Genomic DNA, 72,089 nt, shown 5'->3' on the forward strand with positions numbered 1-72,089 from the left:
TCCGATCTGGCGGCTGAGCACCTACATATATATAACCAGTGAGCTAAAGCCCAGTGAATAACATAATGCGTAAAGAGGTTAAGAATGAAATGTCCTTACAGTAATGAAATCAGTTCATTAAACAATACTTCAGTCTTTCAGTCAGAACAGTTATTCAGTCATATGTGGTACATCCATTAGCATAGCAGTAAATAGTAGGTCTTAAGGACCGAACAGTAATGATGACCATCAATCAGTAAACAGTAGTGGTTCCAACAAGGAAACCGACAGAGATCTCTGTAATAGTAACAGTCAGTAACAGTAGTTGCTAAGGATGCCACAATACAGTTCAGAATAGAGGACATTCATTTGTTCAATTAACAGTAACAGTTCAGAAAGCAGTACAGTTTTGTTCAGAAGATAATCATTTTTGAACATATCTTTACACAGTTGTTACTCACAGAGTTTGGGCTACAGTATGCTAGAGCGTGTCTCCCCAGTCGCCAACCCTACACGTACAGATTGAACACACTAAGCTACACAGTTGAGAAAGATAACAACTTAATCCCTAATGCCTCGGTGTGTTCTACATCTATATCCTCAACAAGATGTCTTAAACTAGGCCTAAGAATGCCTAGAATGGGATGAGGATGCAAAGATGCACATGTAAAAGCATTTTCAGAATTTTCAGAAAAACAGAGTCCCGCTCGAGCGCAGGTTTCCCCGCTCGAGCGGTCATGCAACAAAGGTACACGCTCGAGCGTAAACTTTCCTGCTCGAGCGTACTGTAAAAGTACTGGATGGGTGAAATCTCCGCTCGACGCCCGCTCGAGCTTGAGACATGACTCCGCTCGAGCGCCCAATCCTCCGCTCGAGCGGACTGTAAAACAGTGCAGAGAGATGCTGGATGCTCGGATTCCACGCTCGAGCGCCACTTTCCCCGCTCGAGCGTAAGTGCAAAATCTGGGAATTCCAGATTGCACCTCCAAGCTCAAACTCACATTCAAATGCATCAAAACCAATCCTCTTGAGCCCATTTTTTGGAAAACATTTATAAACACATAGAATAACATGGTTCAAAGCTCAATTTGAGAAATCAAGCCCAAGGGTGTTTACTTCAAACTCAATTTCAAACCATTTTTCAAGAATATGAAGAACATGCAAACATGCATGAATTCAAATCATTTTGAAGCCCCAATTTGATGCTCTAAGGAGCCAATTCTTTTCAAAACATGGTGAAACCATGGACTTAACATAATTATGAACATGCATGTAACCTTTTTACCATGAAAACAACTCAAAATCCAACAATACTAACATGCATGCAAGAAATGAGCTTCAATTCACCATTAATGAACCAATTCATGACTTAGCTCTACAATTTAACATGGACCATGCAAGAATTAGTTCAAACACAAGAATGAGAAGATGAAATCCTTACCTAGGTTCCTTGAATGCAAGTCTAGAGGTTCAATTATGCACTTAAGCTTTTAATTCCTCAAATTCCAAGCAATTCTAAAGATGAATCAAGTTGAATCACTCTTCCTCTTGCTCTCTCTCTCTCTCTAGGTCGGCAGTGACAAGGAAAATGGCTGATGAAGTTATGTTATTCAAGTGCAATGAGTTCAAAGGTGTATGAGTTAGTGGGCACTTAAGGCTAGTTTGGTAAATACGGCCAACTTAAGCAATTGATCAAGATTTAATCTAATTTACTCATACCTAATCAGTTTTCAGATAAATATACCATAAAATCACATTAATTATGATGATCATAAAACATCAATCAATTCCCGGTTCGGCCGCCGATAAGGCCTTCAATTAACAATTTAAACATAAAACACGAACAGATCAAACAAACAGTCAACAGATAAAATGCAATTCAAACAGATGTATTCATTCAATTCAGTTTCAATTTTGGTCAGTTAGTTCAGTACTTTAATCAGTTCAATTATCAGTCATAATCAGTTCAGTTTAATGGTAATCAATGTTTATCGGTAAGCAGTGGTGAGGGTTATTACATCGGCCAAGGCGACTTCGTATTCTTCTGTCCATAAGAAATCTGTGGCCTTTTTCAATAGACTGAAAAATGGTTTACACTTATCTGAACTTCTGCTTATAAATCTGTTCAGGGCTGCGGCCCTTCCAGTTAACGTCTGCACTTATTTTGCCGACGTTGGCCTTTTCAAATCCAGGATGGCCTTGATTTGATCTGGGCTTGCCTCAATGCCCCTTCTGGTAACCAAGTACCCCAAGAACTTACCAGACCTAACTCCAAATGCATATTTCGAAACATTGAGCCGGAGCCGATATGTTTTAAGGATGTTGAAAACTGCCTTCAAGTCGGTCAGATGACCCTCAGGTTCCTTGGTCTTCACAACCATGTCATCAATGTATACTTCCACTGTTTTGCTAATTAGATGTCTGAGCATCTTGGTCACCAATCTCTAGTAAGTTGCTCCTGCATTTTTCAACTCAAAAAGGTATCACTCTGTAGCAATACAACCCTTTTGGAATGATAAATATAGTCTTCTCCTCGTTAGGGGGGTACATGGCTATCTGATAGTACCCCCTGTAAGCGTCCAAGAAGCCCATCCTTCCGTGCCCTAAAGTGGCATCCACTAATTGATCGATCTTAGGAAGCGAGAAACTGTCTTTGGGACAAGCCTTATTCGGGCTGGTAAAGTCCACATAGACCCTTCACTTCCCATTTTTCTTTTTAACAACAACTGTGTTTGATAACCAAGTTGGATTGTTTATCTCCTGAATGGCTTTGGCCTCCAACAATCTGTCCACTTTCTCTTCAACTGCCTCAACATGCATTAACGTTGGCCTCCTCACTTGTTGGATGATAGGTTTAGCCGACCTATCAACGTTGAGCATATGGAATGTGACCTTGGGATCAATGTCAGACATCTCGTATGGCATCCAGGCAAACACCTCTACGTTCGCTCGCAAGAATGCTTCCAACTCCCTTTCTTCCTCCTAAACTAAACCTGAGCCGAGAAGGAAAAAGCACTCTTCACCATCTTGTTGGACCTTTCTTCAGGGCTTCCTCGCTTTTGTTGGCCGGTTCCTTGCCGACATCTTCCAGGACCTCCATGTCCTTGTCCTTAATTTCTACTGTTTCTGTCTCTCGTATGTTGCAGGGGGATTTCATTGCTATCATAGAGCAATTCTTTGCTTGCACCTGATCTCCTCTAACCTCTTCAATTCCATGCTCTGTTGGGAATCGTAACAGCTGATGCAACGTTAAGGGAACAGCTCTCATTGCGTGCAACTATGGCCTCTCCAAGATAACATTGTAAGGGAATGGGGTGTCAAGTGCTGTGAGCTTTGTACTTACCTTCTTGGAGCCTACCTGTACCTCCAGACTTGTTGCTCCCGGGGGCTATATCGGCGTTCTGTTGAAGCTAACCATTGGACTGTTGGACTGCTCTAGATCATCTCGGTGAAGGCCGAGCTCCTTGTAACATCTGACATACATGATGTCAAAAGAGCTGCCTTGGTCAATCATAATGCGCCTTACCTAGCATTCTCCAATCTTAAGGGATATCACCAAAGCATTGTTGTATGGATGTTGCACTATATCTGGGTCGACTTCAGTAAAGGACACCATTGGTCTCTGGTACTCGTCTGCTCTAGGCCTCTTTTGCTAGACCTGATACACATGCTGTAAGTGTTTTAACCTCTAAGTCTCCCCACGTATCTCATTCTCATTGACCTTCTAGTGGATTACATTCATCACTCAAGGTCTATCCGCTTGCGGTTGTGGTGCTGGCAGAGGTGGTTCTGCCGGTGCCTGTGGCAGCCTTGCTTGCTCTTCTCTTATTCTGGCTTCATCTACTAGGTTCCTTAAGTGACCTTGTTTTACCAGATCTTCTAAATATGCTTTTAGGGCTCTACAACCTTGAGTCAGATGCCCATTCTCATTGTAATAGGCACAGTGTTTCCCGAGGCTTCTTTCCATAAATTCGCCAAGAATCTTCTCTGGTGCTCTATAGTAAGGCTGGTTCTTGATCCTTTCCAAGATTTTGTAAACTGGGATCCGGAACACTATGGTGACTGCCTGTGCAGCCCTCAATCCTGTTTCTTGTCTGTTATATCCAGTATTACCTCGGCCTCGCTTCGGCGAGCCGTTTCTCTTCTTTTGTTTCGACGTCTTTGTCCCTGGCATATTTTCTTTGACTCTCACATATTTCTCGATCCTGGCCATGAGTTCCTCCATACTTTTTGGCAGCGTCTTTGCCAATGACTTTCGAATCAGGCAATCATCGTTTAGACCGTTCTTAAAAGATACGACCGCCAACTCTTGGTTGCACCTTGGTATTCAATTAAAAACCTCATAATACCTTTTGGCATAAGCCCTAAGGCTTTCATCCTCGCCAATTCTCAGAGCCATCAGGGAGTCTACTCTCAATGGCTGTAATTTGTTTGTAACAAACCTGGCCACAAACATTTTGACCAAGCTTTCCCAACTTTTCACAGTTCCTTTCGGCAACTTGTGAAACCAATCTGATGCGATTTCTCCAAAGGATGAGGGGAATACCTTGCAGAGCAATAGTTCATTCCCGATATATAGTGCCATTGAATTCAAATATAAACCAACGTGAAAGTTAGGATCGGACTTACCGTCGAATATTTGGAATCTCAGCATGCGGAACCTTTTCGGAGCCTCAAACTTATCCAGCTCTACTGAGAACAGCGTTCTCGGCTTGACCGGAGACGTGACCTTGGCATCTTGTCACTTCTTCTGGAGGCAGTCCCTGAAGTCCTCTTTAGTCCGTCCAGGAGCTCGACTGTCAACGAATTTCAACCTTTTTGGTGCGCTACTCCCTGTGTCGTTATGAGTCCTTTTGGACCTCCCTCGATTCGTTATGTTAAAACAAAGCTCCTTTCCTTAAACATGCCGATGTTCCTTGGCATAAGTTTCCTTGGCACGAGGTGTCTTCTAAAACTCTTATCTCATCGATTCTCTTCGCCTGACATCCCGTGAAGGCCGATGAGAATGCTCTTTTTCCCCGTCATGCTAAGGGACTATAGGGATTGCTTTTTACCCCCCATTTCTGGGCATTGTTCTTGGCCGCTGGAATCGGCGTGTCCTCCAATGGAAACGGTGGCTGCATGACATTGTTCTGCATCATGAAATTGATAGCCGATTGCAGGTCTGCCAATTTGTTTGCTATCTCCTTCATCTCGCTGTCCATCCTCTAGTATCTCTTTTTCCATACCTAGAGGTCGCTTTCATTGTAATACTTGCCTCGGCCTGCCTACTTTGGAACATATCCCTCTTGGTCGATGTCTTTTTTCTCGGGGTTCTTCATTACAAGTCTCGTCCCTTACATTGGGATCGGCGTGTTTGCCACTCTCACTAGGGATGTCATCCCTGATCTTCTCTTTCTGTCTGTCGTTGGCCATCTATTCTCCTTACGTTCCCACAGACGGTGTCAAATTGTGGATGCTGATTTCCGACCACACTACCAAACAGGAACTCAACAGGAGAGCACAAGCAGAATAGACCACGCTAGAACAACCTGTCACAGAAAGGTAAGACTCTGACGGTGGTTCGTCCACCCGGGGGCACTCCGACAATCAAGTCAGTACTCAGTTACCTCTCAAAGATAACAATAGTGCTTAATTCACAAGTCGGAATACAAAAAGCGTACCTTAGACCCTCGAAGGTGCCTTACTTTTATAGCTTGCACTAACCTGATCCATGTAAAAGCCTAGCTTCAATGGACTCTGACTCAATGCTCATCTTGGACTCCTAACCAGATAGAGATAAAATTCCTTAAGAGCTTTATTTTTATCCAAACTGAGATCCTCCCCCATTCTAGAACTCTTGTTTCTTATCCGCTCATCTCGAATTCCGGTAACCTTAGCCTAGCTGAGATCATCTCTCACGTGACCATGCCACGTGGCATTCTGGCTGACACGTCGGCGTCACCTCGGCCACGTGCTATCATCCACAAAAATATGCCCCCACAGGTTGATATTAATTTATGTATTTATTATTATTTTTATATGACCTTACTATTTTGATAATTTGACATGGTTTGTAGCCTTACATTATTTAAGTTATTTTGACTATTTATTCTTGCTTTAATGTTGGAGGTATTGGTTAGTTATGAAATTATGGTGGATGGTTTGGTTGGCATTTTGTTAGGTTTATTATTATTATTATTATTATTATTATTATTATTATTATTATTATTATTATTATTATTATTATTATCCCTTATAATCTTTTGAAAATGGAAATTTACTTAAACCCTTTGGTGAAAAGAACGTTTAGATTTTGTTTCATCTCTAGGATTTGGATGATAAAATATTGATTGGGGTTTAGTCATAATTTAATATTTAATTGTCCAAATTTTGGGGCATGATAACTTATGTAATATGCATTATATGAGTTATTGGTTTATTAACTCATTTTGTATCCAACGTGGATAAAGTTTGCACACATCCCCTTTACATGAAATAGAGCACTGCGTTTATTTTTTGTATTGTATTTTATACAAAGATAAGCTGGCAATCCGAAAGGATGGTTTCAAGTGGAGGAGTGTGTTCTTGGCTAAACAGATCATTTTGGACGCAGCCATGAACTTTGATTTTGCAGATTTAGATAATTTGTAATTGTAACAATTGCATTTCCTTTTGTAGTAGTTTTAATTTCTAATTTGTAATAGTTTTACTATAGTGAAAGAAAAGGGGAAAGGAAAGAAATTATAAACCTTCGGGTTTAGAAAAAGTCTTTGGGATTAATTTTATTATTCCCAAAAACTAAGACAAATTTGGTTTCAAACCTTTGTGATTAGAAGAAATCTTTGGGTTTAAATCTTTTTATTCCCAAAGTGATGGTAAACCAAGTTTTGAGAAAGTCTTTACTTGTAATCTGATTATGTTCAAAGTGTTGCGGGAAAAGAAACCAAATTTTAGCATTAGCTAAAATATTTCTGATTTTTATTCAGAAATAATGGGCTTAGTTCTGGGAGTACCGATTAACTTTTATGAGTGATGTAATTTTGATAACAATTTTTAATTGCTTATAAGTTTTGTAAACTTGGTTTGTTTTAACCTAGTTTATCCCCTAGAAAACTTAATTCTAAATTTGTTTCTTATGGACTAGTAGTCAACATGCTCTTGAAAGTTTTGTCTAAGGTTAACTGGATCTTAACTGGGATCGGTGTGGTCCCTTCAGTCTTCCTAGAAACTTTCCTGACCGTGTTCGATTCTAGGGTAAGTGGTGAGATCAATTTTAAATTAAATTTCAGACTTTGGACTTTCTAGTGTTAAGTTTAGTTTCTGAAAAAACAGAATAGCGAAATTTTGTTGTAATTTTTCAGAAATGGCTTCAAGAGGTGACAATAGAAAATGTTGTTCCACCTAACAACCTTAAGTCTTGCGAGGTTCTTAACGGAAGATTTAGAGAGATCAAGTGTTATTAAAGGAAATCATAAGATTGCATGATAATATCTCTGAATTAATCAGAGGCAATTAGTATGTTATCCTTGTGTCAATTATAGCATGCATGATTGCTATGTGACTTTGCTTGAAAGCAAAGATGAGACAACCCATTAAGGTGGGTGAATATATTTTTGAAGTTTTTAAATTCCAAATAAATTCTTATATTGGTGGTTCCTAGGAGGTGTTAGACCACTGGCTACACAATTATGAGTTTGTGGTTCCTAGTAGTGGAAAGTCTACTAATCACATGATAAGAAATTAGTTCCTAGTGATAAGACTACTGGCCATGTTATAGACTATTGATCACTAGGTTTTTTATTCCAAATTGTAAGGCTATTAACTTCAGAGTAACATGTTGGACCAAACTTGTTTTGGTGCCTTAAATTCGAGAAAGACCTAATTCGGTTAATGACGGTCTGGGACTATGTTTTCTGTGATATGATTATGAGAGTCTCATAATCATTGTGATAGAAGTAATTGTTTAAAGAAACTGTATGAATTTTTGGAAAGGCTAAAAGCCTTCGTATAAATTCTAAAAATGTGGGGGTATCACGCAAAAGGTGGTAATACCTAAACCCAAGAGGGTTAGGATAAGCCCAAAAATTCATTGATTTTGTAATCAACGGTTATGCACAATATAGTAGTGCATATCGGGTTTTTGTGGACAAATATGATATTCATATTTACACAAGAATATGATCATGAAATTGAGCAAGCGATTTTCATGAAAAAAGAGATGAGCCTAGAAGATGTTAATATGCTAGGACTTTAAAGTCCTTGTATCTAAATCTTCTTAAACCTATATGGTGGCTAGTGAAGCTAAAAGCTTCTTTGAAGCTATGATTTCTCTAAAAAGAAGTTATTAATTTTATCTTTATGTTGTATAAGTAGTAAGCCTTAGGATGCAAGTGAATGAAAGCTGATGAGATATGCTTGTTATCAAAGGATACCGGCAAAAAGAATGCATGGATTACTTTGATACGTGATCACCAGTTGTGGTGAGTGTGATTGCAATTATGCGAAGTTTGGAGATACAACAAGATAGATGTTCAAATAGTTTTCCTATATGAAGATTTATTTGAATAAATCTTTATGATACAACCGGAAGGGTTTTTCAGTTCCACAACGAGAAAAGACTATAAGCTTGAGAATCATTTTATGATTTGAAATAAGCACCGAAACAATGACATAAGAAATTTGACTACACTATGTTGTCAAATGGGTATTGACAAACTGTGTTTATGTCAAAGACACTGACAATAATATATGTCATTTTGTGTTTGTGTGTAGGTGACATGCTCATTGTTGGTAGTTATGAGAAGATGTTCAATACTACCAAGTGGATGTTGAACTCTATGTTTGACATGGAACTTGCAGATGTATATTTGAGAATTAAGATTTCCTAACCATTTGCTGGTAGTATACTTTCTCAGTCTCATTATTTTGATAAGAGTCTTGAGAAGTATAAGTCAGATACAAGCGTGTTAAAGACTTCGGTAGACTTTAGTCTCCGTTTGACCATGAATACTGAAATATTCTCGGGTCATTGGAAGTTTGAAGTATCTGATGAAGTGTACAAGGCCATGAATAGCCTACTTAGTTAGCAGGCTAAATAGATACACGAGTAATCTCAATGCCTATCCTTAGAGGACGTTTGTGCAAGTACTAAGGTACTTGTAATAAGTGGGGATTATGGGTTGCATTATCCCAAATACCCAGTTGTACTAGAAGAGTACAGTGACGTCACCTAGATATCTGATATAAAGACTACAAATCCATTAGTGGATTTGTTTTCACTATTGGAGGTGTAACTGTGTCTTGGAAATCTTCCAAGCAGATGTGTATCACGAGATCAATGATGGAATCGGAGTTTAGTGATTTAGATAAAGCTACCGGGGTAGCTAAATGGCTTTGCCATTTTCTTGAGGATAATCCATGTTGATCGAAACTTGTGCTAGCAATTTTGTATACTTTGTGACAACCAATCAAGTATTGGTAGGGCACAGAATAATACATATAATGGAAGGTCTAGACATTTTCGTCGAAGACATAATTCCATATGACAACTACTTTCTTGTGTTGTCACTATAGACTATGTAAAGTCTAAGGACAATATTACGGATCCGTTAACCTAAGGATTAAATTGAGAGTTAGTAAGAAGTCATCAAGAGGAATGAGGTTAAGGCTTTTAGTAAATGTTACCGGAATGGAAAACCTAACCTAGTTGACTAAAGATCCCAAGATATAGATTCAAAGGGACAACCTAATTGTGTGTAACGAATGAGTCACTGTGGAGGAAAATCCTCCTGCCTATTCCTTTATACAGTGATACCCTGTGGGGTGGGAAGGTTAAACTGATACTTTTAATAACCTAAGTGTTGTGAATAGTCAACCGTGGTATAATGAAATACCTTATATAGGTCACTTATGTGAGTGGGGCCACTTCTTTAAGAATTGACAAGGCTGAATTCTTTAAAAGCACTCACTGGACCAGGCTAGTGTTCTAGAGCCAAACCGAACACACCAATAAGAACAAGAACAATGGTTGGAATGACTCCTATGTGAGATCTATTGTCTCAGTTTACACAAACGGCAGAACAATTCAAGACATCACGTTCACTAGTTAGCCAATAAATCCGATAGGCTTTCACTACGAAAGGTTCAAGGCCAACAACTACCTTTTCTGATGCAGGGTTATTTTGTGTGCTCTCTTCGAGTCTTAGTTGTTAAGCATTGTCTGTTTTTCTTTATTCGGCTAATTTTATTCATGTGGAGAATTGCTGGAAAATAATATTTTTCGACAACTTTAATTCGAAATTAAAGTGGGACCCACTCGCTAGTTGAGGTGGGTCTTAGTGGTTTTGTATTCTCCCAATTGAAAAGATTACAATATAAAAATATTGAGCCGAAACCATTAAGTTGTAAATGAGAATGTCTCATAAAGTGGGCATCAATAAAGTTGGGCTTAGATTTAGACTTAGGCCTCATTTGGGAACATGCTATTTTTATAACTTTTTGATTCTTTATAAAAAGATGTGCAAAAAAGTAGAGAGAGTGATATGACAACTTATAGTGAGGCTAAAACAGAAGGTTACCAAACGAGGCCTTAGTCTTAGTTTGGACTGGGCCTAGACTTGTGCTTGTGCATGTGTTGGGTTTGATCTTGGACTTGGACTTAGACTTAGAATTAATCTTAAGCTTGGGCTAAGTTATGTTGTGTTGGGCTTAACTTGTGCATTTGTTTGAGAATTGGGTTTGGATCGAGTTTGACCCAACATTAGTATCCATTTTGTGACCCATCTAGTTGGTTTATTCAAACATCATTATATACATATTTATTTGTATATATTAAGCACATAAGAGGTGAAGACCTTTGTAACTCTCATCTTTTGACGATGGAGTTGATGACCATATTAGTGGTCATAGGTTTTCAACCTTTGTAACTCTAGCCCTAATGGCTAGATGGCCTTGGTTAATGGCTTTTGATGACTCCATTGATGTTAGCCTTCATGGATAAGGCTCTCCCTTACTAATATAAATAGAGACATTTTTCCTCCAACTCAGTAGGTTGTTTTAGAAAGGTTTTGTGATGGAAAATGAGATGGTGTTAGATAAAAAGTTGGAGATGGTTTTTTACATCAAAGAAATTTTTTCATATCTTCTTTTGTTAGCCTCTTCTTTGGTTCTTGTTAGAGAGAGTGCATCCATTGTCAAGTTCGACAAAGCTATTCAGAAGGTGCTTCTGTATTAGCTGGGTTCGACTGTCGTATCTTGGGAGACAAACGCCGACGTGCCTCCAGCATCCAACAGGAGGCGGTGAATATGTTTTAAGGAAATCATGATATCACACAAGTTTCGGTTTGCATCATTTATCTTTTATTCTTCAAAGTTTTAAATTTAAATAATTTCTCATATATTGTTTTATATGTCCATTTGAATCTATCTTATAATATATTCCATAGTGTAATCTAGTTCATTCTTGTGTTTTTTTAGTTCTATAATTTATTGTATATTTCATTCTTTAATAATAAAATAATAATTATAATTGTTTTGTCATTTCTATTTGGTTTATTTGATATATTTTTCTTGTATTTCTATGAAAAAATGCCAACATCTTCTACCATACCATGAACACCCATGGTCCTTTACATGCTTTGAGGTTGCACAAAACAGTAACATAAATAATAATAATAATAATAATAATAATAATAATAATATAATTATGGCCATAGTAAATTTTTTAAGATGGTCGTGATCTGAATCAACAGACCAAAATTAGCAGATCATAATCAATTGAACGAGACTTGACCATAATCGACTATTTTTTGATGTTAACGCAACGATAAAATTTATGGTAAAGTGAGGGTGTAAAATGTATTTTTTTTAGAACTTTGGGTGGTACATTTTTTCCCACCAAAGTTGACAATAGCCTCTACTTTATAGTCTTTACCTTCTGATTTTCAAGACAAAACTATATATGATGTTAAAAAAGAAAAAGAAAAAAAGGGACAACTATATATTAATCAACCTTCCTAATTGAAACATATTTATCTTACAAATTTATTGATTTATAAAAATTGAGAATCATCTCTTATTTTATGCTTTCTCATTTAGACACATCAATCCACCAAATTCTAATAATTCTTACATCTTAAGTCAAGATAACCTACGTTAGAAATAATAATTATTGGAAACAGGTCACCTTATCTATTTATAATTATGCATAATACTAACATATCTCTTATGGGGGAATACTTAAATATAAAACAATTAAAATGCAATTAATTTCATACTTCTTATTTTTCTAGTAATTATTGTATATAACAAAGTAAATAACAAGAACAACTTGCCATTGAAAAGGCTCTGTTTGGTTGTATTTTCAAATTATAATTCTATCCACACATTCTAATATCATGTTTGGATAGGATTTGCAAATCATATTTTTAGATAGAAAACTCTGTAGAAAACACTCTATGTCAAGCCGATTTTTTTTTTTTTTTGAAATTTGGCATAACCGGTCGTCCCACCGAATGTTCGGCCAGTCATCCTACCAGATTTTTTTTTTTTTTTTGCAATCGGCACTATTGTTTTTTTTATATTTTTAATAAAACAATATTTTTGAAATTTTTTTTAAAAAAATTATAAGCTTTTCATAGATTTTTAAATTGTGTGTTTGGTTATAAGTTTTAAGTTTTTGTATCACATATCATATGCCACATCAAAAATTTCCCACTCAATTCAAAACTTTTTCACCAAATAAATTTTCTATACTCAAATCATAATTCCAAAACTCATAAACTTAAAATACAAGTCATATTCTCAAATCATAATTATAAAACTCTACCAAACGCAACCTATGCTTTTCATCATTAGATAATCTCTGTCCTACAAATGGTCAAAACACCAATTTTTTTGCACATAACATTTTGGAACAAAAAATTCAGTAAAAAGATTCATTTAGATGAAATGTAAATAACACCAAAACCATTGTTGATTAATTTATCTAATCCGTTAAAATATTTTACAAAACTTCTCGTCTCATTGGTTGCTCAAGTCCACTAGGACTAGGCACAGAGTTTTTTTTAAGACATGAATGGTGTTTTCCATCTTAATCAAGACAGATTAAGTTTCTTTTCAGTTTAAAATCTAGACTAGAAGTGTTATTCAGGATGTAGGGTTTATCATGAGTCCCGTTTTGATAATTCAAACCGTTCATTTTATAAAACTTTGCATGTATATAATTCATGAAAAAATTTAAATTGTCTCTTCATTTTATCACATTTGTTTCAAAAAAAAATAATGGACAACCAATGTGTTTTCGAAAATAAACAATTTATTTTGGAGACAAACGCAATAAAATGAAGAGGTTTTGGTTATCTGATTGTTCTAAATTTTTTCATTGATGATATATACATATATCCTTATAAACTGAATAATTTGAATCATTAAAATAGAACTTGTGATGAGCAGGTCCGAACAATACCTCCAATCCAGATTTTGGATTAGAGACAAGTTAAATCCAATCAAGGTTATGTGCACTTTGTTAGAATCGACCCCTGACACTATTGGCCCAATTAATACATCCAATTGATGGTCCATAAATTCTCAACCTAGAGTTCCAAAACAACATCCATTTATTAAGAGATCAAAGCTTATCCCTTAGAGATGAAATTGGGCCATTATTAAGCAGCCATTTGAGCCCAATCTTTTCCCAATTATATTCATTTTCCGGTTTGCTTCATGAATAGAACTCCGCTCAAACTAAAAACAATAAGGGCCATAAAATGAACCTAAACCACTCCTAATTTAATCTACTAAGGCCTTATTTGATTAACACAATTAATAGTGAAATGATTAATAATTCTATAAATTAGTGTACAATTAGTTATTCAATTAAATTAGTGAGATAAACTATTTATTATATATTCATTTTATTTTATTTTTCTTTCATACTTGAAATTATAATCTCCAATCTCTTTCAATATTAAAAAATTTTCAATTTCGTCGAATGGAATGTCTACCATACATGTGATTCAGTTAATAAAATTTACAATCAAACAAGATTGTAAGTCCATAAACTAACAATCTAAATTTTATACTATAATCTTACTAATCAAACGTACCCTAAAAGTCAGTTTGAAGTTGACTAATTAATTGTTACTGATGTATACACAATTAACATAGGCTAAATGAGAAAAGGCACAAAGTAAGCAATACAAAAAATCTTAAAGCTCTCCTTCCATTTTCTCTCTCTAAGATCAAAGGGTCTTTGTTCGCTGTTCACCAAAGACTCAAATCGTCTGTTGCAGGTTCTGAATATCATTAGTTATAAGAACAAGTTAAGTTTGAAAAAAATAAGGAAAAGTTTCATTATGCAATAGGTAAGATTCGAATTCAAGTATCACACCTTGATAAGGGAGCACCTTATTCATTGGGTCAAATCTTAATCTTACGATTTGTCCAACTGAAAGGAACTCTTTAACGATAAAAATTAAAAGATAAATGAGTTAAGGTTGATCACATTTTAAAAATTATCACTTGACAACTTAATACTCATTAAATTTATTTATTTAGTCATTACAATAGGTCACATGATATGACACATATGAGTTATGAGTTTAATAGGATGGTAATTCCATAGCTTTAGCTACAAGCTTTTATTTAATTGATAAATAAGAGAAAAAGTTTTCAAGTTTCTTACTTTGATGGGTAAGTGTATTTATAATTGTAAAAGGAAATTGGTTGTCATCAATGTTTGAATTTTAATGCATTCAAAAGAAAGGGTCAAGAAAGAAAAGACTTTTTGATTAATATTGAGATTGTTTTCAATTATAGGTGGAAAGTTTTGCATAACAAATCTAGTTTATTTACTTCTTGCATTATGAAAATTATGTTAGTTTTAAATTTTGAAATTACAAAGATTGTTGTATATTTAAAATATTAACAATCCTCACTCATCAATAACCCTAAAAACAATAAAACACCACAAAACAATGGCATGATTCTAAGTCGAATAGCATTTGGGGTGCTCGCGGATCGATTTTGTACGGTTTGCGGTTCAGTTTTGACCCACCCGCACCTCTGCGGTTTGAAAAAAAGTCAAACCGCAACCGCTCGCAATGCGGTTTGCGGATGTGTGGGCGGTTGCGGGTGATTTGCGTTTTGAATTTTTCCCCATTTTGAATTTTTGAATTTTTCCCTCTAAAAATTAGTTTTTGAATTTTTTTTTCCCATTTTGTAAATATTTATTTTAGGTCATTTTCTTCCAATTTTCTAAAATGCTTCAACATTAATAATTAAATCATTAAAACTTACAAATCATTCAAAATCAATTTCTAACACAAACAAATCATTAAAATCGTAAAATCATTCAAAATTAATCTACTACCCAACAATACAATTAAAGTAAAATCATTTACAATCCTAAGGTAAATCATAAATCTCATTCTTCAACTACTTTCTCAACATTCTTCATCTACTACTACTACTACCCAATAATACAAAATTAAAATAAACTCATTCAAAATCCTAAGCTTAACTATTACATTCATCCAAAATTAAAATAAAATCATTCAAATTTCATTAACTATTACATTCATCCAAAATGCAAGGAAAAAAAAATAAAATTGTTGTCAAATAAAATAAAAAAACTTGCAACACAATATCTCAAAACTCCATCATCATGAATCACATCCAAGTTCTAAAAATTTCAATTCAATGTATTTGGTTGTTGAACCCTGCACAAAAATAAACTGAAAAACAGAAAAAAATTAATCTTCAATCTTCATAATTCCTTTGACAAAAAAAGTATAAAAGAATAAAGTAATGAAAAATATACCAATGAGCAAATGGATTAGAGTTCAATTATAGTATTAGCATCAACATTATAGGTTGAACTTAAAGATGAGCATGACTCCAAAGTACCTAATTAAGAGTCAACAAGAGAAGATCAATAAAACTTACATTAGAAAATGAACAATACAAATAAAAATGAAAATAAATAAATTCTCATATTACTCGAGTCATATTGCTCAAATTCCTCCACATCAGCCATCGCCTTTCGAAGAGAAATTGGAAGGTTGCTTCGAAGCCAATTTTGAGTACATACAAGAGCTTCAACCATAGAAGGCGAGAGTGAACTACGAAATGGGTCAAGAATACGCAACTCCCCCCCCCTCCGCGCGGTACTAAAAGCTGACTCCGACGCAACAATAGAAATAGGCATGGCCAACACATCCCTTGCAAGTTGCGATAGCACTTCATATTTGGTTACATTCACCTTCCAATAATCTAAAATCTCAAATATTTGATTCTTTGCAAAATGTTCAACCCGGACAAATATTGTTCCAATTCCAACTTAGATCCATTAGTACATCGCCCCTCCAAATAAGAATTAAATTGGGAGTCAACCAAAGAATAAGGATCATCATCATCTTCCACCATATTCACAACTTCACTCACACTTGGAAGTTTCTCATTTGAAGGATAAAGTGTGACATAATGGCTATACAAATAACTCAAACAACCCTTAGTATCTCCAAGAAATAAATTTGAAAAGCAAAACTCCAAGTATGTCATTTTTTTGGTAGAATTAAGAACAACCGCAACATACAATAACAAATTGATTTTACTTCCATCCCTCTCAATACTTGCTAAACTTTTGTTTCATAGTCTTTGCCATTGTGCTCAAAGTATCATCCTCCGCCAAAATTAATTGGTTAATTTTGCTTTCAATAACAAACATTTCTTTGTAAAAAGCATTGGAAGTAACAAAGAGAGACCCCAAAAACTTCTTAGTTGCAAGATAAAATAATTTTAGAAACCTCAAAAACAATCTACATTTTTTCCAATCCAACTCACTAGGACTTCTTTTTATGCCACCATCAACATCCTTGAAATAAGGTTCAAAATTAGAATCCACAAACTTCAAGCGGTTAAAAGCCTTCTCATACTTTTTAGCGGCCTCCAACATCAAATAGGTAAAGTTCCACCTAGTTGGTACATCTACGCATACAAGAGCTTTTGAATCAAGTTTGAGTATGGCTGCACACTTCTTAAAAGTATCATGCCTATGAGGAGAAGACCTCACATGTCTCACCGCAAGTCTAATGTTGGCAATAGAATCGTCCATTTCTTTCAACCCATCACTCACAACGAGATTAAGAATATGTGCACAACAACGCATGTGAATAAACTCATGTTGCAAAATAGTCTCATTCCAATATTTGGTTATTGTTTTCAAATATTGAATGGCAAGATTATTAGAACTAGCATTATCAACTGTTAAAGTGAATATGCTATCAATGTTCCACTCAATCAAACACGACTCAATTTTCTTACCCAATGTTTCTCCTTTGTGATCTTCAACTTGTTGAAAATTTATGATTCTTTTTTGAAGTTTCCAGTTATCATCAATGAAATAAGTAGTCAAACACATGTAACACAAATTCTGAATAGATGTCCAAGTGTCCGTAATAAAGCAAATTCTACGACCCTTTATGGCCTTCTTTAACTTATCTCTTTCATTCTTAAATATGTTAAACACTTCTCTAGATATGGTATGACGAGAGGGGATTGGTGTGAATTTCAGTTGCATGACATTACAAAATCTTCTAAACCCAACTCCCTCCACAAATCTAAATGACAACTCATCAATGACAACCATCTCCGTAAGAAACCTTTTACAAGCATCAAAATTAAATGTTGTTGCTACAACCTCAACACCCTCTTCATTTTGTTTCGGTTTAAGATTTAATGTTTGTTGACCATATTGATCCCTATTTGGATATTCTTTACAATTGGGTGTATGACTCCTCAAATTGCTAGTCCCATGAAGTCTAGAGTCAGCCAAATACTATTTCTTGCAATATTTGCATACGGCTTTATGCTTTCCATCGGTCCCAAAAACCTTATCAAAATGATCCCAAACTATAGATGGTGCTCTCCCCCCTCCACTCTCACTCTTTCTCTTTGGGGGTCTAGGAGGCTTAGGTTCAAGTTCAGGTTCGGCCAAGGGGGGATTCATTTGAGAATTAGAGGATTCCGGAGGTAAAAGATTAATTGTGTGAGATTGAACACTATCCTCCATTTAAACTGGATGACAAAAATTACAAATCCAATTTCAATAATTCCAAATAGAAATGCAATCACCATTGAAACAAATCACCATTGAAATCACAGATTCAAAAATGAATAGATTTAATTCCAATCACAGATTTAAAAATGACAACCAAACAAATCTGATTGCATAAACACTAAACAGATCTGATTGCTTAACATAATTTACATTTCAAAAAAATCTGATTGCATAATTTACATTACAAATTCAACAAATTGCATAATTTACATTACAAATTTTTTGTTGTGTCATGAATTGGACACATTAATCTATATGTTAGCTTGTATGAGAAGCTGGAGAACACATAAGCAGGTCTATTAACAACACCTTGTAATTTAAAGTCTCCTACAACATGTGGATTTCTCCCAAAAACCTAGCAACAAGAATATATTTATCATCAATCAATCTTTTTAAATAAACAGAACTAATTATAAATTCAACATAATTAATAATTACAGATTTAACATAATTTAAATAATTACAGATTCAACAGATTGAATAACACATTGAATAACATATCTAATTACAAATTCAATAACATATATAATTAATAATTAATAACAGATTCAATCACATATCTCACAAATTGAATAACAAATCTAAAAAAAAACAGAGATTTAACACAGATTACATACACAGATTGAATAACAGATTTAACACAGATTTTAAAAAAAAAATCTGATTGCATATACATCTAAAAATTGCATAAAAACATCTGATTTAACACAAATTTAACAGATTTAACATGGATCTATTGCTTACACATCTGATTGCATAAAATAAAAAATAAAAAAACAGAGACCGGGGAGAGTAGACAGAGACCAGACAGACAGATCTGAAGAGCAGAGCAGAATCTTACCTGTGAGTTACAGAACAGAGTCGATCTTGCGAAGCACAAGAGAGTGAGATTCGAAGTGAAGCTGCGCACAGAGTTGCGATGATAAAGCAGAGATCGATCGATGCGATGAGAAACCAAAGGTCGATTGGTGCGATAACAAACCAGAGGTTGATCGGCGATGAGAAAGCAAAGTTAAAAGCAGAGTTGTGATTGATGCGATGAAAAACGAGAGAGAGAAAGAGAGAGAGAGAGAGAGAGAGAGAGAGAGAGAGAGAGAGAGACTGATATGAGATGAGAGAAAATGGGCTTAGCTCTCTCCAGTTGTGGGAAGAACTAAAGTGGGCTTTTTTGGCTATTTTAGCCACAAAAGATAAAATAGGCTATTTTAGCCACAAAAAACAAAACATCACATCCAACCCACAATCATTACACTCTTCTCTCACAAAAAAAGTCAAAAAAGTCAAAAAGTCAAAAAATCCTTCCCAAACCAAGCTTTTTAGCCCAGGCTAAAATAGCCAAAAAGTCAAAAAGCCAACCCACTTCCCAAATGGAGGCGTAATGTGTTTGATTGTGAGAGATTAGGGTTTTTTTTTTTTTTTTTTTTTTGCTATACTAAAGAATAAAGATGAAGATCAACAGCTCAGATTTTATATATATATATAAATTTGTTTAAGCGGCGGGTTGGGAGGGTTCGATTTAAACCTGTAACCCGCTCGCAACCCGAAATTCAACCATAATCCAAACCGCACCCGACCCTAACGTGTTTGCGAAACCGCCCAAAGGTCTGCGTGTCGGGTAGGGTTGGGCGGGTCGGATAACCGTATGCCCCCCCCTAAATAGCATGATAACAAAAAAACGAAGATGGACTTATACAGTACTAAACAAGAGAGACAAGGAAACACAATAAATATTTCTCAACTTGCATATAACAATTTGTGTGATCAATGTTTTAAAAACCAGACCGGTGAACGAACTGGAAAAGGGATCGGGTGGACGGGTCACCGACGGTTGAACCGGAATCGAACCATGACGTAATAAATATATTAAAATTATATTTAATTAAAAATATAAGTAATAAAATTATAAATTTAAAATATTAAAAATATTAAATTATCTTAAATATTTGTCTTAATATTTTTTTTACTGAAAAATATAATAATATATTTTAAAATATTATTAATTTCAATTTTGGAAGATGAAATCAAATATTTAATATTCTCTCTATGTGATTTTAATTCAAATAATTTGATTAAAAGGAGAGCAAAAATTTTGGAGGGATATCAAATTTTCAATATTCCCTCTAATACATTTGATTAAATCCCACATGGATTTCTTGAATTTTTTTGAAAGAGTTTTTTTCTTATAAATAGGTGAAGACTTTCACAATAATTTCATTAAGCTCTTAATGAGATTCCTCATAAGAGGAGACTCTTGAAAAAGAATTTCAAATTAAAATTTTCTTATATTCTTATATTTTATATATATATATATATATATATATAATAAGAAAGAAAGAGAGAAAAGAAAGAAAATAAAAAAAAATAAAAAAATTCTGATCTGGATCAACCCGGCGAACCAGCTCCAGGTCGACCGGTTCGCCGGTCCAACAGCCGATTTTTCCGATTCTCCTTAAAAATGCCGGTTTTCATTTCTGGCCGGTTTAGAGGGTCCATCCGGACCGGAACCCCGACCGGTCGACGGTTCAACCGGTCGAACCGGCCGGTCCGATCCAATTTTTAAAACCTTGTGTGTGATGGCCAAGCTTGAGCTGCCACCACCCCCATTATGTTCTTTAAATAAATAAATGTTAAGTCTCAATCCAATTTCCAAATTCTTCACTTCAAAGCCTTGTGTGATGGCCAAGCTTGAGCTGCCACCACCCCCATTATGTTCTTTAAATAAATAAATGTTAAGTCTCAATCCAATTCCAAATTCTTCACTTCAAAGCCTTAAATAAAACTAAGTATAGCTTTAGTCCTAAAACTTATTAGTCCAATTTTATTCTTGCACATTTTAATTTATTTTAAATTGTGAAGGCCACAAGTCCAAGTGGAGTTGGCATAACTTTTAAATATAGCACTATTACTCATAGTTTTAGACTAATGAAAATATGTGTATTATTCATTTTTCAAAACTCATCTACCCAAAAGAGGAAAATTTAGCTAGTCCACAAAACCAAAAGAAGGGATCAGAAAATTGCTCAAAATATGAATTCTAAGATGGGCCGTGCTTCAGACCCCCAGTGACGTGGCGTCACCCCATTCGTTGAAATCAAAAAAAAAAAAAAAAAAACAATTTTTTTTTTTGGGCCAATCACCTTCCTACACGCAGGACCCCCCCCCAGTGACCCCCATTGGGGGTCTTAGGCATTTTTCTTCTAAGATTATGATTCATTCATGAAGTGAACTCACAAGAAGAAATTAAGCCTTTATTTGAGAAGTGGATTAGTTTTTTGATTATTTTAGTCTAGACTAAAAAGTCTCATTTAGGATTAGCTTTTTGACTTTAGGATTAGCTTTTTGACTTTTTTAATTTTGTGAGAGAAAAAATAAAACAATTATAGTTTAGATGTTATATTTTATCTTATTGACTTTTTAACCTATTTTGTTTCTTTTTTTTTTTTTGGACTAAAATAACTCCAACCTCACGTGACAAACATCGCCTAAACCGACAATCTCCATTTCAAATTTTGGGACATTTTGCAACTACTCTTTCATGACTCAAATTTTATAACTACTTTTCTAGAAAAATTTAATATTTGAGCCAAAACAAAGAAGATAAGAGTGCACTTTTAGGCCAACGGTCAGTCATCACGCATCATCATAGATTCTGTGAACTTATCCACACATAATATAAAAGTACTAGCGTATGCCCGTGCCTAAAGGCACGGTACAATTAATGATGCGATTAAAATATAAATCAAAATTAAAGAGGAATATATTCAAATTTTTGCTTTTTTTTTTTGTTTTTTTTTTTCTTTTCTTTTCAAAGAATAGGTAATGAATTCACAGGAAGGAAAAAAATTCCTAAATGAAGACATGAAACTTGAATGAAACACCAATTTGTTAGTAACCCAAATAAATTTCAAGAACCCCCAAAATTAAGAACCTCTATGACTCCCAAAATGATGTAAACCAATCATATATTTTTATTTTTATTTTTTCCTTTCTTGACCAATCACAGGTGAGTGAAAGTTAAGAAAAATCTTGCCAAGATAAATTGCACTTCCCCCAAATTGCAATCTCTCAATTTTCTCACCCACTCTATCTCCTCTTCTCTATTACCTTAGTCTCTCTCCCCCAAATACTGTAAAACATTAATCTTCTCAACTGTCTCTCTCTCTCACCGACTGATATCCCCCCCGTTCCTCTCTCTTCTCAAACGAAGACTCTCTGTTTCCTTAAGTCATAGATGATAATATTAAATTTAAATAAAAAAAATTGTAAACTAAAAATAGATTGAACAATTTAACTCCCAATAGAACCCAAGCATTTGGTTTGCTCAGATGAAAATTTTTAAAAAAAAATCAAATAACTCTTAACTATCCATTTGGTTTGCTCAAATGAACACACCGTGAAATTAGATCAAGGGACTGGAACAATAATGCAACGACCACAAAAACATCCATCCAGCAATGTAACTGAAGAGAGTGAATATCCTCTGTCCAAAAAAAAAAAAAAACAAACAAAACGGCTATATAAAAATAAAAAATAAAATAGAAAAATTTAAAAAGTTGAGTACCTTCGCAGAATCCACCCCTCTTTTAGTCCCACGGGTTTGTGAGCTTTGGATCTAATGAATAAATGGAGAAGATGACCATGGAACTTTTAGGGTATTCTCTACGCTGTTTCAACCATTGTTGTGGGTCAAGAAATTTATCAAAAAAGGGAAAAATAAAACTTGAAAGATAAAATACATATTCTCACGCACATAAATAAACACAAACCTAGAGATTACAAACTTTCTGCCAAGTTTTTGAATTAATTTTTATGAACACAAACACAAATGCAATAGAAACGACAAAATTGGAGTTGATATGCACAAACAAAACCGGTAATTTTATCACACTTCAAACAACTCAAACCCAGATTAATAAAACTTAACATATAAATTGCAAAATAAATTCCACCAACATAAATGATGATCAAGACCTTAATTCCACCAACAAACTTGAAGATATATCACTCTTGGGCCAAACAAAAATTTGGCTATCGTTAGAATTAGAATACAACCCGTGTCTTAAGATATATCACCTGGGCCGAACAAAAAAAAATTGAATAGAAAAAAAAAAAAAAAAGTGGAAAAATACCAAACAGATAAAACTACATAATCATTCTGTTCTGGAGAGGTTGTTTTCGAATTAGGTAAGAGAGAGAGTAGTAGAATCTCAAATAAGCTCATCATTTAATTTTTTATTTTTTAGAGAAACAAAAAAAGAGATTAGTTTTTGGATATAGAAATGGTAGAAACTAAGAAATTGACTACAGAAAATATAACACATACACATCTATTCTGGAGAGGTTGATAATGTGGGTAGTTGTTGTTGTTGCACCACAATTCATGAAAGAATGGATGGATACACATACGAATATAACACATTCTGGTTTTATCATCCATGGACATGTTGCACCACAATTCATGAAAGAATGGATGGATATCTTATGCGGCAGAATGGTAATGTCATAGCGATCTGATATGACCAGAGATGAAAGATTAGAAGAGGCTACTTCCATGAAAAGTAGAGCATGAACAGGGATTTTCATTACAACGAATACTAAGCCATGATTATAAAATCGATCTAATTTTTCTTATAAAAAATGGTCGCCAAATTTTTTTATATAATAAAATATTCAAATTATAAAACCACTCATAGTAGATCGGCCATATAAAGGTCTTAATATTTTCTTAAATTCATATTTGAATAAGACTGAAACAACTGTATTTCCTCGTGTATGAGTATGACTACTACCTCTTTTCTAGTTCAAAAGGGAAATAAATGAAAATAATGCTTCTAACAATGATTAAGCAGTTAAAAATGAGATATTAACTTCCCGGGAACAGCTATTATATGACTACTACATTTTTTTAGTCACGAAAAGCTCATATTTGGCAACGAAATTCTTTGGTCGGCAAAGAATAACCTAAAAATATGCATGGTCTTTGACAACTAAACTTTCTTTCGTCGGCAAATAATTGTATACGACAATCAAATTAAATTTTTCATAGCCTAAAATATAGACTATCACCAACTAATAGGTTTTTAGTCGCCTATTACTTAATATTTAGCGACTAAATTTTTTTTAGTCGCCAATAAATAGCATATCTTGACTAAATTAATATAGTAGCTAAACTTTGAACCAACGCCGACTAACATTTTTTAGTTGCCAAAAATGACACTTTTGGCGACCAAATTTATTTTGGTCACCAAATTTAGTCGCCAAAAGTGTAATTTCTTATAGTGAAGGAAACACAAACCCATATCGGTTTCTTGAACATATAGAAAAACACAAATGATACAAATGATAGAGAATCAAAATGATTGAGAATCACCTAGAATACCTACAAAACTCCATAGCAAATATTACCACCAAATGATACAAATGCAAATATTAGATGAATAAATGAAAGAGAGAACCAAAGTGTTAACCACAATCCACAGAACAGCAGCTACTACTCATTCCATAGTAGACTTGTGGGTGTTTCCAAGTCAGCCATTTTAAAACATTTGGCTCAATGTGTTATGTATAAACTGTACAACAACATGATTCCAATATCACACCCAAATGGGTTATGTATAAACTGTACAACAACATGATATTGGCTAAAATTGGACCAATAGATATTGGCTAAACCAAATGGGTTATGTATAAATTGTACAACAACATGATTCTAATATATTCTAGGTGTTTTGATTTAAGGTTTAGAAAAACAAAAATCAAAATGAGGGCCAAACTACAGGTGACTTTGGAAACTTGGCAACCTAAAAAAAGTCCCAAAAGAACAACCACTTAAAAAATGCCCCAATAAAAACATCACACCCAGATCCTCTCCCTAAAATCACACCAAACCCAGATCATAAAACTAAAATTCTTGGGTTCAATACTTACTGCTAAATAATCACAAAAGATTAGACAAAAGAACATAGGCTTATTGAAAGAGATACAATTTTATTTAATCCAATAACAATAAAAAAAATGATACAATTTCTCCACAAAATAAAACTAAAAATCAAAATTACAGAAAGAGAATATCATAAACTAAAATGGCATCAAGTTGAACCAAACTTGTGTGTTTCAGAACAATCTAAATACCTAAACATAACCCAAGTCAATTAAGAACAAATCGAACAAATAACCCAAGTCAATTAAGAAAAATACCTAAAAATTGAACAAATCGACAAATAGTCCAACAACCCAATTCAATTAAGATCATCAACACTCTAATAGTTAGTTGCATTGATGAGTCCAAATCTTTTCAATTCAGTGAACACAATCCCAACTTTCAGAGCAACTAAACATAGTAACCAATTATTAGCCAAAGGAAACCCAAATTTCACTTTCTTTACTATTTCCCACACTTTCTCACCAACCAAATCATTAAAATAGTTTACACTAAAATCATTAACTTTAAAGCAAAACCTGGAGAGTGTCTGTGTATTTTTTCCTAATGTAAGAGTTTAGGTTATTCTTACACTCTTCTAACGACTTGAACGTTAAGAAGCACCACCAAAGTTCAGGTTTCAGGCATAAGCCCACATGCAAGGAGATTAGTGGGACTGGACTTCATCATGTTCCACCGACATGTAATGGGAGTAAGGTAAATCTTTATACGGAATTGCAATTACTAAAGTAGATTATTAGAGGGATCCTTAAATATGCCATATCAGAAGCAAATGATTACAGCAAGAGAGGAGAGATCAACTATACATACCAGTTTTTGTATGACAGATAACACCAATCACAATCAAAATCCTCACCTGTAAGTGAACTGAATTCATATTTCATGAAGCTCCTTTCCAAAATGCACTTGCAAGTAATGGAAAAATAAATAAATTAAATTAAAAATTAAATAAAATAAAAAATGAAATAAAAGGAAATGGATGATTACAGCAAGAGAGGAGCGATCAACTATACATACCAGTTTTTGTATGACAGATAACAACTTTCACAATCAAAGTCCTCACCTGTAAGAGAACTGAATTTTATATTTCATGAAGCTCCTTTCTAAAATGCACTTGCAAGTAATGGAAAAATAAATAAATAAATAAAATTAAAAATTAAATGAACTAAAATAAAATAAAAAATGAAATAAAAGGGCATTGTTAAGTGATGGTCCCAAATTCTACTTAATTGAGTGTGCTACTGGATATAAATCTAATGTCAAGACCCATGCCTGACAACACAAAAAAGAAAAACAAATACATATCAGTTTAAGGTTTATAAGCACCAATCCAAATAAATTGAAAGCTACATAAATAAAAAATGAAAAAGAAACATAACAAAGAGAAGATTGTGAAGATCATCAAACTTGCAAGAGCTTCGAACCAAAATTCAAAAACTCATAACTAAACCCATTGCTAACTGAAAGAAGTCAGTAATTCCCTCAATTACTCAATTACTCTCCAGAATGTTTAACCAAATATAAAAACCCATCTCACAATTTGAACACACACATACTCTATACTAACTATTAATAATAAAAAAAAATAGCTTATACAAAATATGTTATTAATCAATCAATAAAAACAAATAATCAAAAAGAAAAACAACCTCGCGAGAAGCTCAAAATGGTGATTTCCAAGAAGTTAGGTAAAAATGGTGTTATTAAAATCAATCACTACTAAAGTTTGTTTGAGTTGAACTAAAGTATAGCTAAACTATGTATGATCTATGTCAAGATAGCTAAACTAAAATTCTAAACAGATAGCTAAACTTTAGTTTGTTTGAGTTGAACTAAAATGGTGTTCTCTTGACATAGATCATACATAGATCTTAGTTCAAAATGGTGTTCTCTTGACTGGTACTGTGGCAAATTATTTCTCAAACAATCAACTTGAGTACCACTCAAAGTATAGCTATCTGTTTGAGAAATAACTACAAATAACTATACTTTAATCTGAAATGTTTATAGATTGATTGATTGTGAATTTGGTTTGCAGATTGATTGTGAATTGGGATAAACAAACCAGTATAGCTATTTATCTGTTGGCTATCTATGATTGATAGCTATCTATCTGGATGATTCTGAAGTATAACAATCCATTAGATTGATTCAATCCAAAGCCAATAAGTGAATGCTTATGCAACCACCAGAAACATTTTTTTATAAAAGTAATCCATTTATTCAATCATTGAGAGAGAAAGAGATAACAGACAACAGACGGACAGAGGCAGAGACATATTTGCATGAGGAACTGTATGTAGAATCCTTTATCAGTACTTCAATATCAAATATAACTTATAATTATTCACATTTAGCAAACATAGTCTACTATGCATCAATAACATTATTTCTTCAAGGAAACCAAAGGTTATGTGGATGGCAGAGAGAGAGAGAGAAATACACACCATCAAAAACTCCAAAGAGACCAACTATCTCTCCATCCACACCATCAATTCTTGTCTCATAAAAATCTTCCATTGTAGACCTTTTTCCAGGGGAGCTTGCATAACCATAGCTGAACTTTCCATTCTGACTGTTTTCAGGTGACAAATTAAGCACAATGTTAGACTCAGTCTTCTGCACTCTCATTTTTCGGAAAGAACTATAAACATTGCAAAGAAGTATAAATTCCTTCAATTACTAAAACCACAGTCGCCATACAACATCAACAAAAACAGGAAATAAACACAAATTGAGAGAGACAATGACGGCCCAAATAAATTTGAACTGAAAATACCAAATAAAATTGAACTGAAATTGAACTGAAGGTGAGAGAACAATCGACTCTTTCCCAACAGCAGTCAAAAAATTGAACACCTCATCAGAGGTAAACAAAAACAAAAACAAATTCCTTCAGAGGTAAACAAAAACAAAGAGAAAATGGGAGAGGAAAAAAGAGAGAGAAGGGAACACCTCATTTTGCTAATGTAAACAAAGAACTAAAGAAGTTAGACTCAGTCTTCTGCACTCTCATTTTTCGGAAAGAACTATAAACATTGCAAATAAGTATAAATTCCTTCAATTACTAAAACCACAGTCGCCATACAATATCAACAAAAACAGGAAATAAACCCAAATTGAGAGAGAGAATGACAGCCCAAATAAGAAGAAACCAACCGTGGTTTCACCAAAAACAGAGAGCAAAATATCCATTTGGAACAAAAGCCAAGTAGAACTTATGTATTATTTTTAGTTATGCTCAAAACTAATCGATGCAAGATTTTTCAAAAGCCAAGTAGAACTCAAATGCCAAAAGCTGTTATTATCATCTTCAGAGACATTTCCTTATGAGACCTACAAAAGGTTCTATCAAATTAATAACCAAAATCAAGCATTGAAATCTTCCCCTAATAATCAATTTAACAATCTACTTCACAAAAAAGCATTGAAATCATCCCCTGATAAGGTAACCATTGCATGATGTATGAAAATATAACGGCTTTATCGAAGCTATTATACTATTTCAAAAGAGGCAAAGAAACTTTATGATATACAAATTCAGATAGCCACTGTATTCAGGCAACCACTGCATGATATACAAATTCAGATAAAAATAAACTTTATTATAGAAAAAGAGGCAAAGAAACACAAAAAGCCACACCTGGGAGATGATGATAGGACCACCTTGAGACTCAAACAACTTCTATCCTTCATCATTTGGACAATTTTTTAGATTAATCTTGAGAGAGAGAGAGAGAGAGAGAGAGAGAGAGAGACCTTGAAAGATTGCTGATGCCTGGAACATACTTCAACCAAACAGGAAAACCCCTAAAAACAAAAAAGCAAAATAAAATCAAACATTAAAAAAAAAAACTTAGCAGCAGACCATGAAACAAACTAAAAAACATCACCATTTACCCCAATCAAAACATTACTAATTGGAAAATCCTTACCACCCATTCAAATGTGCAACACAAAGCTCATTGTCACCAACAAACTAAAAAAATTTCTAAATCACCACAAACCCAACATCAATGGAACTTAGCGAATGAAAAAAAAAAAAAAAAAAAACACAAACATACAGAGAAAGAAAGCAAGAGAGGCAGACACAGAGAAAGATAGATACTCACATCGATTGTGCCTTTCTTAGCAACGTTGGTCCAATCCTTAGCAGCCACACCAGTCTTCCAATCAAAATCAATGGTGATCGTAGACTGTGGCTTGTGATCTAGGGCCCAAAAGCAAGTCATGTAATCCCCAGCCTCAGCCGCTTGAAAAGAAAAATCCAAAAAAAATCTGGTGAGAAAAATTGAAAATAGGCAGTTTGGCAGGTGAGAAAATGGAAGAAAGTGAAAATGAAAAGATACCCTGACGATGATTTTGTGAGATTTGGGGAAGGGATGGGGATCGTTGGGGTTGACTATGGAGATTTACAGTTTCATCAAATCCATCTCTCTGCGTTTGCTTTGTGAAGACATGGTGGCTAACTCATCAAACTCTCGACGGTGGAGGATGGAGACTCACAGAACCCATTCAAAGATTTAGAAATGATAAAAGCCTAAGAGAAATAAAGGTTGAGTTGGAAGCATGTGAAATTACCTTCAAACCAGCAGTAGCTTCCTTGCCATATTCAGACACAAAATGGAGATTCTGAAGATTTCACAAATAGAAAATATTAGAGTAAAAAACAAAAAAAAATTAATAATAAATTAAATGGAAGAAAAAAAAAATTGGAGATTTACTATTTCACAACAATCAAAACCCAACAATTAAAAAAAAAAATAAATAATAAATGAAATCTGAATGAAACCATTCTGTTTGTAATTGTAATACTCTGTTTGTAAATGTCCTACCACAATTGTAATACTCTGTTTGTAATTCTTTACTTTTTTATTTACTTCTTTACTACCCACAATTTTTCTCTTTGATTTGAGCTCTCTGTATGTATGTATGTATCTGATCATGAACACAATAAGTGAAATTCCTAGTAATCCAATAAAACCCATCAAAATGAACTTTTTTTTGTTTAAATATGAGTATATGTTCTTGATTTTCACATAAAGATCAATAAATTACAATAAAAGAAACAAACAAAAAAAAATCAATAAATGTAAACAGATCAATAAATATAAAAATCAATTAGATAAACCTCAGCTTTGTCCCTTCTTCTGATGGAGTCTTCATCGAACTCTGCCTCTCGAAGGCGTTTCCAGGTCGCATCGTCACTGAGAGGGGTTTTCAAAACCCTAGAACCAGGTGTAATGCCCAATCGCCCCGATGCCACCATCCTGCAACTGTTGCTGAAACAAAATGGACTCCGCGAGAGGTCGCTCGCAAATGGAGCTTCCGATCTCTAATATCTCCTCTATGGGTCTGCATTTTGATATGGGTCTGTTGCCCTACCATGTCTTGAGATGAGGGATTGGGTCTCCGGCGAGGGAGAAGAGATGTGGTCATCGCAAGAGAAACGGAAGAGAGAAGGGAGAGAGATGTATCTGTGAAAGAGAGATGAGAAGAGAGAGAGAGTGATGATGCCATTTAAGCTTGGGCGGGAAATGGACACATCTCCACCATTGAAATTTAGATGAGGCAATGTAAACCATTGGATCAAAATGTATCTCACATACATTTTGATACATTTTTCAAAAACTTTTGTGCCTTATTATATAGATATACATTCTCCAATATGGGAATAATTATTTTTTTTTAAATTTTATTATCACATATTATTTTCAGATATAAAATAGAGAGAATTTATAATGAGAAGATTAATAGTGAGGAGATTGTTAGTGAGAGAATTAAATAAAATTATGTTTGTTTTGATAATAGTTGTTGGTGTAGGAATTGTTAAATTATTTTTATATAAAATAATAAAACAACTAAAAAAAATACAAAAACATTAAATATTAATGTTCAAAAAAAAATACTCAACATGTAAAAAAAAATTAAAAAATAGAAAAAAAATAAAACAAATAAAATTATGATTTTTACTTAACAAAAAATATAAAAAGTTAAACATTAATGTTCAAAAAAAATACCCAACATATAAAAAAAAAATTCGGTGGATTATTTTTATAATAATAAGTCTTAAGCTTCCATCCTAATACCCTTCCCATAGCCCATCCTAATCCCTTCTCCATCTCTCAAATCAAACATAACGTATAATAGACCCCACCTCTATCTCAATCCTAATTCCAACTCTAACTCCTTTAACAAATGGGCCATAAATTGTAAGAAAAAGATATAATAAATGCTTTTCAATAGTTTCAAAATATATATATATATATATATATATATATATATATATATATATATATATATATATATATAAATTGATAAGGAATCTATTTAAGTTGCAACAAATATCACTGAGTGTTTAGTTTATTTACAAATATATAATTTTTCTAAACCTAAATCCATTTTAAGGGATTATTAAAGGGAAAATAAATTAATTGATAGGCCCCTATGCCATTTTAAAGTGCATGCTACATGTGTGATTTGTGTACCATTGTCTATTTCTTCAGAGATTATTTAGTGATTTTGGAGTGTTAATTCCTGCTATTTATTTTACGATACTTATTCTGTTATTTTTTTTAAAAATCAACATAAAATTAGTGGGTTTTTATTGTTTTCACTCATACAAAGCAAGTTAGAAACATGAATGTGGACCTGGTCCATAATATAATTGTTCCTATTTCTTAAGACCTTGTCCATTGCACTCCAATTATAGGGGATGAGCGGGGGCGGAGTCAGGATTACAGTATTGGGGGATCAAAAGTAAGATATGTAATAAGTCTAAGCAGTTGGATTAAGTCTAATTTAGATGACTGAAAGCAACAAATCGCTATTAAAACTAAGTTAAAAAATAATTACAAAATATATACCGTGAACTTAAGTTTAACGCTGTATTTGGTTGGAGATTTGAGAGGGAATTTGGAAAAGGAAAAAGAAAAGATAGGTGAAATATGAATAAAATATACCTACATTTCATCTAATTTCACACACCTTTTTTTTTCCCCTTTCTAAATCCATTCTCAAATCCCTCAACTAAATATAACGTAAGTGATTAACCACTAGAAAAATGCAAATAAGAAGTAAAATATCACATAGTTCATCCAATATATGAATGGCAATAAATTACATATCACACCGCGTACACAAAATTGTGAAATTATCACATACTAATAAATGAAAAATAAAATTACTTGGTTTTTTTTTTATAAAGGAAATCAAACGAGTAAAACTATGGTATACACTCTTAAAATGCATATTATATGCCTTTTCAAAACTACACTACAATGATTGGTAATAAAATCACAATAGTTAATAACTTTTTTTCACCATAATATAGTATGCAGAGGCGGAGCCACATTGAAACAAGAGCGTCACGTGCCCCCTGAGTTTTTCATATTTATATTATTTCCCTTATATATGAAGTTTCTATCTTATTTGTCCATTATAAAAATATACCTTGCTTGGTTTCCAGTTTTTCAAAACACTTTTCAAAAAATTTTACTTTCTTATTTTTCGTGTTTTTTTGTTTTTACTGAATTTTTTTAATATTTTAATCAATTTTTTTACTTTTTAGACAACCTAACATAAATATACCTAAAAAGTAAAAAAAATGTAAAAAGATCTTTTAAAAATTCACTAAATACCAAAAATACAAAAAAAAAAAAAATACAAGAATTCAGTACATTTTTTGTATTTTTATGTATTTATTAATTTTTAAAAATATTTTTTTACAAATTTTTTACTTTTTAGATACATCTAAGTAAGGTGCATCTAAAAAAGTAAAAAAATGTTTAAAATTTTAAAAATATTTACTAAAAACAAAAAAAAAACACAAAAACCAAAAAAGTCAATTTTCAAAAAACTTAATCCAGAAAACTCAAACCAAACATAGTGAATAATACCCTTCTTAAATTATGTAAAATTCTTTTGTATTTTAAAATTTTTTAAAGTACTCTATTATAATTTTTTTGGTCATTCTTTTATACTTCAAACTGGAAAGCTAATGGCAAGAATTGAATTAAATTAAAATTTCTTTCTTATTATGAGATTTGTTTAGTTGATTGTTTTTCTCTATTGTGGGTTTTTTTTTATTGAGTTGATAGTGTTGAATCTGTTAATTATAAATCCAGTTGGGTTGTTAATTATGGATTCCTATGTTGTATTGATATAATTATCATGATAATGGTAATATTGAATTTCAATAAAAGATTTCAAAAAATATATAAATTTAATCATATCTTATTGTTGTTTATTGTGGAATTTTTTTTTTTTTGTGTGAATAATATGAGTAATATGTGCCTCCTCTACTTTGAATTTTTAGTTTCGCCACTAATAATACGTAATATTTTAATATTCATAACATAATCATAATAATTCACTATATAACTATAATAATTTGTAAGTAGAACTTTTTTTTGTAGTGCATCCTTATAATGATTTGTATTAATATCACAAAAACTTATAACGATTTTACAAAATGTAGTATATAAGTAAAAAAATAAGACGTTTGGTGGGAGGGGGGTGGAAATACAATTAAAATAACATATAAAATATATAAATTACATCAATATTTAGCAATCCAAGCAAGTTAGCCGGCCATGACTCCCCAGGAATGGGATTGCTGCTATGCCTTTGTTGTTGTGCATCAATTGGAAGTTTATTATGGCCTTATTTTTATTATCCGAATCATTTATTTTGTAGGGTTTATTGAGTATGTCATGCCTATCAAAAATCATGTTAATCGGATATCAATAACTATTATAAAAATAAATAAATAAATAACTTTTTCTTTGCAAAAATACATAAAAAATATACAATTCAATCATATAGTTATTAATATCCGATTAATATGATTTTTGATAGGAATAAAGTACTCAACGGATCCTACAAAAATGGTTCGGATCATAAAAATAAACCCATAATAAACCTCCAATTGAGATGCAATGGCACAGCAATAACACTATTCTCTGTCTGCCCCTCACTCTGTCGTTGGGAGATCAATAATGGCCCCGTTTGGTAGAGCTGTGAAAAAATGATTATAGATTATAACTTAACAAATTATGACTTATCGCTGTGAACATAAGCTGTTAACCTGTTTGGTGCAGCTGTGGGATTATGAATTTAAGCAGCAGAGTAGTGTTTGGTTAATAAGTTGTAAAATACCTTTTTACTATATAATTGTCCTTTTCTACCCTTATATGATATAAAAATAATTATTTTGTCATTTTTTTCAATTTTAATTTTCATTAATAAAAGTTAATATAATTAGTATTAATTAGTATCAATTAATTTAAAAATTGATACATTTGCTAAAAATGAATGGAAGTATTATTGTCACAATTATTTTCCATTATAAATTAATTAGTATTAATTAATTGCTTAATTAGTATCAATTAATACTAAAATTATTAATTAGTATCAATTAATGGCTTAATTAGTCTCAATTAATACTAAAATTATTAATTAGTATAAATTAATATTAATATTTAATTTTTATTAGTATCAATTAATATTAATAATCAACAATTGTTATTAATTAGTATCAATTAATAATTAATTCATTACAAAAGTATACAATATTAATTTATTAACAATTAATACCAATTAATATTAATTTTTTTTCTTTTTCTTGAGAAATATACAATTTTTTATTTTTTAATTAAAATAAAAATATACAATATGAATTTATTAATAATTAATACCAATTAATATTTATTTTTCAATTAATATTGATTTTTTTTTCTTTTTCTTCAGAAATATACAATTTTTTATTTTTTAATTAATATTAATATTAATTAATATTAATATTTGACTATTGACAAGGGCATTTAAGTAATTTTAGCCCCCACACTAGCTGCACGCTTCAGTCAAAAAATTAAGCACCCCCTGACCAGTTTTTGAGATAAGCTGAGAAATAACTTGATTTAAGCTATAAGCTAGTTAACTTAAGCTGCACCAAACACAATATTTTAACTTAAATTACGCTAAAAGCTGAAATAAGCAACTTATAACCTCTACCAAACAGGCTTAATAGATGAGCAACACTGGAGATCTCAAAAATATTACAAAAAATAAGCACATGTATGTATGGGTGTGTTTGTTTTGAAGAATTAGGGGGTGATTGTTTGTTTTATTTTTTTTGCTCCGAACTATTAGTCCCACAAATATGAGACTATTCTATCCTGTAACAATCTAGATTTTTAATTATTCTGTAGAATTTATACTAATATTATTTAATCTCAGTTCGAAAAATATATAATTTATTATATATTATTATGTGTAATTTTGTAAAACAATATAATTAGTAAAAGTTTAGGGGTCAAAATATAAATAATAATAATATAGATAATATAAATAATAATAATAATAATGGGTGTGGTACTAAAATAAATAAATAATTTTTCATTGATATAAAATAAAATATAATTTAATTAAAAATTAATTTATTTTTATAATTATATTAAAATATTAAGTCAAATAATAATTATCTTAAATATCTATTAAAAATAAGAACGAATACATATAATTATTAATCCAACCTGACACGAACCACGTCTGCTCTCTCGCCCTATAAACAGAGAGGAACCGTTTCACCTGGGAAGAAAAGAAAAGAAAAGAAAAGAAGGAAGGAAAGAAAAGAAAGGAATAGGAAAAAAATGGTGGAAGTTAAAAAAGTTTTTGATAGTGGAAAGAAAGAATAAGGTATTAAAGTTAAGGTAAATTGTAGATATGGCAATTTGAAACCGGCCCGACGGGGACCCGACCCCCCGACCCCGATGGGAACGGTTTTTCCCCGAAAAATACCTCCGACAGGTCGGGGATGGTATTAAAAATTAAATTCCCGATAATTTTCGGGCCGGGAACGGTGATAGCTCCTCCAGACCCGGCCCCGCCCCGAATCTCCCCGAACCATCTTTATAGATATATACATATGCTAAGCTTTATTATATTATAGATATATACATATGCTAAGCTTTATTATATTATATATTATATATATGTGTTTAGGCTAGGCTTATCAGATCTGTCTTTCACTTTGACTTTTCACTCTCTCTCTCTCTCTCAACTCTCTCACTGAACTCTCCACTCTTTTCTCTCTCACTGAACTTTATCAAGTCTTGAGTGAACGATCCACCACACAATCACTTCGCTGCTGCGTGAGAAAAATGGAGTGAGAGGGAGCTGCGTGAGAAAAATGGAGTGAGAGGGAGAGAGGGAGAGAGAGAGAGCCGATTCTTCGCCGGAGCCGATCTCCTCCGCCGAGAGAAGAGACCCTCCTCCGCCGACTCCTTCGCCGATCTCCTCTTCACAGCGTCGATATCGATCCCTATCTCTTTCTCTGTGTTATACACACATATATATGTATATATGTATATATATATATATATATATATATATATATATATATATATATATATATATTATAGATTGAAGCTTAGATCTTGAGATCTATTCTATGATGATGATAATATGTTGTTGATCTCTTTTTTTTTTTTTGGATCTGTTGGTGTTTTTTGATCTGTTCTGTTCTTTTTTTTTTTTTTTATCTGTTGTTGATGATGATACATGATGATCTGTTGGTGTTGGTGTTGATCTCTCTGTTTTTCCATGTTGATCTTTTTTTTTTTTTTTTATCCTTCAGCTTCAAAGCAGTTTTCCAAAAAGAAAAAAAAAAAAAAAAGGTCGGGGGTTGTTCGGGGTCGGGGAAACCCGATCCCCGTTGGGGGCGGGGACAAGGGCGGATATACGTTCCCCGTAGGGGATCGGGGCCGGGGACGGGGGGATTTCCACCATCGGAGATCGGGGACGGGGAGTGTGATCCCCGGTCCCGCCCCGCCCCGTTGACATTCCTAGTAAATTGTATTACATCTTGAGTTATCAAAATGTATTTTACTTATGTTTTAACTTATCATATTTATTTTATACAAGTTATGTTTTATAAACTATTATAAATTATATAAACATTTCAGTTACGTGGTTTTATTTCTGAACCCTATTTACTTAAAAGAAAACTCATGGATATATTTGTTTTATTTTTAAAGAATCACTACTATAAAAATAGTTAAAGTCACACTTTGATAAAAAAAAAATATCTCACTTTTATTGAAGGTGCGATAAAAAAAATTAGATTGATATTTAATCACACTTAATTTGATTGAGTGTGATAATATTTATATTTTATGTCACTTTTCAATTAAGTGTGATTACATATACATTTTTTTAATCACATCTTCTAATTAAAGTGTGATTACATATACACTATTACTTTTTAATCACACTTTTTAAATAAGTGTGATTATATATTTATACTTTAATCACACATTCTAATTAAAGTGTGATTATTTATATATTTTTTAATCACACCTTCTAATTAAATTGTAATTATATATGCACTACTACTTTTTAATCACATTTTTAAATGAGTGTGATTATATATATATATTTTTTAATCACACATTTTAATTAAAATGTGATTATTTATATATATTTGTAATCACACATTCTAATTAAAGTGTGATTATGAATACACTATTACTTTTTAATCACACTTTTTAAATAAGTGTGATTATTTATATATATTTTAATCACACATTCTAATTAAAGTGTGATTATTTATACATTTTTTAATCAAACCTTCTAATTGAAGTGTGATTATATATACACTACTACTTTTTAATCACACTTTTTAAATGAGTGTGATTATATATATATTTTTTAATCACACATTCTAATTAAAGTGTGATTATTTATAGTATATATTTTTTAATCGCACATTCTAATTAAAGTGTGATTATATATACATTATTACTTTTTAATCACACTTTTTAAATAAGTGTGATTATTTATATTTTTTTAATCACACATTCTAATTAAAATGCGATTATATATACATTACTACCTTTTAAGCACACTTTTTAAATAAGTGTGATTATATATATATATATATATATATATATGTATATATTTAAAAAGGTGTGATTAAAAAGGTGTGATTGTAAATAGGTGTGATTGTATAAAATATTATTACTTTTTAATCACTTTTATATAATTTTTATTTTTCGAGTGGTTAGAAATAATTTTTTACAAATTAAATTGAAACAGCCATACATATATATATAACATGCTCAAAAGTTAAAATGATAATTATTTTTTACCCTTAAATGAAAATTATTTTTTATTTTTTATTTCTTAACCAAATTAATTTTAAATTTAAAAAAAAAAAATTCTAAAAATCAAACCATATATGGCCTAAGAATCTTTTGATAAGTCATTTCTAACGTTGGTAACTTATTTAATTATTTGTTAATTTTACAATATTTTTACCATCTAAAACCTGTTTGCTCACCATTTCATTTTCAGTTTTCAATTTATATTTACAAAAATTTTAAAAACTATCATAAAAACTTGTTTGATAATTTTTTTGGTTTATAAATGGTTGTCTCAGTTTGCAAATTTGAGGAAAAAATGTAAATTTAAAAAATAAGTTTCCGTTGGTTTTTAAACAGAAATTTAAAAATTTTACTAGCAAAAATTTTTTTCAAATAATTTTTTTTCCAATTAATTTTTTTTTGGGTAAATCACACTGACACCCCCCTGAGGTTTATATTTATTACAATTCCCCCCTCACCTTTTGGAAATTACATCTCCCTTCCTGAGATTTAAAGTTTCATTACAGATTCTCCCATTCAGCAATTTAATTTTTTTAAATATCAAATTTGCCCTCATTGGGTAAATTACATTGACACCCCTCACATTTTAGAAGTTACAATCCCCTCTCTAAGGTTTAAAGTAGCATTACCAATTGCCCCCTTGGTTTGTATTAGTTGGAAAAAAAATTAATTGAAAAAAAAAAATTTATTTGAAAAAAAAAGATTAATTGAAAAAAAAATTTGTTAGTAAAGGTTTTAAATTTCTGTTTAAAAATCAACGTAAGCTCATTTTTTGAATTTACGTTTTTTCCTCAAATTTACAAACTGAGAAAACCATTTATAAACTAAAAAAATTATCAAACAAGTTTTTATTATAGTTTTAAAAAATTTTGTAAATATAAATTGAAAACTGAAAACGAAATGGTTACCAAACAGGCTTGATGGTAAAAATGTCCTAAAATTAACAAATAATTAAATAAGTTACCAACTTTAGAAATGACTTATCAAAAGATTCTTAGGCTATGTATAATTTGATTTGTAGAATTTTTTTAAAAAAATTAAAAAATAATTTGATTAAGAAATAAAAAATAAAAAATAATTATCATTTTAATATAATTTTTATCTTTCGAGTAGTTAGAAATAAATTTTTATAAATTTAATTGAATCAGCCATGCGTATGTATATAATCCAAAAAGAAATAGGCGCCAAAATAAAATGTTGTAGCGCCAACCACCAAAAATATTTATTAAAAAAAAAGTCCTGTTGCTATTCAGCAAATAAGAGAGGGAGAAAATAAAGGGTTAGAAAGGGAGACTAGTTGGGCAACGGTGAGACTTCGACCTAGAACGGTGCTATCTCTTCAGCAGCAAGACTGGTTCGGCGCCGTCAGCGATCAACGATTCAAAAGGGAAGGGTTTTCTTATTCTCTTCTCTTTGCTTTGATCTAGGTATGTTCGGATTCCCCCCTCCCTCTCTCTCTCTCTCTCACTCTCTCTCTCATGGTTCTGCGATAGCAGAGGGGCTGGGAAGAGATAGTTGGATCGTTGGAGTGGGGGATAGGTGAGGAGATTACTGAGTTTGGTCCTGGAGGATGGTTACCAAAGGGGTTGCTGGGGAGAGGTGAGAGGAGGGGAAGGGGAAAAGGGGAATGACTTTTTGTCTTCGCAATGAGATCCAGTACGAACTCGACTCTCTCCTCCCTCTCAGGTACTCCTCTAATCACTCTAATTTTCTATTTGTTTCCCAAAAATTGCATAAAGGTCTTTTTTTGTTTTTTTGTTTGCTGAGAAAATGAAGCAAATAGTTAATGTGGGGTTCTTTTCTCTGTTTGGTTGCTGAGAATTGGAGTAATAAATATTCTATTGAATCTTGAACGTTATATGAACTGAATTTTTGTATGCAAAATTACTAATGCATGAATATTTACATTTGTCCCCTTCATTATTCAAGTTAATTTTGTATTATAATTTTATTTTATTTATTTATTTATTTTTGTTCTTTTGTGATTTTATCAAATTTTCAGAAAGATCTCAAAGTGTATCACAATAGATGAACTAATATTAATTGGCAGTTCCAGTCTTCCAACAGCTAATTACATAGACCCCACTGATGTACAAAATGGATGCTAATGGCTGAAACCCTAGGGTTAAAATCAAAAGGCTGTCAAGGCTTCTACAAGAAGCATACCAAAACCATCATTGAAGTGATTCTAGACAGTCTTAAGCTGTGTGTGTTTACTTAAAACAAAGCACTAGAACGCATTGGTGGGCATCATTCTAGTGTGCTTTTAGAAGCTTCTCATTAATGAGGTTCTTTTCGAGTGCCACGCATTATCTGGTAGTTTCATTGGGATCTATTGGACTGAAAGTTGAAATTAGGCATGTATTGTTATAGATAGAAGAGTTTTCTTGCAAAGAATAGAAAATTGGGCATGTATTGTTATAGATAGAAGAGTTTTGTTGCAAATGAAGCTCTTTGAAAGCTTGTTTCAGGCACAGTCTGAAAAATACAAAAATGAAGATTATCACAGCATTGGACAAAGGAATACAGGAGATGAGGAAAACTTTTGCATTTTTATACTAGATATCCTGACATTTTAAACATCCACATTCGAAGCTTCCACAAGAAATTTGTAGCTATGCAAGTCTTTGTGCCTCTTTATTCCCTTCTTTCTCATATCCTGCTGTACAAGTCTTTGTGTCTCTGTATTCCGTATTATAGTATCAAATTATTCAATTTGAGAGTTTTCAATATAGTTACCTTTCATCAGGATTGGTGCGAGTTACTATTTTTATGCTAATCTAAACTTCTAAGTTTGCTACAATATATTTGTCTAAATCTGATGCTTTAGGCTATAATCAGTTGAGGAATCACATAATTAGAATGTTTATTATGTGTTGTGTTTGTTATTGCAGCTGGTCCCAACTCTTGCAAAATTTGCTCTTCTAAATGTAAGGACACGTATCCCTTGAAATATTTTTGAACTTTATGCTTAGCCTCGTGACCATGCACGTGTATATGGTTCTTTGATTTTTGCAAAACTTAGTTGGTACTTATCATTTTTTTATGCTGAAATTCTGTGATGCAGATCAAGTGGATATGCCCAACTGCTCCTACTTGCCCAGTGGCTATACTTGGTGGATTCCCTCGCACTGCATGTAAGATTAAAGCTTAGATTTCTTCCAATGCTGAGATACTGATACAATTATCTAAAGTGCTTTTGTGGTTTCGTATTAGGGTTTGACGTTAGAGAACTTTCAGAAGATAGTCCTGATGATTTCGAAGGTTTAGACGCTTCGGTAGCGCATATTGCAAACTTGTTGTCAACAGAGCCTGCTGATAGTAAGTTTCTGCCTTGTTACTTCATTGATTATAGGCCACTAAATTACTTAATTTCCATGTGTTTAGTTAGTAGTTCATTTATCTATTGTGATAAAAAGTTTCATTAACTATCATGAATAAATTATCACTGTGTTGTTTAGGAATTCTATACTTTTTCATTTAATTATTTATTTTTGTATTAACTCATTTACAGTTAAACTTGGTATCGGGGATTTTAGTATGGGTGTTGCAACTGCCCTCTACTCTGCAACTTGTTTTGCCCAGGGAAAATATGGAAATGAGATCGATTACCCTGTTAACTTGAGGGCTATTGTTGGTCTAAGTGGTTGGCTTCCTGGTTCAAGGTATGAATACAATATCTTCCTTCTCATTTCCTCTTTGTTCCTCTGTTATATGTACTGTTTTCCCATGTTGAAAATAACCAATTTACCAAATAAAATAAGATTCGTATGAGATGATTCTGAGATATCTCATTTGATAGCTCCCTCTGGCCATATTTGGAATTGTCTTCAAACTAATATTATATTGAGTTCCAAGGTGACCAAAATAGCTAATAAGTTTTGTACAGTGTCATCTCAAGTAGGACTCACTCATTGTTGATTCATAAATCTTTTCGCAAGTAAAGATGTAATGTGTGCACCTTATAGTGCTCTTCAAAATATTACCATGCTTATTAGTTAACAGCAAGTTTATGCAAGACATTGAGGAACAAGATAGAAGTATCACAGGAGGCTGCAAGGCGTGTTGCATCTTTGCCCATTTTGCTTTGTCACGGAATCTATATGTACATTGCATTTTGGACTCCCTTTTTTTTTTAAAAAAAAAAGTTTTCTTGGGAATGATAAAGTTCTTTTCTCACATGTTGTTCGACTTCATGCATATAGCTTCAAACTAGTGCGAACTAGCAAACTGTTGCTCTTAAAATTTGAGTCTTCAATTTGCTATTTTTTTGGTATTTGGGACATCTACTGTAATTACCAGCTTGTTGTTCCTATTCACTGATAATTCATAGTTGGTAGAATTATATACATGAAAATTTTATTTCCGAGGATCCTTCTCAACCTCTCATTGGAAACCTACATAAGCATTAAAATTCCTTTAAAAACGCTCCGGTTGATTTAGTTTTGGAATTATGATTCAAGTGTAAAGTTACAATTTAACTGTGAAATTGTGAGTTGAGTTTTTAAAAGAGAATATTTGTTTTGTTATGAGTTTTGAAAACTCATAACCAAACACATAACTCGAAATTCCATACTATTTTTAAAACTCCACACTCAAATTGTAACCAAACACATAACAAAAAAAATTAAAATATTTAAAAATATATTTATAAATAAAATAAAATATTTATAAAAAATTATATAGTTAAATAAAAAATAATTTTTGTAAAATTTTTAATATTTAAAAAATATTTTTTAAAAAATACAGCACACAAATGTATGAAATATAGTGCATATTAAAATAATAAATAAATATTTAAAATATAAAATATTTACCCTAAAAAAATAAAATTAAGAAAATTTTTATATGGTAATACAAACATTTTATACTAGTTATAATCAAATTCGTTATTTATTTCTATTGATGCAGGGGATGAAGAGTCAGTGTGATGAGAAAATGTTCAATTTTGTCTTCTGTAAGACAAGAACAATCTTTACAAAAATAGTAATTTTTTTCATATGCTTCTAGCGGTTTCTAAATTAATTTGTTTTTTTTTTTTTTCAGGTCAGAAATTTCTTGGAGAGATGCAAAATATGGTCAAAGAATTCAATAACTTAGTTTTTTCAAGTTTTTTTTTTTTTTTTTTTTTTAATATATGTAATCACAATTAAAAACTTTTTATTAATTTCTTTGTATATACTTTTGAACATTTAACTTTCATTTATGAAATATATGGCGTTATTTCATTCAATATATGGTTGTGATTCAAAATATAGTATATAGTGTGTATTATATTGTTTAAATGCGCGTACAAAAATAATATTGATTATTCTTCAAATATGTCGAATTCTTTTTTTTTTATCACAGGTTTTATTAGTTATTAATCACACTTAAAAGGTGTGATCTAAATGTTTTTAATCACATTTAAAAGGTGTGATCTAAATGTTTTTAATCACACTTAAAAGATGTGATCTAAATATTATTAATCACACTTAAAAGGTGTGATCTAAATATTTTTAATCACACTTAAAAGATGTGTTGAAAGCATTTTTTAATGACACTTAAAAAGTGTGATTAAAAATAACCCCTTTTAATCACACTCTCAAAGACCACACTTTAATAAAACTTAAAAAGTGTGATTAAAAAACATACATCACACAAAAAAATGTGTTCTTTATGTGTATTTGTAGTAGTGAATATTTGGTTATGACTTTATATACAATTATGTTTTGTAAGTACTACCACGGGAGTCTTATGCCTTGGGGGACTTAAATAACCATTGGCCTCTGTTTGTGATCATTTGTTTGTCATGGATCCATTTACCTCTGTTCTGTGCGGACCAAAGTGTTGTGAGGAACTAAGTGCTACACTATTGTGGGAGCCACCTCTAGAATCTATACGAGCCACCTCTTGAATCCGTACCTCTGTTCTGACTGTCACTTCAGTGACCTCTGTTCTGTTCAGTACCGTGGCTATGGTCATTTACTTACATAATTTCTGTATTTCAACTTTTGCCACTTAAATGATTTGTTTACATAATCTCAGTTTTGCTACTTAAAGGATTATTTGTTCCGACTAAGTTATGTAAATGTTTTGGCCTAACTAACTATCCATAGTTGTTTCGTGTCCCTTATACTCTTGGTATAATATTTCTCACTCTGCCATGTACTTATAGCTGTTTACCAATTTTCAGGAAATATGCAATTGAGAAATAGCTTTTGGAAAGTCTTAGATACGGGGCTGCGGAATAGACACACACAACACTTTTATGACATTTTTATATGTAAATATCGACCTTTTTGGTTAATAAATTTTGTAATAAAAATAGAAACTCCGATAATTATTTTGGTACCCTTATTTAAATATTACTTCCGCTCGCGTTATTTGATTTGTTTAAGAATTGGCCGGAGGTAACCTCAGTTACTAGCCATCACGATGCTTAACCCTTGGGTACGGGGAGCAGGTCGTGACAAGTCCCATGGAGGGAGGTGGGATAGAAACCATGAGATTGGTATCCCATGAAATTATTTTGTGAAATGTCCATTTTACCCTCTAAGCTATTACTTAGCAAACAATTAGAAAAAGATAAAATAGTCTTTTGAACATTTATAAATTATTTTTTTAGTGTTCTTAATTTAAAATTATATATTAAATAAAAAATTTTAATTAAAAATTATAAATTTAATTTAATTAAAAATAATAAATTATAAATTATGGCCTTATAAATTAAATTTTTTTAGTGTTGTTAAAAAATTAAATTTACATATTAAATTAAATTATTTTTTTAGTGTTGTTGATTTAAAATTATATATTAAACAAAAAATATAAATTATAAATTAAATTTATTTAAAAACAATAAATTATAAATTATGGCCTTATAAATTAAATTTTTTTAGTGTTGTTGAAAATTTAATTTCTATATTAAATAAAATTATTTTTTATTGTCGTTAATTTAAAATTATATATTAAATAAAAAATATAAATTATAAATTATAATTAAATTAAAATCATTAAAATATAGTGCAAAAAATAAAATAAAACAAATTTTTATTTAATTTATCTAAAAATAATTAAAATATTAAAGCTATGTTTAATATTGCTATTACTTAGTAAATAATTGAAAATGATAAAATAGTCATTTGAGTATTTATCCTTCTCCATAATATCTCAAACAAACATTGGATAACTAAAAATAGTCCAATCCAGACATCTAATCCCATGACTAAACAAATATAAGATACAAATTTAGTCCAACCAAATAGTTTCGGGACAATGTATCCCAAGATTAATAGTCCGATGAATTACAATCCCCCCTTATCCAGTCCTTCCAAACAAACGCACCCCATGTGTATACATATATTTGTAATGTAGATAACATAATACACACTATTGTGTGTCTGGAAATTACTTTTTAGGGCTGTTTTTTAGTTTTTAATGAATTGTTTATTTTTATTTTTTTTAAAAAAATTTCACTTTAAGTTTCTACCTAACGAGACGGAACAAAATAATAATAATAAATATAATGAAAAAAGGTTCACAAAGATTTTAAAAAAAATTGGTTCTTTTGACTCATTTTTTTTTTCAATCTTTGGTAAACTTTTTCGAACCTTTTAGATCTTTCTACACTAGATGAATCCATAAAAAAATTATTACAGAAAAAGAAAGAAAAAAAAAACATTTAGGTTCATTTCAAACTCTCCCTTAATTGTATGTTTTGTATATACTAATATATATATATATATATATATACACCATTGTCCATTGAAGTCCATCATCATACTTGCCAAGTGAATTTACTTATTTCTCTTTTTAAGGACGAAATTCGAAACTTAGATCTTCAATCACTACAAGAAAAATCACTTTTGGCGACTAAATTTGAAAATCATACATTTACCGACTAATAATTTAGTCGCCAATACTCAATCAAACGCCGACTAAACCGTTTAGTCGCCAAAATAAAGACTTTTGGCGACTAACTTTTTAGTCGCCGAAGGTGTTTCGTCAAAAAAAAAAAATCCCATTTTCTTGCTGTTTCTGAGTTTCGAACCGCAACTGTCTAACATTCCAAACCTTTAACAACACACTCCCTCCACTATGCCACTACACATCACATGAATATATATGAAATATATATTATTTATATAGTATATTGTCCGATATTAATACAAAACAATATTTATAAATATAATTATTTTTATTCAAATATAATTTATGTAAAAAATAAATGATTTATTAAAAAAAATTTAGGCCACTTTTGGCGACTAAAATCAATTTTTAGTCGCCAATGCTATAATTATCGGCTACTAATTATTTTTTGTCGCTAAAAAATTAAGTTCCGTTTAAAAATAAAGCAGTTTTGGCGACTAAATCTGTTTTTAGTCGCCAAAAATGTCATCTTTTGGCTACTAAGCCTGTTTTAGTCGGCAATTGTCAGTTTTTAGCTACTAATTTTTTTTTGTAGCCAAAAACCTGCACATTCAGCGACTAACCTGGTTTTTGGTCGCCAAAACCATCACTTTTGGCTACTAAATTATTTTAGTCGCCAAAAACCGTGACTTTTGGCTACTAAAAAATCTTTTGTCGCTAAAACCCCTATATTTGGCAACTAAACTACCTTTTAGTCGCCAATGCTATAATATTTGGCGACTAAACTCTTTTAGTCGGCAAAAGTGATCAATTTTAGCGACTAATTCAATTTTAGTCGCCAATTGGACTACTTTCAGCGACGAAAACTGCAATTTTAGTCGCGAAAAGTGATTTTTGTTGTAGTGAATCTAGCAAAGAAAGCCCCTACTCCTTCGATGTTATGATATTAATGCATTTGCCATTTTATTTTATTTTTACTTATTTGAATTGCACACACACCAACACTTACATATTATGATATTATTACATTTGTCATTTTTTGTTTACCTACTTAAATTACACACATGCAAGTATATATGTTTAGGGCTATGGTGTAATATATATATATATATATATAAGTTATAATTTACATTAATGTTGATTATGATATTATTGTAACAAATCAAAGTTGGTTATGTCCAACTATAGTTCTTGACTACGTTCTAAAGTAGGGGTGGTCGTGGATTGGTTTTGGACGGTTTGGTTTGTAGTTCGAACCAGCCTGCATGTCTGCAATTTAAAAAAAATTGAACCTACAACCGCCTGCAGTGCGGGTTACAATTTATATGAATAGGGTTCGCGCATATGCGGGCGATTTGCTGATTGAATTTTTCTTTTAAAAAATAAAACTTGGGTCTATTTTTCCCCATTACTTTAAAACATTAATAATTAATGAATTAAAACTTATAAAATTAAAAATACAACAAAATACATTCTTGACACATGCAAAACATTCAAAATCTTAAATTTTTAAATCAAATTATAAAATTACATAAGCACATCATTCAAACTCAATGTTGATCAGGCTAACTGGCCTGAATACTACAATCAACAACAGCAATGGCAAAATACTACGTTCAACTTTATATGATTCTATTGTAGAGTATAATGACTCGATATGAAGTAAAACCTTCAATAACTTAAAATCAAGTCTTATTCACACAGTAGGCTCTTGGCTATTCACCCTCATCATCACTACTAAGAATAACATTACTTTGACAGATAAAAGATTTTTCTAGTATTTGCTTCTCAGAAGCCAAAATGGCTATAGGACCTTCCTTCAAAATAGTTTGCTCATAAGACAAACTGTGTGGAAGCTCACCGATCCAAGTTATTGTTATTATTTTTTTAAATGTTTAGTGCAAGCGGGTGATTGTGGGTACGGGTGAAACCCGCAACCCGCAATGAAAAAATAATCTAAACCGCATCTTACCCTACTCTATACTCGAAATCACCCATTTGTATACCGTTCGAATCGGGTTGGGTGGTTTCTACGAATTGAATAATTCTATGCCTAGCCTTATTCGAAAGTGGTATTGATTATGAATTATTATAACAATTTTAACTATTATTAAAATGAATTTCAATTATGTCCTAAAATAGAGTTATAACTTGATGTGATTACAATTAATAATTTAAATTATTTTTTTCCTTAAATACGATGATTAAAAGTGAAAGTGCAAATGATATGCACATTTTTTTAGAATTATATAATATATTTTACAATAATGCACATTAGTTTCAAGGTCCCACTCTCATGTTTCCTTATTTTTGTTGGAGATTTCCTAAAAGTTTCAAAACTTTAATTATTTATTATTATATTATATTTATTTCTTTCTTTCTTTTAATAGTCTTATTTATTTAAATTTTAAATATGTGTTTGGTTTCAAAAGCAATAGATGTGTCTGTTCCTACCAGACACCATAGAGCCTTTTTTATACAGGATTCTAACATTGGAAAAAATATACAACGTTCTCTCTCTCTCTCTCTCTCTCTCTCTCTCTCTCTCTCTCTCTCTCTCTCTCTCTCTCCTCTTTATTGTATTTTTATATTCCATATTTATGGGCAATCGATACATTCTTGGCAAATTCTTCTGGTGCAACTGTGCATTGTGTCAGATCCTATAAAGTTTTGGATTGTATCTTGGAGTTATTTGTGATCATTAAAACCAACGCGGAGAGAGCACATAACGACTTTAAGACAACGTCTTTGACATGCCCTCATAATCACACAAGCTATTTTCAGAACCTTTTTCTTCATCTTCTTCTTATTCTGTTATATATATATATAGTTTTATTAAATTGTCAAAACTTATTTTCAAAATCTGTTTTGTTTTAAATTTTTATTCAATAAAATTGATTTAAAATAATTATTGTTCAATCCTCCCTAACAATTTTATGGAAATATTTTCATGACCTTTTTTTCTTTTTTCATTTTTTGAGAAAGCATAAACAATTCGTATATAAAGCTGCAATAACTTTCCTTAAAAGAAGAAAAAGAAGAAGCTGCAAATACAAAACAAAATTTGTTGCATCATTGGTAGTAATGTATTGATAACACATTAATTGTGTTCACATTTAATATTCAAATTTGATTATATATATGTGTGTGTGTGTATTGTGGGGAAGTATTTTGTGAATGACAACACGTGACTAAGGTGATACCGAAGTATTAGCCGAGGTGCCACGTGACCTAGTCACGCTTGTTGAGATGATCTTGGTTAGGCCAAGGTTATTTGCGGAGATATCGGAATCCGAGATAAGTGGATAAATGATAAGAGTCGTAGGACAGAGGATGATCTCATTTTGGATAAAGATAAGGTTCAAGAAGAGTTTATCTCTATCTAGATGAGGGTCCAGGATGAGCATTGAGCCTGAGTCCATTCAAGCAAGGCTTCTAAAGGGATCAGGTCACTGCCAGTTATAAAAGCAAGGCACCCTCGTGGATCTGAGGTAAGTTCTTTGTTATGAGTTTAAGCACAATTTGCTATTTTTTAAAGATATTGATTATTGACTTGATCGTCGGAGTGCTCCCACGTGGACAAACAACTGCTGGATTCTCATCTTCTTGTGTAGGTTATCGAGGCTTAATCTATTCTGCCGGTGCTCTCCAGCTGAGTTCCCCTTTTGGTTGTGTGGTCAGAAATCTACATCCACAATTTGGCACCGTTTGTGGGAACTTAAGGAGAATAGATGGCCAACAACGGGCAAAAAGAAAATATTGGGGATGACATCCACAGTAAGTGTGGTGAGCATGCAGATCCCAACGTCGAAAAAGAAAACCGCAATGAAGTAGCATAAGATCTGAATCTTTAGGAGAAGGACGTTGGCAAAGAAGGTAACGCCCCGAAGATAGCTGCCCGAGATGAGTATTAGAATGAAAGCGACCTCCAGGTATAGAAGGATAGATGCCTGAGAAGTGACGGTGAAATGAAAGCGATGCCGAACAAGTTAGCAAACCTACAGTCGGTTGTCAACTTCATGATGCAAAACAATGTGATGCAATCACTGTTCCTGTTTCAGGATACGCTGGTACCAATGGCCAAGACTGATGCCTAGAAAGAGGAGCAAAAAACAATCCCAGTAATCCCGCGCATGGAAAGAAAAAAGAGCACTCACATTGGCTTTCACTAGATGTCGGGCGATCAAAGTTTGTAAGAGACGAGTCGTAGAAAACGCCGCAAACAAAGGGGACCTATGTCAAGAACCTCGACATATCCAAGGAAAAGGCCTTTGCTTTGATATAGTGAATGAAGAAAAGTCTAAAATGATGCACAATGACACCGGCAGCAGCATGCCAAAAGGCTGAAATCTGTCGATAGTCGAGCTCCGGGCCGAACAAAGAAGGATTTGAGAGGCTACCTCCAGAGGAAGTGGCACAACGCCGAGATCACATCCTCTGTCAAGCCAAGAACATCATTCTCAGTGAAACTGGATACGTTTGAGGCCCCAAAGAGGTTCCACATGCCGAGGTTCCAGATTTATGACAGTAAGTCTGATCCAAACTTTCATGTCAGTTTATATCTAAATTCAATGGCTTTGTATAGTGGGAACGAGCAGTTGCTGTGCAAAGTGTTCCCCTCATCCTTTGGGGGAATCGCATCGAATTGGTTCCACAAGTTGTCGAAAGGAACTGTGAAGAGTTTGGAAGGCCTGGCCGAGATGTTTGTGGCTTGATTTGTTACAAACAAGTTACAGCCACTAAGGGTAGACTCCCTGCTGGCTTTGAATAGTAGCGAGGGTGAAAACCCCAGGGCTTATGCCAAGAGATATTATGATGTGTTCAACCGATTTTTGACCTGCAACCAGGCGCTGGCGATTGTATCATTCAAAAACGGCCTGGATGATAAATGTCCGCTTCGGAAATTACTGGCAAAAACTCTACCAAAAAGTATGGAGGAGCTCATGGCACGGATTGAGAATTATGCCAGAGTAGAAGAGGATACGCAATGAATAAAAACACCAAAGCAAGAGAAGAGAAATGGCTCGCCGAGGTGAGGCCGAGGTAATACTAGTTTTAATAGGCAGAAAACAGGGTTGAGGGTTACACAAGCAGTCACCACTGTATTTAGGATCTCGGTCTACAAAGTTCTGGAAAGGGTTAGGAACCAACCGTATTACAAAGAGATGGAGAAGATCCTTGGAGATTTTATGGAAAGGAGCCTTGGGAAGCATTATGTTTACCATAATGAGGATGGGCACTTGACTCAAGGATGTAGGGCTCTGAAGACACACTTGGAGGATCTGGTCAGACAGGGTCACCTGAGAGACCTAGTAGATGAGGCCAAGACAAGGGAAGAGCAAGCAATGCTACCCTAGGCACCGACAGAACCACCTCTACCACCGCTACCACAGCAAGCAGATGGCCCTCGGGTGATCAATGTGATTCACTCGAAGGTCGATGAGAATGATATATGTGGAGAAACTTAGAAAGTGAGGCACCTGCAGGGACCAATGGTTTCTTTTACTAACGTAGACCTGGATATGGTGCAGCATCCACACAACAATGCCCTGGTAATAACACTAAAGATTGAAAAATGCTAGGTGAGGCGCATACTGGTTGATTAAGGCAATTCTTATGACATCATATATGTTAGAAGTTACTAGGAGCTTGGTCTTCACCTAGATGATCTAGAACAATCCAACAGCCTAATGGTTGGATTCAACGGAATGCCCACGTAGCCTCTAGGAGCCACGAATTTGGAGGTGCAGGTAGGCACCAAGAAGGTAAGCACGGAGTTTACAGTAATTGACACCCCATCCCCTTACAATGTTATCTTGCACTACAACAAAAAAAGCCTTTGGTGACAGATTGATTTTGTCTCCAAACATCAAAATTTCGTCACTAAAGTAATCTGTGACGAAAAAAATTTGTCACCACTTTTGTGGCCTATACGTCGTCACAAAAAGTACCTGGTTTCGTCACCTATTTTTCATTTTTGGCAACGAAATGTTTCGTCTCCAAATGTTGAATTTTTCGTCCTCTAAAACACTAATTTCGTCACCAAAACTAAATAATATTTTATTTTAATTGTTTTTTGCGACAAAACATTTCGTCACCAAATAATTTTAGTGATGAAAATTTTCCTCACCAATGATATGGATTAAGGTGACAAAAAAATTCGTCACTAAAATGAGCAAAAAAGAAAATTATTCAATGACAAAAAAACATTTTGTCACCAAATATTTCAATTTAGCAACGAAATATTCAACAAATGTGACGAAATTATTTGTTTCGTACTATATCATTAGTGACAAAATTATTCGTCATGTTTTTTGAAAACTAATAGCGACATTTTTTATTTCGTCACTAATAAAAATTAAAAATTTTGAAAATGGGAATACTATTTTCTTCCGAAATTTTTTCTTTTCAGTAACAATTCCCTGCGCATTTCAATAACCTGTTCAATAAAATATCCATTACAAATCAATACAAAAATCTGTTCATTTTCATAAACATCACAATCGAATTTTAGCACTATCCACAAAAATATAATATGAACTGTATGCGGATTATAAACATGTCTCCTAATATCCACAAAAAACGTCTACTAATATCTACAAAAATATAATATCAACCGTATACAAATTACCAAACACATCTCCTAATATCCAACAAAAAACATGTCTACTAATATTAACAAAAATAAAATATCAAGGGCGGATTAAACACGTCCATATTCTACCATCGGCCCTCCAAATTACCAAACACGTCCATATCAAATCTCGAATCTGCAAAAAAATGAAACACAAAAAAAAAAAAAAAGTCAGTTAGACAATTATTATCTTATCCATAACATATACAACTTAACATGCATTTTTAGACTTAGTTTTCAAACCGAGAGTCCCGTGCTAGTTCCGTAAGTTTCCACAACTCACATTGGTCCATCCCGAGGTGTTTAAGGTGTTTCCCGGACCGTCTCATGGCTGTTGCACGATTTTGGCCCCCGAAGGCCTATTTTCAAGCTTAAGTGTGAAAAAGTACATTTTTGGACTTAGTTTTCAAACCGGGAGTCCCGTGCTAATTCCGTAAGTTTCCACAACTCACATTGGTCCATCCCGAGGTGTTTGAGGTGTTTTCCTGGCCGTCTCATGGCTGTTGCACGATTTTGGCCCTCGAATGCCTATTTTCAAGCTTAAGTGTAAAAAAGTACATTTTTGGACTTAGTTTTCAAACCGGGAGTCCCGTGCTAGTTCCGTTAGTTTTCACAGCTCACATTGGTCCCTCCTGAACTGTTTGAGGTGTTCTCCAGGCCGTCTCGTGGCTGTTGCACGATTTTGGCACCCAAAGGCCTATTTTCAAGCTTAAGTGTGGAAAAGTGCACTTTTGGCCTTAGTTTTCAAACCGGGAGTCCTGTGCTAGTTCCGTAAGTTTCCACAACTCACATTGGTCCCTCCCGAGGTGTTTGAGGTGTTTCCCGGGCCGTCTCGTGGCTGTTGCACGATTTTGGCTCTCGAAGGCCTATTTTCAAACTTAAGTGTGGAAAAGTGTATTTTTGGACTTAGTTTTCAAACCGGAAGTCCCGTGCTAGTTCCGTAAGTTTCCACAACTCACATTAGTCTGTCCCGAGGTGTTTCCCGGGCCGTCTCATGGCTGTTACACAATTTTGGTACCCGAAGGCCTATTTTCAACCTTAAGCGTGGAAAAGTGCATTTTTGGACTTAATTTTCAAACCGGGAGTCCCGTGCTAGTTCCGTAAGTTTTCACAACTCACATTGGTCCTTCCCGAGGTGTTTGAGATGTTTCCCGGGCCGTCTCGTGGCTGTTGCACGATTTTGGCTCCCAAAGGCCTATTTTCAAGCTTAAGTGTGAAAAAGTGCATTTTTAGATTTAGTTTTCAAACCGGGAGTCCCGTGCTAGTTCTGTAAGTTTCCGCAACTTACATTCGTCTCTCCCAAGGTGTATGAGGTGTTCCTCAGTCCTCCTAATGACTATTACACTATTTTAGCCCACGATGGCCTATTTTCAAGCTTAAGTGTGAAAAGAGTGTCTTTTTCGACTTAGTTTTCAAACCGGAAGTCCCGTGCTACCAATTGATCTCTTTCAAGCATTTAAATTGATACTCACATCACTAATTGAACTCACAAATAAAGCTAAGCAGAGTTTACAAGAAAAACATTTGTTTCATAAGCTAAGAGAGAGGACATGCTGAATAAAAGGATAAGTGCAGTACATACCTGCACGGCTCTTTGTCTCTTGAACTTTATCAATAACCTAGAAAACTGACGAATAACAACGCATTAGGTCAATTCAAACATTTAAAAATGGATAACAATAAAATGGTGATAGCTATCAAGCAAATGCTTTCATGGGAAGCAAATACAACAGTATTGGATAGTACACCAAAATTAAAAGAGATTCTCAGATCTTGTACCAAAAAAATTACATATTCATCCAATAAGTTTCATAATTTTCCATAATATAAAACAATAGAGTATCATTGCAATTTGCATGCATCAGCCACCAGTTACAGTATCAGCTACATTATCCTATTAAATAAAATATCTAATACAAATCAATATAAAATTAAACTGTTCATTATCATAAAACAATCCAAGCAAAATACATGTTTCATAGTATCAAGAAATTAATATATAACATCCAAACTATAACATCTATTTTAGTAAAATCAAAAACTACAACACAATCAAAATAACTTGTGCATTAACCTTCTGAATATTCATCATACTTTTCATGCTTATTCATCATACTTTTCATGCCTATTACCATCAGAGTCATCTATAGAGAGAATCTTGTTCTTAGCTCTGTCACACATAAGGAAATACCCCAAAAGCAGTTCTACAAGTATCAATCCCACAACACAAACTAAAAGGATTAGTTTCACCTTTAGAAAGGCAGAGCTGCAAAGGACCTTAATTATTCCTCATCTAAAAGGCTCACACAACGTCAGGGCGAATACAAAGACATACATTATTTTCTCTTTTGAACAAGAAGGAATGGGCAGTTCATAAGGGTCAAATACATCACACAATCCAAAACAAACATAAAAAAACTAGTCCAACATTCTAATGCATGTGGGCAAAGTAATAACAGAGTACCAAGAGCATCTCCAATCCTTCACCAATTATTTCATCAAATTCAAATCATTTCATCAAACTTGTATCAAATCATTTTCACCAAATCAAGGATGAACCAAATCCTTCACCAAATTTCCAAGAGTCGCATTTTTATTCAAATTTGATGAAATTTTAAAAAGAGCAAGTATTGGAAATAAATTTTTAGAATAAGTTTGGAATTTTTCAAAAAGATTTGATGAAACAAAGAGAGTAAGGATTGGAGTGTTCACATCAAGCCCAAAAGATGCAACCACCAACTGAGAAAAGGAGCAGAAAAGAGCAATGTGTAGAACACCAAACAAAATACATTTTGATCCCAAAGAGCAATTTTCTTATTTTAAAAAATAATATCAATCTTGGTAAAATGCAGCAGTCTTATCAGTTGACAAAAAATGAGGTTGCCTACTACATCACACAACTCATCAAGTGAAAAGTGGCCCATCAAACATGCTAGAGTTACTGTCCCTGTTTTAGCTAATTCATCTGTTTCTGAATTGGACAATTCAGGCACCCTTGATTCAGCTAACCAAGGATCTCTGCCTCCTTCCTCCATCTATTCTAATTAAATCAAATGCCCTCTGCTGCCTGTCACCTTCCTGAAGCCAATATAATGACCTCCATCTATTCATTGCTATTGTTTCCATGAATTGATTAGTACTAACAAGAATACTTCCCTATTTATTTGTTGGCATCACTAGTTATATTAGTGTTTACTAATATATGCATCACTAGTTAAATTTTTAGATTTTCTATTGTGTTTCACTACGCAAGGATACAAACTGAATACATAGTTATAGTTGCATTATTTTACATTTTATTTTAGAGTGTTTATGTACTTGTGTAATTGATGTATGTGTCATGTATCATATCCACAGTTTGTGTTGCTGTCTCTGTATGTATGCTACTTAGACCACAAGAAATGCACAGAATCAAAAGCAAAGGAAAATTTGGACTTAAATTTAAAAAAGTGAGCTATATTGATCCTTGTAATCTAGTGAACCACTTGCAATAATAATAACCTTTGTCTAGAATATTACTCGCAACGCTATTACAAAGAATAGGTGTGACTTTTTTTATCATTATGATCATTGAGAGCTATTTGTCATCTTGTTCATCTAAAGATGTTGAGATATAAATTGGGGTTTCCTACTTAGATAATTTTCTGTAAAATTGTGCCAGTCAATAAATATGTCAAATCATATGTCCCTCTTGCCAATACAATTGTGTTAATCAGACATTCAAACCAATCTTTCTACATATCATTTGCTGCAAAATTTCATACTGTTCCCAAAAACATTGGACAAAGCAGATGAAGATATGCATTTTTTTAAGGCAAAAGATAAACCCTCTTACACGAACATATTCCCCCCCCTCCCCCCCGCGATAGGCATATTTAACTTGGAAGATGTAAAAAGTGTTAATAGAACCAAGAGTTGCACATTTAGTTTATGCTGATCCAAATCCCCTTTCTTACAATCAATGAAGAAGAGAAATTAGTTTGTCATGGAAAAAACATTTGCAGCATAAAATAGGAACAACAAAGTGACTCAACACTATAGATTAGGGCTGCGAATGAACCGAGTTCATGGCAAGCTTGAGCTCAATTTGGCTATGGGCCTGTTCAAGTTTGTTTATCCATAAATAAACAGAGCATGTGCCTAGTTCAAGACTTGTTTGGTTTAACAGCTTGGCCAGGACTTTTGTGCTACCTTTATATAATAGAACATATTATATCTTACTCCGTAAAAAAATAAAGAAATCAGGTCAGACATTAGAGGATGATGCATACACCATCACAATCACTACACCACCTAATCACTCAATGCATATAAGCATAAAGTTCAAAAGGTACTATTTTCTGGTGTCTTCTTCAATCATATGTTCTATTATATACAGCTAGCACAAAAGTTAAAGGATACACACCATCAATCACTTCACCACCTGATCACTCAGCAAGCAAATAGGCATAAGTTCACAGGGTCTTCAGAAAATGCAAATGAGGGGTTAGAATTGGTTTCACACTTTCAATTTGATCTCAAAAGTTGTATGAGATCAATGTCACTGCTAAATTGGCTGTTAATTAAAAATAAAATATAAAAAATTCTTTCAAACAGAAAAAAGGACCTAATATATACCTCAATGTTGGAAACTCAGTGTCTGCAGAAGACTCAGCCGCTTCTTGCCCAAATTCTGGTGCCCGAATATTTTGTGGATATGATGTTAGAGGCTGTGTTTGCGGGGGTGTAAATATAGGAGCAGACCATTCAGTTCTCTGGGGGAATACTGCCCCAACACGCTGAAATGAATAAAATATTTGCCTCAGAGAATATAAAAAACAAAATCTGGTGGTTAAATAGCCCCTATTTATAAACAACAAAATGAAAAGTCACACCTAGCAAATAATACATAAATATATGGAAGTATGAAATTTCTTACTGAAATGTATACTACCCAGACAGTAATACCATTTGACCAAATCAATGGCAGAACTTTTCAACAACAAATTGTTAGCATGTGCAATACACAAACACCTAAACGAAGTAGGTGTAAAAGCTTTCTAGAGACAAAAGTAGAATTCAAAAGCAATTAAAATTTGACTGTTAAAAGAAACCTTTCAGAAATGTGCATAACACCATAAGGGGAAAGCAGAGTGAAAACATGCCAATCTAAAAAAATATTTATATAACTGAAACGAAAACATAGTCAGTTTGGAACTTACTGTCAGGGCAAGAAGTTGAACTTTTGGATTCTTGCTTCCAATGCGCTTTTTTATGCCTTTTACAACATCCTTTGATTGGCTAGTGAACCAGAACCAAAACCAAATTAATGATGACCACCACGTAAGAATCAACCAAAAAAAATCAACTTTAATTATCAACACCACGAATGAAACTTCCCATACCAAAAAAATATAGCAAGGAAGAGCAAATAACAACGCTCAATATGCATAAAAGTGGAAGAAAGAAGTGTGCCTATTAAATAGGATGAAAGATGAAAAATTCCTCTCATATGTCTTAAATTTACATTCATCACCAACACAATGATTTCAACCTAGTGCATTGATTCAAGAATCAAAATTTTGTTTAGGTGTATTGTTTCACTCATGTTAGGAAAGGAAGTGTATTGGAAATGCTTCAAAAGTATAAGGGAAATGAAAAGAATTTGGAAACATAATAAATATGCAAGGATTTCTTTGAAATATATATAATAAATCTGCCTTAAATCCTTAAATCTGGAAGGATTTATCAAATACCCACAAATTGAATACATCTGCAATGTATTGAATACATCTGCAAGGATTAAAGAGCATAAATGCATAGGGAATGAAACTGAGATTCATCCACCGGACAATTGACATGTACAAATTGATAAATCAGATTTTATAATTATCCAATCCTGCTGCTCAACAAAAATAAAATAAAAAAATAAACAAAACAATGAAGAAAAAATTAGCCATTGTGGCATTTTATCAAACACCTAGTAGACCCATAATCAGAAGCATGAAACTTTATTGTGCATAGCATCACCAATAATTCATTCACTTCAATGATTATATTGGGTAGAATATAAATATCATAATTAGAATACATAACATGTTAATCATTCTATTTCTATATTTTTTCCCCAAATTAAAATCATTCAAGTTGTTCATAGAACCCTTTAAAGTAGAGAAGTTTTGGAGATGTTAGAAGTAACGAATGGAATGACTTTAATCTCAACTTAACAATGAATTCCATTTACGCAAACATGTCCAAAGATAGAGTGAGGGTAGAGAATGAGAAACCCAGAGACCTGAACAGTGAGAGGGGTAGAGAAATAGAGAGAGAGAGACAACAAACTGACCTGGAACTCATGGTGGTGCTGTAGCTTGATGTCGGTGCAGGATTAACTCACGGTGTGGAGGACGAACCGTCCTGACGATGGAGGATAAACTCACGGTGGTGGATGAACCGTCCTCACGGTGGAGTATGAACTCACGATGGTTCTCTGTTACAGCTTTGTGAAGGAATTATAGACAGATTAGGGCATAAAGTTCTAATCAAGGAGATGAAAAGTTTTTTTGGACTGAAATTTTGATATTATTCAATTTAGGCGCTAAATCAAAAGAAAATTTGGCGCTGTAATTTTGGGTGCATGTAAAGACATAGAAAAATATGAAAAAAAATAAAAATAAATCATAATTGGGTAGTAATGTGAAAGTATTTCCACTAAAAAATAAATTTAAGTATTTTATGAAATTTTTTAGTTACCAAATTTGCAATTTGTTGTAGGGAGAGAGAGATATAAAAGGAAAATTGATAAACACACACACACAAAAAAAAAAAAGGAGGAAAAAATTGGTAGTCTATTTTTTTTCATTACAATCCAATTTGTCAAAATTTTCCTTCCAAAATTAGTGACAAAATAATTTCCTCACTAAAAGGTCTCAAAATATTAAAAATTATTAGTAACGGAAATATATTTCTCACCAAATAATTTTAAAATATTTAAAATCAAGTTTTTTTTTTAAATGTAAAATTAATGGTGACAAAAATATATTCCTCACTAATAATTTATAATTAATGACAAATTTTTTTCTCACCAAAAGTTTTAAAATTTTGACGCCACTCGGAGGTTGGAAAAGTGAGAAGAGGGAAGAGGGAACTCAAAAAAACGAGAAGAGGGCAGGGGAGAGAGAGTGAGGCGAAAACAGGGCGCGCGCGCGCGCGCGAGAGAGAGAGAGAGAGAGAGAGAAAGAGAGCCGGTTGATGACGTGGGGTTGACCGATGCAATAAAGATGAATGGACGGTGTGACGGAGATATATGGGCTAGCGAGTGACAGAGAGAGATATCTATGGTTCAATTTTATTTTTTATTGATTTTAAGCATTTGGAGACGAAATTTGATTTTCCTCTCTAAAAATAATACATTTGGAGACGAAATTATTTCCTCTCTAAATTTTTTTACAATGGTGACGAAAAATTTCGTCTCCAAAATGGCACCTAATCTTCCGCCAAATTTTCCAAGGGCGGGAAATTGTTTTGTGACGAAAAATAAAATTTAGAGATGAATAAAATTTTCGTCACCTATTGTTTTGTTTGATTTTAAGCATTTGGTGACGAAATTTGATTTGTGTCTCTAAAAATAGTACAATTGGAGACGAAATCTTATTTTCATCACTAAAACATGCATATTTGGAGACGAAATATTTTTTCATCACGCGTTTTCGTCACCATAGACCTTTTTTGTTGTAGTGTTGGGTAAACCATGGTTGCATACAATGAGGGTTGTTCTCTCAACATTGCACCAATTGTTGTGATTCCCAACCGAACATTGGATTGAGGAGGTTAGAGGGAATCAAGTATAGGCAAAAAATTGCTCCATGGCAACAATGAAGTCCACCTACAATGTGCAAGAAACAGAGACAGTAGAAATTGACAATGAGGACATGGAGGACTTAGATGATGTCTGCAAAGAACCAACTGACAAGAGTGAAAAAGCTTTGAAGAAAATTCTGGTCCAAGAAGATGATGGGATGCGCTTCTTCCTTCTTGACTCAGGCTTAGTCGAGGAGAAGGAAAAAGAGTTAGAGGCTTTCTTGCCAGCAAACATAGAAGTGTTTGCCTGGACGCCCTATAAGATGCTTTGCATTGACCCCAAGGTCACTTGTCATCAGCTCAATGTAGACAGGTCAACTAAACCTGTCATCCAGCAGCCAAGGAGGCCGACATTGATACATGTAGAGGCAGTCAAGGAGGAAGTGGACAAGCTGTTGGAAGCCCAGGCCATTTGAGAGGTGAACTACCCTACTTGGTTGTCTAACACAGTGGTAGTGAAAAAGAAAAACGGCAAGTGGAGCGTTTGTGTGGACTTCACTAGCTTAAATAAGGCTTGCCCTAAGGACAGTTTCTCACTACCCAAGATTGATCAATTAGTAGATGCCACTTTAGGGCATAGAAGGATGAGTTTCTTGGACACATACCGAGGCTACCACCAGATAACAATGTATACCCCAGATGAAGAGAAAATGGCATTCATCACCCCAAAAGGACTCTATTATTACAGGGTGGTGCCTTTCGGGTTGAAGAATGCAGGAGCAACCTACCAAAGGTTTATGACCAATATGTTCAAACATTTGATTAGAAGGACAGTAGAGGTCTACATCGATGACATGGTCGTGAAGACTAAAGAACCTGGGAACCATCTGGCCAACTTACAAGCAATTTTTGAAATCCTGAAAGCATATCAGCTTCAATGCCTCTAAATGTGCATTTGGAGTCGAATCTGGTAAATTCCTAAGATACTTGGTGATTAGGAAGGGCATTGAAGCAAGCCCAGATTAGATCAAGGCTATCCTTGACTTGAAGAGCTTAACATCAGCCAAGCAAGTCCAGATTTTGACCAGCAAGGTAGCAACCCTGAATAGATTTATCAACCGACGTTCTGATAAGTGCAAACCATTTTTTCAATTGTTAAAGAAGGTCACAGATTTTTTTGTGGACAGAAAAGTGCGAAATCTCTTTGGCCAACTTGAAAAGGTACTTGACAATAGCTCTAGTTTTGTCAAATCCAATACTTGGAGAAGAATTTTTTCAATACTTAGTAGTTTCAGACCACGCAGTAAGTGCAGTGGTAATTTGAGAAGATGATGGAGAGCAAAAGGCAGTATACTATGTGAGTAAAACCTTAGCAAGTGCAGAAACCATGTACTTGCCCCTGGAAAAATTGACACTAGCCCTGGTGATAGCTTCCAAAAAGTTGAATCATTACTTCCAAGCCCACAAGATTGTGGTACTGATTAAGTACCCCATGAAGTCCCTATTGCAGCATAGAGATCTGACAAACAGAATAGTCAGATGGACAGTGGTACTGGGCCAATGCGACTTCGAGGTCAGGCCTAGAACAACAATCAAGGGCCAGGTGCTGGCCGACTTTGTGGCCAAGTTCACTCCTGGCACAATCCCAAGGCGGGCTCCGGTAAGCCATGGCTTAGGATGTCCGGGAGAGTAAGAAGAGACCCAGTTGGGGCCAAAGGACCCCACTTCAGCAAAATAGAAAAGGAACAAAAACCAAAACCCTACGACATTTACATCGGCGACTCTTTCTACCTGTTTATTGATGGAAGTTCAAACCATCAAGGAGTGGGGATAAGAGTGGTGTTGGTATTTCTAGATGGGTGAATGATTGAGCAATCTATTCGTTTGGGGTTCAAGGCCTCAAACAATGAAGCAGAGTATGAGGCGCTGATTACAGGATTGAAACTCGCAGCAGCCATGGAAGCCGATGAGGTGGTAGTCTTCTGTGACTCCTAGCTTATTGTGAATCAAGTAACGGGCGAGTATGTAGCCCGAGATGAAAGGATGATAGCCTATGTCAAGGAGGTTGTCAAGCTACTAACACTGTTTGAAAATTACTGGCTACAACAGATTAGCCGAGATGACAATAGCCACACCGACGCCTTGGCTAACTTAGCCAGTGTTATGAACTTAGGTGAGGTTAGGACAACAATGGTTGATTATTTGTCAGGCCCAAGTGTAGAGCCTCTGGTAACAGAGTACGAAGCAATGCGCGTGGAAATGGGTCTCAATTGGATGGACGCCATAGTTGTGTTCTTCAAAGAGGGCAGACTGCCAGACGACCGAAAAGAGGCACACAAAACCAGGCTAAAATCGGCCAGGTTCTGTCTGTCAGTAAAAGGCCATTTGTACAGAAGATCCGTCACTGGACCTCTATTCTGGTGTGTGCACCCTTCTCAGGTAGAGGACTTTTTATATGAGGTCCATGAAGGAGTTTGTGGAAGTCATGCTAGAGGTAGGTCACTTGCCCACAAAGCCATATCCCAGGGATATTGGTGGCCATACATGCAGAAGGATGTCGAAACCTATGTAAAGAAATGTGAGATGTGTCAAAGGTTTGCACCTATGATCATGAACCCAGTGTCTAGTCCTTGGCCGTTTGCCCAATAGGACATGGACCTAGTGGGACAATTGCTCCACACGACTAGACAGAGAAAATTCCTGCTGGTAGCTACTAACTACTTCACAAAATGGGTAGAGGCAGAACCCTTGGCCAAAATCCGAGATGTGGATGTGAAGAACTTCATCTAGAAGAACATAATCACCAGGTTTAGAATTCCAAGATCCATTATGGAAAACAATGGAGCCCAGTTTGATAGTAAGCTAATCAAGAGCTTCTGTGCAAAGTATAAGATTAAGAACTATTACTCTACTCCTAACTTTCCTCAGAGTAATGGTCAGGTAGAAGCATCCAACAAGACCATCCTAGATAGGATCAAGAAGAGGCTGGAAGCAGCCAAGGGAAAATGGGTGGAAGAATTGCCCAATATGCTGTGGGCATATCGGACTACGTCGAAAAGATCAACTAGGAAATCTCCTTTTGTTATGGCATATTACACTGAAGCAGTCATCCTACTAGAGGTCGGCATCCCTGGAATCAGAACCTAGGGAGTGGAGAATAGAACCAACGAGGCATTCCTGACCCGAGATCTGGACTTGTTGGAAGAAAGAATAGGGAGAGCAGTGATTTGGCTAGAGGCATACCAATAACAACTTGTTAGGGCTTATAATAAGAAGGTCAACCCAAGGGAATTCAAGGTTGGGGACCTCGTCCTAAGAAGGTTTTCGGCAATAAGAAGAATCTCCAGGAGGTCAAGTTTGGCTCAAACTGGGAAAGACCATATCGCATCATCTCGGTTGCCGGTAATGAAGCATATCAGGTAGAAAACAGTGATGGCAAGGAGTTGCCAAGACCCTGAAACACTTGCAAATTGAAACTTTTTTATTATTAGTTTTTGTTTTTCAGAGATTTATGTAATTAGCCAAAGTTTTAATAAAACACGATTTTGATTTTGTTTTCATATATTATTGTTTACACTTGTGCGATAGGATTGAAAAAGTCTTATGACGATATTCCCATGGTGAACATGATGAATAACTTGGACTTGCATGATAGAGTTGAATTAAACACTTGCCATATAGTAGAGTTGAATTAAGTTGGCGATGTTTTTGAATGAAACATGACGAGTAACTTAGACTTGCCATATGGTAGAGTTGAATAAAGCACTTTCCATATAGTAGAGTTGAACTAAGTTTGCGATATTTCCAAATGAAACATGACGAATAACTTACACTTGCCATATGGTAGAGTTGACTTAACACTTGTCATATGGTAAAGTTGAACTAAGTTTGCGATGTTTCCAAATAAAACATGACAATCAACGTAGACTTGCCACGACAGAGTTGAACTAAGTTTGATCTAGTTAGATTAACAAAGACAACGAGGTAAAAAAAAACCTCGGCTAAGATTTGTTTAAATCAGACTTTGGCAGAAAATAGAGATGCAGGCTTAATGTGAACATAAGTGGTACTTGGGTTCACATTAGGGGGCAAGAAGCAAGAATAAGGAATAGGCTTGACACTTGAAATTTTTGAACAATTTACAAGTTGGAGTCAACCGAGGTAACCAAGTAAGGAGATACCTGGGGTATTTGTTACCCGAGATAACCAAAATAGTTTGTCAAGCTTGGAAGGGTTGAAAGAGTGAAGTATTGATTAAAGACAGCAAGTACAAGTAAGGGAGCAATACTTATAATTCAAAGAATTTTTATAAAGTGCCTATTGGCCGAGATCACAGTAAAAGGTGAATTCTGAGGTAAGTGGATCCGAGGTGATACATGTCAAAGGTGTGCTAATCCGAAGTAATTATACAAGTAAGTTATACTTAGAAAAAGTACGAAAATATTCTAAGTATAGAAGCATACAAGGCAGTGAAAACAAGCATAAGAATTCAACACTTAGAAACAAAAAGAAGACTTGAATTCAAAAAGAAAACTTGTTCATTTACAAGGGCACATCGACTAAAATGAAACTGACATTGTTCAGACGACAAAAAGTTACAACTGATTCAAAAATAAAAGAATTTTTCTAAGTAGACTATTTTGTTTCAGCGGTCAACACTTAGAAACAAAAAGAAGACTTGAATTCAAAAAGAAAACTTGTTCATTTACAAGGGCACATCGACTAAAATGAAACTGACATTGTTCAGACGACAAAAAGTTACAACTGATTCAAAAATAAAAGAATTTTTCTAAGTAGACTATTTTGTTTCAGCGGTTGACGATGTTTCATCCTCGGCAGACAGCTGGGAAGGTTTCTTGACAGTCTTTTCAGCCTCGATCTCGACATCAATCTCGAGAAAAGTCTAGTCAAGGCTTTTCTCGGCGGTCTGGACCTCGACCTCAGAAATTGTCTTTTTAGGTGAGGCACTCTTGGAAACCTCGTGCTCCTCCTCACCCTGAGTCAAGTCTGGGACCTGATCATTCAGGGTGGGGGACTTGGCCCTAGTGGCAACCTCCTCCTCTTTATCAGCATCCTCGACCTCGACTTCCTCATCTTCGTCTTCAGAATCTTTTGGAGAGGAAGGGAAGGGCACACTAAGTTGATTGATATCTCAAAAAGAAGAGTCCATTAGGATAGATAACTGGTTGAGCGCCACCATCAAGCCGAAGTAATAACCTCTGTTGTAGGCTTGATTGACTTGGGCTTTGTATGCATCGCGTACGGTGGCCTGCCCCTCTGAAAATGCCTTCTCGTCGGTCGCCTTGATCTCGACCTCTTTGGTAGCCAGCCTCCTGGAGCTCAACTTTGGCTTCTGTAGTTTTGACCTCGGCATCCTTGATCTCAGACTTGAGTACCTCGGCCACAGCCTCGACCACCTCAGCCCTCTCCTCGGCCTGGTCTTGCACTTGTCTGGCAGCATTGGCCTGATGTAGCAGAGCCTTGATCTTGGCCTCAACCGTTGTTTAAGAAGGCAAGGTAGCCAACAACGTCTTAAGTCTTTTAGACCAGCTGTTTCATTGCAAAAGAATGGGCATGCTGAATGGCATAGAAGGAAAGAAACGAACAAGTTAGTAAAAATTTTTAAGTGTAAAAACTTAAAGTGAAAAGCCAAAAAAGTGCAAATGTTAAAGACTTACCAAGACAGAATGATGCATCATCAGAGCAAAGTTTTCATATTCGCTGATCTTGGCCATACGATTTAAATCGGTAGACAGAAGAAACGCAGTGGAGAGAGCGGCGTCGACCTTAATACTGTCGATGGCACTGTCGCTAGCTGTCATTGGACGATCGCCAACCGAAATCACTAGAGCCTAGGGCTCATCGACTTTGAAAAAGCCTGGGCCAGCTACACCTCAAACCTCAACTTCTTTGACTGTGCGGTGTCAGATGACTCGGCCTCGGCAGGCCTTTCCTCAACAGCAAAAATGCTTTTCTCGATCTCGGCCAATTTGGAGATCGACATGGTATCTTCAAAGTCTACTTGGGTAGCAGAGGCCTTTGCCTTGGCTCTTTTGACTCTTTTTTGCTTGGGTTTTGGTTGGGATTGAGAGGAGGAGGAATGGACTGTAACCACTCCTGGCAAGTCGACCAGGAGGTCTTCAACTACGACTTGACTGCGACCCATTTCATCGGCGGTTGTAATGACAGTAACTCTTGTACCAAAATGGATCGCAAGAAAGGCGATGGGAGGTTTGGCTAGATCGTAGGCCGACGCCTCAGATTCTCAGCATTTGCGGCTGTGAGTTCTGCTGGCAAGAGCGTTTGGGAGAGCTCGACGTCGATGACGGCACTAAAAAGATGGAATCAACTGAGGGGCAAATGTAGATAGCTGCTCTGCTGGATCCGATGTGGAGGCTTGATTTGGCATTGGTGATAAAGCGATCTGTGAAGTTGTAGCAAAAGGAGGAATTTTGCTTCATTTTGGAATGTTGGGCAGAGACGACTTATACGTCGAAAAATAATTGAGCAATAGTAAGGCCTTACATCTTTGAATAGGGAGATCCAAAAGCTTCTTTAGATCTCGGCTAGAAACGTATGATTGTCGAAATCCCTTTGTTGGCAAAGGAAGAGCTGCAAGAGCAAACATTAGACATTAGCACAAGCAAGAGAAATAAATTGACAAGACTCAACAGAAACATAAAAATTACACATGTACTCAGTGCTTACCCTCATCCTCTCTAAAAACCGCTCGGCGCAGAGGAAAGAAATGAAGATCGTCATCAGGGGCGAACTCCCAATTGCCCGAAACAATTAGGTAATCATCTTCAGCACCCTTGTTAGATTCAGGAAGGTCGACTATAAGTTTGAAGGCGGTAGATTTGGGCTTGAGGTAGTATGTGTAACCTTTGTCAGACTTCAGGCCACACATGGTGTAACAAAATTGGATGTTGGCTAGTCTAATCTTAGCTTTTTCTCGGCGTGCTAGTTCAATTATGCCATTGATAACCCTATATGTGTTTATGGCTAATATCATAGGGTTAAGTTTGCAGTAATGAAGGATTTCTCGGAAAAGGATGTCTAGGGGAAATCGAAGTCTACACAGTGAATGTAATTACGGGGAAGGGCATGGAGTCTCCATCAGGCATGATAGAGTCCTCCTACCTAGCCAACCTAATTTGAACGTCAGTTGGGATGGAAAACTCTTGACGAAAGTACTCTAGTTTGGCCGGGGTATCTACCCTCCACCTGAACATTCCCATGATGTCGGCTTAAAGTGTTCTGTGCTAGATTTCAAGAAAAAGATACTGGTAAGGGTTTGAGAACCTCAGCTAGACCTTAAACAGGCTCTAGAGAAAGGATGTTAAAGATCTAAGGGGAAATTTATTTCAGTATTTCCTAAGTGTATGGTTTCTAAGCAAATCCCAAACTTAGAAATCTATGCAAATGAACAATATTTGAAGGCAAGAATATGGAAAAAGCACCAAGGAAATATGATTCAGAAACAAGAAAGAGACAGAAAACAGATAGACTGAGCAAAAAGATTTGATGCATGCAAAGGCAATGTGTGAGAACCACAAGCAATGCAAATAACACTCAAGAAAGCATTCAATGGCCACACAAAGATGATTTCTGATATAGTGCAGAGCAACATATAAGATATCGGGGCAAATCGCAAATTTACAGATTCAAGGGCAATACAAGATATAGTATAAGCATATGGCAAATTCGAAAAGGAAACATACTCAAGAACAGTAGAAAACTACAATTAAAAATAAGAAATTGAGGACTTACTAAATAGGATCGAGAATGAGGATGCTGAAGTAGATATCGCCGGAGTCTGACAATGATATTAAGTGGATCAGAACAGGGAATGCCTTGCCGAAAGTGGTGAACGGAACGAGTATAGAGAGCTCGTGAACGCAACAATGGAGGTTTGAAGTTTTAGAGAGAGAAAATCTGGGACAAAAGAGGAAATCAAGTTTGGAAAAGTGAAAAAAACAAGGAGAGAGAGAAAGAGTTTTGTTAAAAATACAAAAGGGCGGCAAAACGTAATGAGGTGTCTTGGACGACATGCTCGTCAAGTGGCATGGGCAGAAACGACACAACCTGATAGCGAGTGTCAAGTACGAACCAATAAGAATGGAACACGTGGAGGAAACTGTTGAAAAGACTGTGCATGACAGCTCATACGCAGTTAGAACTCTTGAAATTGTTGAAGTAATGAGGCAATAACCTCGGTTAGAGAAGCGATCTCGGCTAACATACTTAAAGAAATTGATTCTTGGTTCTTAATAGAATAAGCAACTGAATCTAAGTTGCGTGAAACTGACAAGTCTTGATCTCGGTCGGAGTAGTACCTAAGTTTTGAGTCGATGTGCTAATTAGACAAACGATGTAGGTTCCATCACCTTAGGTTGCCGAGGTAATGAAACCTTGGAGGCAGTTGTAGGGAGTATTTTGTGAATGGCAGTACATGGCTAAGGTGATGTCGAAGTATCAGCCGAGGTGCCACATGGCCTGGTCACGCTTGCCGAGATGATCTCGGCTAGGCCGAGGTTATCTGCGAAGATACCAGAATCCGAGATAAGTGGATAAGGGACAAGAGTTCTAGAACGGAGGATGATCTCATTCTGGATAAGGTAAAGCTCAAAATAAGCATTGAGCCTAAGCCCGTTGAAACAAGGCTTCTAAAGGGATCAAGTCACTGCCGATTATAAAAGCAAGGCTCCCTTGTGAATTTGAGGTAAGTTCTTTCTTGTGAGTTTAAGCACAATTTGCTATCTTTTAGAGATATTAATTACTGACTTGATCGTCGGAGTGCCCCCGGGTGGACGAACCACCAGTGGATTCTCATATTCTTGTATAGATTGTTAGGCTTAATATATTCTACCAGTGCTCTCCAGCTGAGTTCCCCTTTTGGTTATGTGGTCGGAAATCTACACCCACATATATACATATAGGGTAAATTGCAAATATGCCCTTTGAGGTTTGCTTAAAATATAAATTGTCCTCTGTGATTTGAAAATTTACAAATGTCCTCTTGTTAAAATTTTTTATTTAATAAAATTAATTGAAAAAACAAAATTTATAACTGTTCTCCTATATAACGATAAAATTTCTTGAATTATTAATTGAAATAAATTTCTAGCATCACTAAAAAATTGTTACTTGACTTGATAATTTATTAATAAAAAATATCATTTGTTATGAAATTAAAACTTCAAGAGGTGAAATGTAATTTCTAAAACTATAAGAGGTGAATCGTACTTTAAGTAAATCTCAGTAATTTTTTTTTGTAATTTACCCTATATACCCTCTTCTTATCTTGTATTCTTATATAAAAAGTTAAAACTTAACTTGATATTTAAAATTTAAAAAAGAAAAACTTGATATTTTAAATTTTTTATTTTTTATATGCTAAGTAAATTTTTCATCATTAATTTCACTTTTAACTAATTTAGGGGTGCTTGGCAATAGGTTTTTTTTTTTAATTTTTTGGACTAAAATAGTATTAAAAGACAAAATAAGCTAATAGCTAATAAGAGAAAATGTCACATCAAATCCATAATCATTGTCATTTTTCTTTTACAAACATATCACATTCAACTATAAAAAAATCTGACTTTCTTCCTAAACACAACTATTTTAGTTTACTAACATAGTCAAAAACTAAAATAACTAATTAAAATAGCTAAGTTTCCAAACATCCCCTTAAACATAACTTCTTACCTACAAAATAGTTACACCTATTTATTTTTTAGGGTAAATTACGCTAGCCTCCATTGAGGTATAAAAAATATATATAATTACCCCACAGTTTTAACATAATTATACTAATTTCCCTTAAGGTTTTAATTCACATAAGATTTGGGCTATTTTTCATTAGTAATTCATTAGTCATTTGAATGAAAAATGATGTTATCTCATACTTACTAAAATGTATATTTATCTTTGTTTATTTAGTGTCTATGCAATATTGGCATTAAATTCGGTCATTTTAGCCATACTAAAAGGGAGATTAGTGTAATTATTTCAAAATTGAAGAATTAATTATATTTTCTCTAAACCTTGAGAGAGTTGAGTGTAATTTATTTTTTTAATATATATATAACTTAACACAGTCGGGGTTATTAACAACTCCGCTGGTCCCAAGCCCGGGTTAAGAATGAGGGTTGTGTATTAGGTAGCTGATAGCCAACACGTAAAAAAGCCGCTCAAATCCCTTATGACAATGAATCCTACTTTGAAACGTTTAAAGTGACGCATTGAGCTTGCCTCGTGGTGTTTCGAAAAGTGAGCAAGGGGCGCTGCATCGACACCTGGGTGTGATGAAAAATGGGCAAAGGTTTCTGCGTTTTCTGGACGAGCGCGGGTAAAGAAGCTAATCCAAGACTATAGGTTTAGGGTAGCCACTTGGAATATAGGAACCTTAACTGGTAAGACGATGGAGTTGGTAGATGTTATAATTAGGATGAGAGTTAGTATAGCTTGCATATAAGAAACTAAGTGGATAGATGAGAAAGCTAAGGAAATTGAGGATACCGATTTTAAACTGTATTACAATGGTAAGGATAGACGCAGGAATGGGGTAGGAATCTTAATTGCCAAGGATCTTGTAGAGAATGTAGTGGTGGTCATTAGGAAATGAGATAGGATTATGTTAGTTAAACTAGTTATTGGAGGGAACACAGTGAACGTTATTAGTGCGTACGTCCCTCAAGTAGGATTAGATGATCAAACTAAGAGGGATTTTTGAGAGCAAATGGATAAGATCTTACAGGAAATACTCGTAGGAGAGAACCTAGTTATAGGTGGAGATTTTAATGGCCATGTAGGCATAGATAAACTAGGCTATGAAAGGGTGCATGGTGGATACGGTTTTGGTGACAGAAATGAGGCTGGAGAGAATATCTTAGATTTTGCATTGGCTTCTGACCTGGCGGTGGCCAATACTATGTATAAGAAAAGGGAGGAGCATTTAATAACCTTTAAGAGTGAGTCAATTAAGAGCCAAATAGATTATTTCTTAGTGAGAAAAGTAGACTGCCTAAAATGCAATGATTATAAGGCGGTTCCTGGAGAGAGCCTGACCTCTCAACATAGGATTTTGGTACTAGATTTATGTTTTAGAGGGCAATACGAAGCTAGAAAGGATGGTGGGCGTCGTAGGACAAGATGGTGGGACCTAAAAAAGGATGAATTAGAAATATTTAAGAATAGAATGGATAAAGAAGGCACTTGGGACTTGGAAGATAATGCTAACACCATATGGAACTCGATGGCCAATTGTATAAGGAGAATCTTAAGGGAAGTGCTTGGAGAGTCGAAAGGAACGAGACCCAGCTCTATGGAAACTTGGTGGTGGGGGGAAGAGGTTCAAGCGGTAGTTAAGGAAAAAAAAGAAGTGCTTTAAAAAATGGCAAAATGATAGAACTGAGGAAAACCTTCATAGCTATAGATTGGCTAATCAGAAGGCCAAGAAAGTAGCAAGAGAGACTAAGTTGAAAGTTTATGATGACCTATACTCTAGACTAGATAGTAAGAAGGTAGAGAAGAAGGTATACAAACTTGCTAAGATACAGAAGAGGAAAACAAGGGATTTTTATCAAGTTAAGTGCATCAAGAGTGAAAATTCTAAGGTATTGGTGAGGGATAAAGAGA

General features: G+C 34.0%; 1 protein-coding gene and 2 long non-coding RNA genes across 3 annotated transcripts; 1 reads left to right on the forward strand and 2 right to left on the reverse strand.

Moving 5' to 3' along the window:
- Positions 1-25,115: 25,115 nt before the first annotated feature.
- Positions 25,116-29,288, reverse strand: LOC114291621 (uncharacterized). Its single transcript, XR_014341339.1, has 4 exons — positions 29,132-29,288; positions 28,663-28,829; positions 27,467-27,594; positions 25,116-26,082 (listed from the first exon to the last, which is right to left on the reverse strand). It is a non-coding gene; the product is annotated as an uncharacterized LOC114291621 (long non-coding RNA).
- Positions 29,289-39,835: 10,547 nt separating this feature from the next.
- Positions 39,836-42,093, forward strand: LOC114296567 (uncharacterized; the record flags this gene model as incomplete). The annotated part of the gene is made up of 5 exons (XM_082889483.1): positions 39,836-39,871; positions 41,080-41,115; positions 41,253-41,322; positions 41,402-41,506; positions 41,700-42,093. Coding segments are annotated over 5 exons (507 nt in total), but the record flags the coding sequence as incomplete, so codon positions are not given.
- Positions 42,094-52,502: 10,409 nt separating this feature from the next.
- On the reverse strand, positions 52,503-57,440 carry LOC145790375 (uncharacterized). The gene is made up of 3 exons (XR_014329050.1): positions 57,285-57,440; positions 54,250-54,286; positions 52,503-52,803 (listed from the first exon to the last, which is right to left on the reverse strand). It is a non-coding gene; the product is annotated as an uncharacterized LOC145790375 (long non-coding RNA).
- Between the last annotated feature and the right edge of the window lie 14,649 nt (positions 57,441-72,089).

The sequence above is a fragment of the Camellia sinensis genome, chromosome 1 (assembly GCF_055761805.1).
Source record: "Camellia sinensis isolate YWXY chromosome 1, ASM5576180v1, whole genome shotgun sequence".
Taxonomy (NCBI): domain Eukaryota; kingdom Viridiplantae; phylum Streptophyta; class Magnoliopsida; order Ericales; family Theaceae; genus Camellia; species Camellia sinensis.